We start from the raw sequence: 65,370 nt of genomic DNA on the forward strand, positions 1-65,370 counted from the left end.
CAGCTGCAGAGTCCCTTCCCCACACTGTAAGGGGTGGGGAACAGCCTAGTTTTCTGACCAATCCAGAGAGTGCAGGAGGTTGTTTAAGTGATGTTTATCCAGTGGCCTAGCAAAAAAGCAAGCCCTACTGAACCATCCCAGGGCCAGGATTATGACTAATGCCTGGCCACTGAAGTTACACCAGGGATGAGTTTGGTCCATTGGTAGCTGTTCTCATTAGTAATAGCCTCCATGAGACACTAGACTTTACAAAGTGTCAGTTCCACCTGGAGGAGGCTTATCTGCACTAGTCTGAGCTTGCCAACTTCAAAATAAAATTTAGTGGGGTGCTGTGAGGTGCTAGTTGCCCTGACAGCGATACCCTGGTACATGGTGAGGCAGTGAGCCCCTCCCATCCCATGGGCACTACTTTTAGCATGGGTATCTTTCTATCTAGGATAGGCATGCTGTTAGATCTGTTCTCAGCACTCTGGCTGTTGTCACTGGTGACTCAGCCTTCAGCACTGGCCCATTTGCAGAGGGAGTCATGGCTGGGATACTGCTTTCATTTGGAGAAGGGCTGCAGGTGGCAGGTGTTAGATTCCAAGCAGCTCAGGACAGCACCTCCAACATTTCACACTGCCAACAGCTCAACTCCACACTCAACCCCCACTGACTATTCACAAGCACTGCAGTCTCAATTCATGAGAGGACCACCTGTCTAGTCTGGGGGTGGGGTGGGTGACTCAGACAGCACCACTCACCCATTAAGAAGTCAGCACTGACCAGACTCAAGTCCATGTATGGGTTTATTTTATATGACATGAGGTACAAGTCACATGACAGCACCAGCCATTGCACGGTTGTGGTTTTTGTAGATGAAGCAGATGGTCAGAGTCACGGAGGCCAAGCCAATAGCAGCAGCCACCAAGCTCAGCCCAAGCACCAGCCCAGGAGTCTCTTCCATGCCTGTAGGAAAGATCTGTGGTTAGAATAGGAACTAGATGTTTTTCCAGCTTTAGTGGAGTCAATCATACATAAGCAAGCCAGTTATTCCCCTTCTTTTGTAGTCAGGCATTTGATTTTTTCCTTCTTAAGTGTAGTGCTTGCACTTGACTTTCATCTTGAGTTCTCCAGTCAATTTTGACTTCTTATCTTGTCCTCCAGAGTGCAAGCTGAGAGGAGTTTCAAGGTGTCAGCCACAAATTTTATAAATACACTCACTCCACCATCTAAATTGAGAATGAAAATATTGACTAGTACCAGACCCAGGGACTGACCCCCTAAAAACACCCTTGGTCTCACAGCAGACCATTGATAGTTATTCTGAGTACCATCTTTCAACCAGTTGTGAACCCAGTTATAGTAGTTTCATCTACATGCATTTCCTTAGTTTGCTTGTGACACTCATTGGACCTGTCAAAGGGTTACTAAGAAATGTATCCACTCCCAACATATCTGCTTCCCCCACCTCTGGCACAACTAGGCCAGTAGTTTCATTTGACAGTTATTGGTTTGACAGGATTTGTTCTTGATACATTTGTGCTGCCTACTCCCTATAACCCTATTGTCTTCTAGGTGCTTACAAACTGATTGTTCAATACCTTTCCAGGTAACAAAGTGAGGCTGACTGGTCTGATTTCCCAGGCTGTCTGTTCCCCTTTTTAAAGCTAGGTACTATGTTTGCACCTCACCTCATCCTCTGTTCTCAGAGATGATCACTAACAGTTCAGAGATTGCTTCAGCTAGTTCTTTAGGATAGATACTAGGCCCTGCCAACTGCAATACATCTAAAAAAAAAACAACAACACTCTTTATTCTGTTCTTTAACTACTTAAACTGGTGTTCCTTCCACCTTTTGTTAATAGTTGTGCTGAGTATCTGGTCACTGTTAGCCTTTTTAATGGTGACTGAAGCAAAATAGGCACTAGACACCTCAGCCTTCTTGATGTCATCCATTATTAGATCTCCTCCCCACTAAGAAAAGGGTAGGTCCTTTCCTTAGTCTCTCACTCCTAGTGTATTTGCAGAACTGCTTATTGCCTTATGTCCCTTGGTAAATACCTTGTTTTGTTACAGTCTGATTTTGTCCCTACATGCTTGTGCTATTCTTTTGTACTCCTTAGCATTTTTTATTCAGGTAATTAAAGAGCTCTTGATGGAGCCATCTTGGCCTTACTCTAGCTTTCCTTTAAATTGGGTTAGTTTGCAGTTGAGCTAGTGATTTCTCAAGGAGAAATCTTACAAGCACACCTGAATTAATTTTCCCCTTACATTTTCTTCCCTTGGGACTTTTCCCTACCTGTCTGTTAAAGTCTGCTTTTTTGAAGTCCATTGTCTTGATTTTACTGCTCTTGCTTTAGGATTGCAAAAGATCATTGCATGATCACTTCCACCCCAATTGCCTTCCACCTTCTGATTTGTTACCGATTGTGACCAACAGGGAGGCACTAAGTCTGATGGCTCTCCCCAGTTACTTCCTCTACTTTCCAAGACAGAATGTAGTGGGGACAACAGAGAACTTGTTGGAAGAGTTAGGTTTTGCCGTCTGGGTAGTCCAATACATCTTAGAAAAGTCCCCTATTACTACCAGGTCTTCTGTTTTGATATTTCTATGTCCTAGAAATGCCTCAGCCACCCCTTCCTGATTTAGGGGTCTACAATAGACTTCCCCCATATGATGGGATCTTGAGGCAGTGACTTTAAACTGATCTGCCTCATCTCCTTCTGGATCTTAGGACACATGTACATCAAGTCTCCTTTTTTAATCTTGTCCTTCCTGAAGGAGCAATACCCATCTATAGCTATGTTCCAGTCATGAGATTTATCCCATCAAGTCTGACAATTAAGTCATGGTTTAGTTTATGTACTTATGCTACCAATTCTGTTTATTCCACATACTCCTTGGATTTGTGTATTGACATCCAAGACATGGATCAGATTCCCACCTTGTTAATCCTATGACCCTATTGTCATTTTCCATGTTCCCTCCTAATTCTAGCCCTCTGTAAAGGTCACTGTATTGGTTATGTGGTGTCAACTTCCTGGAGTTTAGCAGGACGTACTGGTCTCCTACAGGCCACCCAGATTATAAATTGGTCTTGACAAATTTAATGCTTCAACCCAGCTGGGGGTGGAGTCAGGAGTGGAGGGTGGAGAACTCCCCTGGATTCTAGTTAGCTCCTTTCCTATCCTCCCCACTGGTCTGACAGGCCCATAGGTTTGTCCTGGCAAAGCTGTTTACTCAGTGTTTGCCTGAAGAAGTGGTTGGAGGGAGTGTTCACTTTTTACAACAAGCCCAATGCCCTGAAGGTGCATACACTATTGCTGTACAAGTTAGGTACCTGGTGATGCTGCCTTCCCTACTTCCGTTTGTTCTTCCACAAGATTCTTGGATCCCTGATAGGCATAAGTGATGAATAGGGGTCCTACCACATCAGCTTCCCTCACTGAGGAGTCACCTGTATTGAGGGAAGAGAAAAGTTATTACATCTGTGTGGCTTCTTTCATTCTCACAAAGTGGATAAAGACAACCCATGGACCTTCAGCTCAGCTAGCAGATGCCCCTTTTTATTGGGAAAGGCCTAAACACCACACATAGCCACCTATTAACTCCAATTATATAGATCATACCATGCCTGGAGGCCACATCTCTCTGGAAGATCTCCTTGGCGATCTGTCCAGAGGTCTGACTCTCCCAGACTGTCCAACCAGACCACAGTTCCCAGTCTCACAGCACCTGCAGATGTCTCTGGTGCCTTCCACTGGAGACCAGCTACAACAGAACAGGAACAATCTACAGTGAAGTGGTCTGTTCTAGGCTGCCCATCACTCTCCTGATGGGGTTCTAGTCTACTCACATGTTGCCTGCTTTGTTGAAGGAACAAGTCTTGTTCAAGGGATCTGGGGCTTGCTCAGCTGCAGTGACTTTCAGATGACAGGTGATGTAGATCTGGAGGGGAAGAGGGGTTAAGACCATCCCAGGGGACACTAACACCTGCTTAACCTGGGGCAGGGGGTGGGGGAAGAGAGAGAATGGCCTGGAGCAGAAGTCTGGAGCTCACCAAGTTCCTGGCATCTCCTGCAAACCTGAACACATCCACCATGAACTGCAGTGTGTCCTGCCTGGGCCTGGGGAATATGAAGGCTGAGGGGGTGTCATCTGACCTCCCATCCACCAGGCATCTACACACAAGAACCAAGGGTCAGTGAGAGTCCCTGATCAGTCTTGTTTTAAAGGAAAAAAGGGCTCCCAGCTCTTACCCATTGAAGTCAATGACAGCATAGCGGGGAGAGGAGTCCCTGTCTGGGGTCAGGGTGGCCACACAGCTGTCCACAAAGAGCCTCAGAGCCACATGGTTCCCAGTGTTGGCATCAGCTTGGATATGCATGACCTCCCCTAGCTGGAATCCATTGGAGGGTCTCTCAGCACTCCAGTCATCTGCAAGGCAAGCTCACAGTGAGCAGGACAGACAGGCAGGCAAGGCTTGGTTCCCCTGAAGTCTCCTTCCACCTACCATTCATCAGGTGCAGGGAGAAACCCAGCCTCTCCTCTGCAGACAGGGTAGAGCTGAAGGGAACCCAGGTTGGCTTGATGGCTTTACTGCTCACATTGTCCTTCCTGTGAGAGGAGCAAACCTCAGTCAGATCCAGATCCTACAATAGTGACTGAATGGGTGGGAGGGGACCTGAGCACCTCAGACACTCACCTGGGATAATGACACTCAATGGGAATCACAGCTGGATTGGTTCTCAGGATCACTGGGTTGCTGGCAGGGGTGGGGTTATAGTTCAGGCTTGTGCTGTAAACCAGGGAGTCTGGGGTCATCTGGGAAGAACCAGACATGGAAGGGTTAGCAGCATACAAACGTTCAAAGCCACTAGGTTCAGCAAGACCTAGAGAGACATTTCCTATTAATGGAAAGTCTTTCAACACATGTACAACCATAGTTGTATGGTAATAGAAACATTGTTTTCAGAGATCATGCCATAGAATGCCAGCCAGGTCAATACTGATGTGTAGAACTAGGGCCTGAGAGACCCATCTCTGGTCATTGCAGCATCTGCTTCTAGCACTGTCTTTCCTACATATAATCATCTTTTCTTGCAATCTTCCAAAGTGAATTCATCTTCACTGTAGGAGAATCTAGCTCCCATTGGGCACTCCCTTATGCTGTCGGCCATCTTTCCCTGGGCAAGGAGGATTAATCCAGCTGTCCTGGCCTATTGTTATAGGGACTTTCCCATAGCAAGTCACATATTGGAAAAATATTGGTTGGGGGGAGGGGGGGGAAAAGAGGTCCCTTCTTAGAGGGTGAAGCTCCAATAGCTGGTTGGAACCATCTCTTAGCATTACAAGCAGGGAAAGCCGATCAACGTGGTGGTACCTCAAGAGATGGCTAGGAAACCTAAGTCTCTGGGTCAATAATACACTGACCTATAGCCTCCTACAGGACTGGGCAAAGATGTGGCAGAAAGTTAAGTGGGATCCAGTTGCACTTGTCCATGCCACCATGTACTTCTCTAAAGTCACAGCTAAAACTACAAATAAAAGCAGTGTTCTTAACTTGGGTGAGCTAACTTGGGTTCAAATAGCAGAGATGACCTGGCACATCTGATTTTAATCCAGGTTGCAGCTCAGATTCAACCCCAGGCTCCTCTACAAGCTTTAGCTGAGCTGTTAACACAAGTTAAAAAGCCAAGATGCTGTGTCTTCAGTGCTGTTTGACCCCCAAGATGCCAATGCAAAGTAAGAACTCATTTGAGTTTAGACACACACTAGATCAATCCCTCTACAGGGTCACTATTGTGAGGCAAGTGTTAGACAAGCTAATAGTGACACATGCCAGGTTCCTGGTCTCCAACTCAGATCTGGCCAGGCACTAAGGAATCATTCACTTACCCCTGTTCCTTATGGGACACCAGGGATCACAACCTATCAGTGCATTTGCTTGGGTTTTCTGATGTCTCACAGGACCAGGCCTACTCCAGCCTAAGCAAAATTTACAGTGTGTCCTCAGAGGGGAAGTCACATTGTGCTACCAAGCATCCCTCCCCACCCTATTTTTAGGCACTGCTTTAAAAGCACAGCTCAGGATTGTTGAGAGACAGGTAACATTAGGGATTATGATTCATCATCCACAAGGGAGGACCAGAGTTAATCCCACCCTTTGGTGCTTTTAAGACAACACTGCCTTTACTCCCCATTTATCCCACCCAACAAAGCACAGACAGGACAAAGTGTACGAGCCTCACCTTACTCACAGGTGCTCTAGCTTGTATGAAGCTGCCTTACCTGCAAGGTACTACCACATTCATGGAGACCAGCTGCAAAGGTCACTGTGTTCTCCGCAGCATTAAGGGATGTGTACTAGCAGGCAGCTGGGCCAAGGCTCAGGTCAGCAGCTTTGATCAGTCTCCCCGTCCCAAACAGATCCCTGTGCACAGTGATCACCAGCTGAGCCTCCTCACACTGCACCATGTCAGGCTGCAGCAGGGACACAGCCCTGAGCTGGGAAGCATCAACCCGAGCCCAGGGGTAGGGCTGGGCAAGAGAAGGTACACGGGGTTGTCTCTGAGGGAGTCTCAACCCTGAGGTTGGGTCTCCAGATGGCTGAGTCACTCCTAGAGAAATCCCAGGGATTGTAACAGATCACCCCACTGACTGCCCAGCAAAGCCCAGGCCACCTCTGTACCCCATCCTGCCTGCTTGCCACAAACCCAGCATGGAATGAAACTGGAGCTCTGGTGCCCTTTATACCCTGCACCTAAAGCCAGCTCACTGTTGCCCCAAGTAATTAACACCCTCCCCTAGACTGCAGGCAGCTGGAGCCCAATCACACCCACTGCCCACACTCTGGAGCAGGGAAGTGGGAGGACCAATGGGAATCAGTCCCACCTGTTGGTCAGTTCATCAGTTGTATTTTGGAAGATTCCTACCATGTTTTATTCAATTAAAGTTTAAAAGATTGTGACATGATGGAAGTGCCAGCTGTACAGTCTGCTTTGGGAATGATGGATTCCAGGGGGCTTTCCATCATGGGGCAGTGATAGCTGCACTAGTGTTATACTTGCAACATGGGTTCTGTTTAAAGCTGAAGTTTGCATCCTCTCTGAAATCCACATACACAGGCAGATCAGCTTCTGGGTCAATGGCAGGGGTGGAGATTGTGATGCAAAGTTGAGTTCATTTGACCAAAGGCATCTTCTCCAGATACAGCTCTGCCAAAGGACCTGTTTTTAAATGTGAACATTCTTATCATGAGAGTCATAGATTCCAAGGCCAGAAGAGACTGCGCACAAAATCTTGTCTGATGTCCTGACCAGCACAGGCCAGAGAACTTCCCCCAAAGAATTCCTAGAGCTGATCTCTCAGAAAAACATCCAATCTGGGTTTAAAAATGGCCAGTGATGGAGAATATATATATATATATATATATATATATATATACACACACACACACCCCCCTGTAGTAAGTTGATCCAATTGTTAATTACTCTCACTGTGAAAGATTTACACCTTATTTCCAGTCTGAATTTGTCTAGCTTCAACCTCCAGTCATTGGATGGTGTTAGACCTTTGTCTGCTAGGTTGAAGAGCCAATTATTAAATATTTGTTCCCCAGGTAGATATTTATACACTGTAATCAAGTCACCCCTTCACCTTTTCTTTGTTAAGACAAATAAATGGAGCTCTTTGAGACTATCCCTATAAGACATGTTTTCTAATCTGTTACTCCTCATGGCTCTTCTCTGAACCCTCTCCAATTTATCAATATCCTCCTTGAACTGGATACAAGATTCCAGCAGCAGTTGTACCAATGCCAAATATAGAGGTAAAATGAAATCTCTGCTCCAATTCGAGATTTCCCTGTTTATACATCTCAGGATCACATTTGGCTGCAGTGTCACCCTGGGAGCTCACCCCCAAATCTTTTCCAGAGTCACTGCTGCCCAGAATAGAGTCCCTCATTCTGTAAGTATGGCCTACACTCTTTGTTTCTAGATGTACATATTTACATTTAGACATATTAAAATGCATATTGTTTGCAGGGGCAGCTCCAGGCACTAGCACGCCAAGCGCGTGCCTGGGGCGGCAAGCCACGGGGGGCGCTCTGCCGGTTGCCACAAGGGCAGCAGGCAGGCTGCCTTCGGCGGCATGCCTGCGGAGGGTCTGCTGGTCTCGCAGCTTCGGCGGACCTCCCGTAGGCATGCCGCCGAATCCGCGGGACCGGGGACCTCCTGCAGGCAAGCCGCCAAAGGCAGCCTGCCTGCTGTGCTTGGGGCGGCAAAATCCCGAGAGCCGCCCCGATTGTTTGCTTGCACCCAGTTTACCAAGTGATCCATATTGCTCTGTATCAGGGGCCTGTCCTCTTCATTATTTACCACTTCCCCAATTTCTGTATTATCTGCAAAAGTTATCAGGGATGATTTTATGTTTTCCTCCAGCTCATTGCTGAAAATGTTAAATAGCATAGGGCCATGAACCAGTCCCTGTGGGACCCCACTGGAAACACGGCCACTCAATGCTGATTCTTTGTTTACAGTTATATTTTGAGACCTATCAGTGACCCAGTTCTTAATTCACTGAATGTGTGACGTGCTCATTTTAGATCGTTCTAGTTTTTTAATCAAAATGTCGTGGTACCAAGTCAAATGCCTTACAGAAGTCCAAGTCTAGTATGTCAATACTGTTACCTTTCTCAACCAAACTTGCAATCTCATCAAAAAAGATATCAAGTTAGTTTGACAGGATCTGTTTTCCATAAGGCCATGCTGACTGGCATTAATTACATTACTCTCCTTTAAATCTTATTAATTGAGTCCCGTGTCAGCTGCTCCATTAGCGTACCCAGAATTGCTGACAGTCCTATAATTAGCCAGGTCATCCCATTTACCATTTATAAAAATTGACACATTAGTTGTATTCTAGTTTTCTGAACCTCCCAGTGCGCCAACACTTACTGAAAATCAAAATTAATGGTACAGCGAACTCCCCAGCCTGAGCTCTTACGTGCACAGAGATAGGTACTGCTTGAGGGGGAGGGAGGGGCCACCTGAAGCCGAGATCATTGGGATACCCCTGCTAAGGGCTAGTGTCCAGCCCCAAAGTGCAAGTTCCTAAACTTGTCCCATCCATTCAACTTTATTGCTGGTCCTGGAGAGCAGTCCAGGGCTTGCTGGGAGCTCTGCGTGCTAGGCCAGGCCGTAGCTGAAGATAGACAGAAGGCCCTGTAGTTTGGGGAAGTTGCACTTGGCTGGGACCCAGAAGGACATAAATTTGAGTCCTCTTCTACTGCTGGCTGTTAATATTGATGTGTATCACTCAGCTCTGATAATTGACTAGAGCTTCCTATCCTACATTGCAGGGGACATATCTCTCATTCTCCCCCATTTTACAGATCAGGTAACTTTGGCTGCACAAGGCTCCTTCCGGGAGAGCTCAGAATAAAATCCAGGCCATTAATATGACAGAGCTCAGGGTCATCCATTGATCCATACTGGCATTTGAAATGCTCACCCCAAATGTCTATGGTTGGTTCTCTTGTCTGCAGCCTCAGCTCTAACCTCTAGAGAACACTTGCAGCCCAGATACAGGCACAGAAGCCAGGAAGCCTGCATCTGCTGCTGTCTAACAGCCCTAGTTACAGAGCAAGTTACCTCCGGGGTGAGGGACCATGGGGTGGTTTTGAAGGGTCAGTGAGCAAATCTTTCTGCTGTGCTACATTGTGAGTTCTGTGGTTCCAAATGAAGGAATTTGTTTGGGGGTCTTGGTGAAGGTTGCAGCTAAATTTCTCTTTGAAATCAAATGTTGCACTTTCTTCAAAATCAATCACACAAGAATTTTGCTAGGTGGCCATTCATTTTGGCCCTTTAGCTATGTGCCTCAGTTTCCCAGTGTGGAATGGAGATGATCATATTCCCCCTCAGCCACTGCAGCTTTGGGTAGATAAATTCAGGGGTGTTTGCGAAGAAGAGTGGAGAGATATCAGGGGCTCGGAACTTTCTAGGTCAGGACAGTCATGTGGGGAACGTTGGTCTGTGTTAGGCCTTGTCTACACTACAAGACTATTTCGAATCAACTTAGTTCGAATTTGTGGATTCGACCTTATGAAGTCGAATTTGTGTATCCATACTAAATACACTAATTCGAATTTCTGAGTCCACATTCACGGGGCCAGCGTCGACTTTTGAAGCGGTGCACTGTGGGAAGCTATCCCACAGTTCCCGCACTCCCCGCTGCCCATTGGAATGCTGGGTAGAGCCCCCAATGCCTGCTGGGGGGAAAAATGTGCCGAGGGTGGTTTTGGGTAACTGTCATTATTGAACCGTCACTCCCGCCCTCTCTCCCTGAAAGCGCCGGCGGGAAATCTGTTCGCGCCCTTCTCTTGTCAGTTACAGCGTGTACGCCACAGCACTGCGAGCATGGAGCCCGCTGCGATCATCGCTGCACTTATGGCCGTTGTCAACTCCTCGCACCTTATCGTCCACCTCTTCCACAGTCAGCTGCTGAGAAATCGGGCGAGGAGGCTCCGGCAGCGCGGTGAGGACAGGAATTCACAGAGTGGCGCAGACCTCTCACAAAGCAGGGTACGCCGCGCCGTGGAGATCATGGTGGCAATGGGTCAAGTTCATGGTGTGGAACGGCGATTCTGGGCCCGGGAAACCAGCACGGACTGGTGGGACCGCATAGTGCTGCAGGTCTGGGATGAATCACAGTGGCTGCGAAACTTCAGGATGCGTAAGGGCACTTTCCTTGAACTCTGTGACTTGCTGGACCCTGCCCTGAAGCGCCAGGACACACGGATGCGAGCAGCCCTGAGTGTGCAGAAGCGAGTGGCCATAGCCCTCTGGAAACTTGCAACGCCAGACAGCTACCGGTCAGTAGCGAACCACTTTGGCGTGGGCAAATCTACCGTGGGGGTTGCTGTGATGCAAGTAGCCCACGCAATCGTTGAGCAACTGCTCTCAAAGGTAGTGACTCTCGGAAACGTCCAGGACATCATAGATGGCTTCGCTGCGATGGGATTCCCAAACTGCGGTGGGGCTATAGATGGGACTCACATCCCTATCCTGGCACCAGCCCACCAGGCCAGCGAGTACATTAACCGAAAGGGCTACTTTTCAATGGTGCTGCAAGCACTGGTGGACCATAGGGGACGTTTTACCAACATCTTCGTCGGGTGGGCGGGCAAGGTTCATGACGCGCGTGTGTTTAGGAACTCTGGTCTGTTTAGACGACTCCAGGCAGGAACTTTCTTCCCGGACCACAAAATAACGTTTGGGGATGTGCAGATGCCTACAGTGATCCTCGGGGACCCAGCCTACCCGCTAATGCCCTGGCTCATGAAGCCCTATACAGGCGCCTTGGACAGTGAGAAGGAACTCTTTAACTACCGGCTGAGCAAGTGCAGAATGGTGGTGGAGTGTGCTTTCGGACGTCTTAAGGGGAGGTGGCGGAGCTTACTGACTCGCTCGGACATCAGCGAAAAGAATATCCCCGTAGTTATTGCTGCTTGCTGTGTGCTCCACAATGTCTGTGAGAGAAAGGGCGAGACCGTTTTGGCCGGATGGGCGGTTGAGGCAAATTGCCTGGCTGCTGTTTACGCTCAGCCAGACACCCGTGCCGAAAAACTATCCCAGCGGGAAGCGCTGTGTATCTGGGAGGCTTTGAAAGCAAGTTTCCTCGGAGAGCAGGGTAACCTATGACTCTACACTTGATTTTAAGAGAAGCTGATCCTGGGCCTGTGTCTCTATGTGTTGAGTGAGATCTGCGGTTACATACCCCGTTCTCCAAGTTTCCCCCACTTCCAAAACACGTTTTTAAACAAATTAAACGGAACAGTTATTGTTAATAAATCTTTCCTTTACTTTGCATTTCTGTTCAGGGTTTGAAACATGGACGCATACTGTGCTGGATACGATGTGCACTGATGTACAGACCGCTTGTACAATACAGGACGGACAGCCTCCTGCTCCTACATAGGTCTCTGGGGTGGGGGACGGTTTCAAGTGGTTGTGCATGTAGGGGTGGGTTTGCAGGAAGGGGCGAGTGGTGCCGTCTTTGCATAGGGATTTGGATGCAGGCTCTGGGCTGTGGGTTTGGGCGTAGGAAGGGGTGAGGGGTGTGGGGGAAGGGTGAGTATCTGTCCGTGGATGAGGGCTCTTGTTGGGGCTCAGGGCAGCGGAGAGGATCGCGCCTACGGTGGAAGTGCATGGTAAGGGCAGCATGCCTTAACATTAAAGGGGTGGCAGGCGCTAGGACCGTGGACAAGCGTACACATCACAGAATGACACGGGGCAGCATACACCACACAGAGGGACCCTGGTGACTACTGAATGCAGTCTGTGTGTGCCCTGCAGTTGATCCTGCCCCCGATAGCCTACATTAGCAGGGTACAGACTATCCCGTGCAATTATAAATCCCCTGCCCCCCCCCACATACACAGTCTTCTGACACGAAAGACGTGACGGAAAGAGTGAACAACAGCAAACAGCTTTTATTAATCTACTACATAGTGGGGTGATGAAACTTGGATATGGGACTGGGTGATCCTGTAAGGGAAGCGCTTCTAAACAGTTATAGCGTCAGAGGTGTGTGGAACATTAGCGCTCAGCTGTGGTGCAGGGACAGTTCTCACGGCCCCTACCGCCCCTCCGTCTTGTAATTTTCGGTGAGGGGGGGACAGGACTTCTTGGCGTTGGAGGGTGGTTGCAGATACAGTGCAGGGGGGCTCTCACCTCCTGCCTGCGGTCCTGCAGAACATCAACAAGGCGCCGGAGCGTGTCCGTTTGCTCCCTCATTAGCCCAAGCAGCGTTTGAGTCGCCTGATGGTCTTCCTGCCACCACCTATCCTCCCGTTCGATGTGTGTGTGATGCTGTTGACATAGGCTCTCCCTCCACTGTCTCTGCTCTGCCGCCTCGGCTCTGGAACAGGCCATCAGTTCCGCGAACATCTCTTCCCGAGTCTTTTTCTTTCGCCGCCTAATCTGAGCCAGCCTCTGCGAGGGGGATGCCGGGGCAGTCCGGGAAAGAGCAGAAGCTGTGTGATGGGAAACAGTAAATGATTTCCTTGAACAGATACATGTTTGCGAACAGTGAACACAGTCTGGTCTTGTTCAGAGAAACTGACTATACAGGGCACCAAGTCTCACGAGAGCTCAGGAAAAGTTCGAGATTTCGGAATACGCTCTCATTGGCGGCGCCATTGCACAGGAGAGCGGACAAGCGGGGAGAGACAGCATAATCCGTCTTGCAGACAGTCCTGGTAAGCCTTAAAGTAGATCATGCTTATCAGTTAGTGGATAGCTGTGCTCTCCTGCTAAAGGCAATCTGGAAAGCAGAAAGGCTGAGCCTTTTCCAGCCCCTCCCGCCAGTGCACGGGAAAGATCAATGTCTGCTTGTTCTCTGTGGCCTCCAGCACGTGGCTGTTAAGCGAGGGTCGTTGTTATGCAACCTAATTGTAAACCATTAACAATAGTAACAATACACTAATTGCCCGACTTAGATGCAGCCTGTCCAGACCGACATCACCCTGAGGCGGGTCACTCGCAGTCAGAGAGAGCGGATGCTACTGGAAGCCCTGCACAGACCAGGACCATATGCAGCAATGCTGGTGGAGGTGATGATTCCTCTCTACATTAGGATCTCCTGGCGCGGAAGAGTGTGCTTCCATGGAGCACAGAATAAGGCGCCTCTCCCCAGGAACCTCCTGCGGAGGCTTTTCGAGCTGCTCTCTGAGAGCTTTCTTGAACTGTCCCAAGAGGATTATTGTTCAATCCCTATATGTGTGGACCTACTATTTATATAGTTTGACATGTAAAATTTTGTATATAGTATTTCTATTTTTTCTATACCCGTTTTTAAAAAAATAAAAGTTTCCATGTTTATAGCACTTACCGCCTGATCCTTCCCCTGATTCTGAGTCCGGGTTAACGGGCGGGGAGGGTTGGTAGGGGATCTCTGTGAGGGTGATGAAGAGATCCTGGCTGTCAGGGCAAGCGGTATTGTGTTCGCTGTCGCCTGCGCCGTCCTCCACAAACCCTTCCTCATCTTCCCCATCGGCGAACATCGCCGAGGAACTGTCCAGGTACACTATGCCATCCTCAGAGTCCACGGTCACTGGTGGGGCAGTGGTGGCAGACCCACCGAGAATGGCATGCAGTGCCTCGTAGAAGCGGCATGTCTGGGGCTGTGCTCCGGAGCGTCCGTTTGCCGCTCTGACTTTTTGGTAACCTTGTCTCAGGTCCTTGACTTTCACGCGGCACTGCATTGCATCCCGGCTGTATCCTTTCTCTATCATTGCTTTAGAGACCTTCTCGAAGGTCTTTGCATTCCGCTTGTTGGAGCGCAGCTCCGAGAGCACAGACTCCTCGCCCCACACAGCGATCAGATCCAGGACTTCCCGGTCAGTCCATGCTGGGGACCTCTTTCTATTCTTGGATTGGCCGGACTCCTCTGCTGGAGAGCTCTGCATCGTTGCAGGTGCTGCGGAGCTCGCCCTGATGTCCAGCCAGGACGTCAGATTCAAAGTGCCCAGACAGGAAAAGGAATTCAAATTTTCCCGGGTCATTTCCTGTGTGGCTGGTCAGAGAATCCAAGCTCGGACTGCTGTCCAGAGCGTCAACAGAGTGGTGCACTGTGGGATAGCTCCCGGAGCTAAGTTCGATTAGCATCCACACCTAGCCTAATTCGAGCTAGCCATGTCGAATTTAGCGCTACTCCACCTGTCGAGGTGGAGTACCAAATTCGAACTAAAGAGCCCTCTAGTTCGAATTAAATGGCTTCCTGGTGTGGACGGTTGAGCGGTTAGTTCGAATTAACGCTGCTAAATTCGAATTAAAGTCCTAGTGTAGATCAGGCCTTAGAGGGTTGGAGTTGTGCCAGAGGCAGCGTTTAGCATGGGGACCCCATCTGCTGCGTAGGGTGGAGGAGGGCTGGGAGAACAGAGGGACAAAGGGGCTGTTGGGAATGTGGCCAGGGGATCCCAGGGATGAAGGAGGGTCAGAGACTTGTACAGATCAGGCACTGGCTTCAGATTCACCAGAGCAGGTTACAGCCCTGGTTCTGCCACTCTCTTCTTCTGTGACCTTGCCCAAGTCATTCTGCCTTAGTTTCCACATGTGTGAAATAGAGATAATTGTTCCTCACTCCCGCAACACTGTCAGGGTATCTTCACTAATATTAGCAGTGTTCAGATAGTATAGTGATGGGGCTGTGTAAGCACCTCGCTGGAGCCATCAGTGGCTGCTCTCAGGCACCACCTCCAGTGTTAGACTCATGGAGAGTCTGGACAGCCCTTCTAACCCTTGAGAAGCTAGGTAAGGGGCAGTCTTAAATAGAAACAACGAGGAAACTCATGGCACATTAGAGCAGGGGCGGGCAAACTTTTTGGCCTGAGGGTCGCATCAGGTTTCGTAAATTGTATGGAGGGCCGGTTAGGGGAGGGGGCCATGGGCCGGCCTCCACCTTCTATTTGCCCCATCCAACCCCCCCTGTTCCCTGACGGCCCCCCTGGGACCCCTGCCACATTCACACACCCCCGCTCCCTGTCCCCTGACTACCCCCGGACCTTCACCGCCCCATCCAACACCTCCTCTCATTCCTGATGGCCCCCCCAGGACCCCTGCCCCATCCAACCACCCCTTCTCCCTGTCCCCTGACCACCCCCGGAACCCTTGCCCCTGAATTCCCTGCCACCCCCTCCAACCCCGCCCCCCTTCCTGATTGCCCCCCCCCAGACCCCTGCCCCCATTCAACCCCCTGTTTTCCCCCAACCCCTATCCACACACCCCAAACTCCTCTGCCTCTATCCAACCCCCTCGCTCCCTGCCCCCTTACCGCGCTGCCTGGAGCACTAGTGGCTGGTGGTGCTACAGCCGTGCCGCCCAGCTGGAGCCAGGCCACGACCCCGATGCCGCCACCAAGCAGCACAGAGACCGGGTGAGGCCAGGTTCAGCAGCTGTGCTGCCCCAGGAGCTCACAGCCCCGCCACCCTGAGGCTCCGGGGGAGGGGGGACAGTAAGGGAGGGACCGGGGGCTAGCTTCCCAGGCCAGGAGCTCAGGGGCCAGGAAAGACAGTCCTGTGGGCCAGATGTGGCCCGCGGGCCGTAGTTTGCCCACCTCTGCCTTAGAGAGACTAATAAATGTATTAGGGCATAAGCTTTTGTGGGCTATAACCCACTTCATCAGATGCAAGTGGGTTCTAGCCCACCAAAGCTTATTCCCAAATAAATTTGTTAGTCTCTAAGGTGCCAAAAGGACTGCTTGTTTTTGCTGCTATAGACTAACACAGCTCTCCCTCTGAAACCAGTCTTAAAATAGTGAACACCTTGGCAGCTACCCTCAGGTCCAGGCCTAAGCAGTCAAAGGGTAGACGTGTTAGTTTGAATTTGAGGACTCCAGGTGCTAGCAAATCCTCTAGTGCTCCTGCTGAGCTGTACCAAGCAGGAGCAGCGCCTGGGTTTCTGGCACCCTAGGCAGAATTCGGGGGGTGGCATTTTGTGCACTCCCCATGGGGTGCGCGGGAGCTTCCGGTTCTGCTCCCATTGCACCGCCGAAGAAGGACCCTCCGCCGAAATGCCATAGGCGACAGCGGCAGTCATTGAGCTGCTCAATTGCTTGGCGCTGTTTTCTGCGGCACGTCGGCAGAAGGTCCTTCTTTGGTGGCGCAACGGGAGCGGAACTGGAAGCTCCCGTGCGCCCCATGGGGAGCGCACAAAATGCCGCCCCCCGAATCCTGGCACCCTAGGTGACCGCCTAGGGTTACCTAATGGAAGCGCCGGCCCTGGTACTCAGGGTTGTTCATCTCCCCTTGTAAATATTGGCATCTTCTGTTCAGTTTCAATTTGGTTACTTCAGCTCCCACATCTCTTATGTCTTCATCTGTTAAGAAGGCCCCTGTGTCTGCAGTCTCCTCCCTATGTAGGAGCTGCTGGGCCAACTCACCCACTGCTGATCTTTCTTACTCTCCCCAGGTTATGGAAGAACTCTGGGCCCTGGAGAGAACACACACAGTTGAGGGTAGAGCAGCACACCTCATTTTTCTTTCTTTTTGAAAAGACCAGGCAAAGAGCAGAATGGCTAGAATGTTCCTAGTTTCAGAGCTGTATGGCACAGCTAGTGATGTTTCCCCACTCCCCCCTGCATTAGGTCTGCCAGTACTTGCTCAGGTGGCCAAAGAACATGTTGATGGAAGCGGGTTGTCGCCGTAACAGAACAGTTTTCTAAAGAAGTGAAGATTGGCCCCTGTAGAGAGCAAGTTTTAGTCAGCACAGAGAGCAGAGTTCTTCTCTGGATGTGTGAGCAGTGCCTAGTTAAGCAGCTTGCTGACCTGGGGACAGACCTCTTTCACCAATAGCATTTTAACCTAATCAGGCTCTAGCGCCGAAGGTGGTTTAAGTAGTTTACACTAGACCAATACGTAGACAAGCCAAGGCATATCAGCAAGCACAGAGCCACATTCATTACAGACACCTGCCTACTGAAGTCAGACCAGGGATGAGCCTGGGCCATTATTAACCTGTTGCCACAACTCAGAGGGCTGTGAATAGATACAGTGTGTTGTCAATACTCAGCCTTGGGCCCTGTTTGAAAGGGGAGTAGTGGCTGGGAGGGTTTTCCCCACTAGTCTGGGGAAAGGGCTCTAGGTTCTTGCAGCTGGCAGTGAGCAGCTCAGAGACAGGAGAACGTCTCCTTTAACATGTGTCCATTACATGGCATGCCCCAGCAGTTCAGCTCTTCATATAGGTGGAGGAGGATGCTACATACAGCCCCTGCAAAAAATCTCATTGAAACTCTCCCCAGGGACAAAGTCAAGCAAGCCAAGAGAAGGCCTGAGTTAAAACTGGCAAGAAATATTAGTGACAAGAAAGGGTTCTACAAATATAGTAGACAAAAAAGGAAGATCAGGGACCTGGGCCTGCTGCTCACGGGAGGTAGTGAGCTGGTAATAGAAGATAGGAAGAAAGAGCTGCTCACTGCTGCCTTTCTTCAGTCTTCACACAAAAAAATAACATGATCAGATGACCAGCAAAGTTATCGTAGACAATAAAGTTGAAGAAATGCAGCTCTGGCTTAGTAAAGAACACATTGGAGAGCTGACTAATTTGAGTGAATTCAAGCAGGGTCTGATGTTCTTTGCCCCAGGTCGTGAAAGAAATCCCAGAGCCACAGGTGATATTTGTCCACTCAGGGCTGACAGGAGAGGTCCTAGTATCAGAGGGGTAGCCATGTTAGTCTGGATCTGTAAAAGCAGCAAAGAGTCTTGTGGCACCTTATAGACTAACAGACAGAGGTCCTGGCAGACTGAAGGGCTAACATGGTTCCTCTTTAAAAAGGAGGAGCTGGGGAACTATATAGATCACTCAGCCTGCCCTTGATACCTGGGAAGCTACTAGAGCAATGTATAAAACATTCCATTTGCACATAGCTAGAGAATGAAGGGGCAAGACTAGCAGCCAGCATGGATATACCAAGCACAAATCATGTCAAACCAACTTGATTTCCTTCTTTGACAAGGGAACTGGTTTGATGGATGGGGGAAATGTGATGGACATAAGATACCTGGACTTTACAAAAAACTTTTGACACAGTCCCACATGACATTCTCATAAGCAAGCTAGAGAAATTTAGGCTCAGTAAAACTCCCATTAAGTGGATACATAATGGTTAATCAACAGAGTAACTATTTATGGAATGACATCAGAGTGGAAGGTCTTGAGTAGGGTTCCCTAAGGCTCTGTTCTGGGGCTAGTGTTATTTAATATTAAGGAGCTGAACATAGGAGTAGAGCTACTGACCAAATTTGCAGGTGACAGAGCTGGGGGGTTGTAAACAGTGCTGAATCTGTAATGAAAGATGCCAGGGCTCAAGCTTTTTTTTGGGGGGGGGGGGGGGGGGGGGGGAACTTCCATAACCAAATGCAGCAATCCCAGAGATATTGGGGCTTTGAGCTGCCAAGCCTAGAGATGCCAGGGCTTAGCGCTGGCACAAGTTAAGCACTGGTTGTAAACACTTTGGAGAATAAGAACTAAGATTTAGACAGATCTTGATAAATTGGAGAACTAGGCAACAGCCAAAATGAAATTCAATTAAGAAAAGTTTAAGACAAACTAAATGCACAAATACAGACTGGGGGATAACTGCCTTGGCAGCAGTGCTGCCGAGAAGAATTGGGGAGCTGTGGTGGATCACAGCAGCAGGAATCAGCCAGGCAATACTGGGGCATTTGTGGTTTGGGGCAGCGGGGGCATTTTTGGGTTGCATTAACAGATAACATGCAGATACCACTCTACTCACTGCTGGTTAGGCCTAAACTGGAGTCCTGTGTCCAAAATTGGGCACAGTTGTCTAGAAAGGATGGAGAAACTGAAGAGGATCCAGAGGCAAGAGATGATCAAAGGCTGAAAGACTAGGCATAGGCCCTGACTTCTGCTTGGATCGGTGGTAGCTTGACCCTGCCCCCTCTCTCATTCCAACCCTTTCCCCAAATCCCTGGCCCTGCCTCTTCCCGCTTCTCCCCACCTCCCTCCTGGAGCTTGCTATGCCACCGAACAGCTGTTTGGTGACAGCAAGCACTGGGAGGTAGGTGGAGGAGCAGGGACACAGCACACTCGGGAGAAGAGGTGGAGGCAGGGAGCTTGGCTGCTGAGCACCCATGGAGTTGGTGCCTATGGAACTGGGTATGTTTTGTTTGGAAGAGATGCGGGGAGGGAGAGAAATATGACAGCAGTCTTCAAATACTTGAAAGGCTGCCATAAAAAAAATTGTTGTCTTGCCCTCTGGGGCAAGACAAGAGGCAATGGGTTCAGATTACAGTAGAGCAGAATTAAGTCTCAGAAAAGAATTCTGAACTAAGAACAGTAGGACAATGGAACAGACTAGGGAACTTATTCAGAGGTTTTCAAAAGGAGGCTGTATAGCCATCCACAGGCACCAACTCTGGGTGCTCCAGGGCTGGATCACCCATGGAAAAAATGGTGGGTGCTGAGCACCCACCAACAGCCCCATATCACCTCCTGCCCACCAGTGGGCCCCACCAATCAGCTCCTCTCCTCCCAGTGCCTCCCCCCACCACAATCAGCTGTTCAGCAGCATGCAAGAGGCACTGGGAGCAGTGAGGGTGGGGCATGCTCAAGGCTAGGGGAAGGGGTAGACTGGGGGCAGTGCTGGGGGGGGGGGGGTCAAGCACCTGCCAGCAATTCAGAAAGACAGCACCTCTGTATCCATTGGTCTTGGATGGTTTAGACCAGTGGTTTTCAGCCTCTCATTTGCAGACCCTTTAAAAAAAAAAGGGGGTTTTAAATGGAGGTGTGGATCCCTTTAGGAATCATCTATAGACCCCCAGAGGTCCCTGTATTTAGACCATGTGTCTAAACCAGTGGTTTTCAACCTAAGTCTTGCACCTTAGTAGGAGGTTAGACTAGATGACCCTTGCAGTCCCTTCTAACCCCATGGCTCTATGAGATGGGCAGTGCATGGAGCAGCTTGTCTCCTTCCCCACTTGCCCCCAGAACAGAAGACCCCTCCCTCACCCCCTAGGAAGTCACCACTGACCAGATGAGACATTTTGTAGTTTTATTTTATGCTAGACAAAGTGCCAGTCACACAACAGTTCCAGCAGTGGCACGGCTGTGGTTTTTGTAGATGAACCAGATGGCCAGAATCATGGAGGCCAAAGCTATGGCAGCTGCCACCAAGGTCAGTCCCAGCTCCAGCCCAGGATTCTCCTCTGCACCTGCAGGAAGAAGAGGTCAGTGGTTTTGGAGCTTTTGGTGTCTGTCTGCACCATACACTAGGGAGTGCTGTGGTAGATGAAGTGGGAAGTTCTTGTTTGTGTTGTTCAGCTACTGCTCAGCTTTGTGGACCTGATCCTTCATGTTGATTCTGTTGAATCGTGTTTTAGTCAAGACTAGCTGGAGTAAACAGGAATCTAGATTCCTAAGTTGTAGGTTTTAGGCCAATTTTTGGTGCAACCAATCAGCTGAGCCAGGAGGGGTATTGCTGATGTCTAGAGATGCCCTCTTAGGCACTGCCGAGAACTCCCCTGGCTTTAGTTTGCTCTTTTGCTTTCCAACTGCTGCCCACAGGCTAGATAGCACTAAGATTCGTCCTTGAAAGGTTCATTATTCAGAGTTCCCTTGAGGTGGAAGGCATCCCCTCCCCCAAAAGATTCATAACATATGCTCCCAGGGTGCATGGCTGGTTCTTATAACCTAAAGGATACCTGGTGCTGCCGCCTTCCCTGCTTCCACTCGATCTTCTACAGCATCCCTGGATTCTTGGTAGGCATCAAGGATGATTAGGGGTCCTACGACAACATCAGCCTCTCCTACCCTCACTGAGGAGTCACCTGTATTGCAGAGAGGAGTTACCAGAGAACCAATCAACATTCCTGCTCTTATCCTCATTTTAGAAGAAAGACAACCAAAGAACAGTGGCTTGGGCTAAAAGAAAGCTCTCTTTGGGTTCAAACTTCTATTAGCTATGTAGGATATATACAGCCTACCATGTCTGGAGGCCACATCTCTCCAGAAGCGCCTCCCTGGCCATCTGTCCAGAGGGCTGCCTCTCCCTGACTGTCCTCCAAGCAATGCACAGTTCCCAGTCTCACAGCACCTGCAGATGTCTCTGGTGCCTTCCACTGGAGCCCAGCTGGAACAGATGAAGGGGCAGGGTCACTTACAATAAGACTTGTCCTCTCCAGTCTGCTGATCCCACCAGCCCACCACCTCCATGGGGTTCTACTCCAGCTACTCACATGTTGCCTGCTTTGTTGAAGGAACAAGCCTTGTTCAAGGGATCTGGGGCTTGCTCAGTTGCAGTGACTTTCAGATGACAGGTGATGTAGATCTGGAGGGGAAGTGGGAAGAGGGGTTAGGACCATCCCAGGGGACACTAAGACCTGCTTAGCCTGGGGGAATTGACTTGGAGCAGAAATCTGGGAGCTCACCAAGTTCCTGGTATCTCCTGCAAACCTGAACACGTCCACCATGAACTGCAGTGTGTCCTGCCTGGGCCTGGGGAATATGAAGGCTGAGGTGGTGTCATCTGACCTCCCATCCACCAGGCATCTACACACAAGATCTTGTTAGTAAGATCCCCACAGACTTGAGGTAGATTCTAGACTAGAAAGGGCTGCCAGCTCTTACCCATTGAAGTCAATGACAGCATAGCGGGGAGAGGAGTCCCTGTCTGGGGTCAGGGTGGCCACACAGCTGTCCACAAAGAGCCTCAAAGCCACATGGTTCCCAGTGCTGACATCAGCTTGGATATGCATGACCTCCCCCAGCTGGAATCCATTGGAGGGTCTCTCAGCACTCCAGTCATCTGCAAGGCAAGCTCACAGTGAGCAGGACAGACAGGCAGGGCTGGGCTCAGCTCCCCTGAAGTCTCCTCCCACCTACCATTCATCAGGCGCAGGGAGAAACCCAGCCTCTCCTCTGCAGACAGAGTGGAGATGAAGGGAACCCAGGTTGGCTTGATGGCTTTACTGCTCACATTGTCCTTCCTGTGAGAGGAGCAAACCTCAGTCACTGACCCAGATCCCACAACAGGGACTGAATGAGAGGGAGGGGATCTGAACATCTCAGACACTCACCTGGGATAATGACACTCAATAGGAATCACAGCCAGATTGGTTCTCAGGATCACTGGGTTGCTGGCAGGGGTGGGGTTATAGTTCAGGCTTGTGCTGTAAACCAGAGAGTCTGGGGTCATCTGGGAAGAATCAGATATGGAAGGGTTAACAGCACACAATTGACATACAAAACTACAGTACTAGGTTCAGCAAGACCTAGAAAGACATTTCTATTAACAGAAAGTCTTTCCGCACATGCACAACTCATGGAACCACCATTGCTGAAAGGCAACATAACCATTAGAGCTTTTTGCACTCACTCCCCTGGAATGACTGCCTGGGGACTACTGATAGGTACTGTAGGGCCTAGTTCTGCACAGCTGTGGTCACCACAACTACTGCTTCTAGCACTCTCCAACCATTATGTAGGAGAAGCTGTTTTCCCTTACAGGACAGAAGCATTCTGGAAGACAGCTGACATGTAGCACCCTTTGGCCACTCCAGTTCTGCTGTCCATCATCTCTCTCTGGGAGCAGTGCAGCTGTTGGGGCTTCTTGAAATAGGGACTCCCAGTGGAGGAGGAGATTGCAAGGGCATGGCTCAGCTCACTGTTCTTTCAAGGGAGAGGATGTCACTCAAAGGGGGAAGCTCTGACAGCTGATAGCAGCTGCCTGTTTAGCATGGCAAGTAGGGGAAACCAATAACTCTAGCTATGGACCCAGTCCATTAGGCATCCTAGATGTTAATATCAGACTGGCCTAGAGCTGCCCATCACCCACCCACAGAACCATGCATCACAGAAAGTTAGCTGGGGCCTGCACAATGGGAGGGATCAAGATACTCATCCAACCCAGTGGAGCACCAGACTTGTATGAAGCTGCTTTACCTGTGAGGTGCTGCCACATTCATGGAGACCAGCTGCAAAGGTCACTGTGTTCTCCGCAGCATTAAGGGACGTGTACTGGCAGGCAGCTGGGCCAAGGCTCAGGTCAGCAGCTTTGATCAGTCTCCCAGTCCCAAACAGATCCCTGTGCACAGTGATCACCAGCTGAGCCTCCTCACACTGCACCGTGACAGGCTGCAGCAGGGACACAGCCCTGAGCTGGGAAGCATCAACCCAAGCCCAGGGGTAGGGCTGGGCAAGAGAGGATACATAGACTTGTCTACGAGGGGGCTCAGCCCTGGGGGTGGGTCTCCAGATGGCTGAGTCCCTCCTAGAGAAATCCCAGGGATTGTAACTGGTCACCCCACTGATCACCCAGCACAGGAAAGTAAAGCCCAAGCTGCTTTTGTGCCCCATCCTGCCTACAGCAAACCCAGCATGGAGAGAAACAGCTGTTCTGGAGCCTTTATACCCTGACCTAAAGCCAGCTCACAGCTGCCCCAGGTAATTAATTCCCCAGTCTCACCCAAAGCCCAGTCCCTCGGGCAGGGAAATAATGAATGGGAATTAATGCCACCTGGGAGTAGTTATCATTTGTGTTTTAGGAAACTCCCTACATGGTTTCAGCCAATTAATGGCTAACAGACTTTGATGTTGATGGGAACTATCAGCCATGTAACGTGTGATACTGATAATGGATTCCAGAGGGAATTTTTGTATGTTACGAATCTTGTGCTATGAGTGGGAAGCATTAAGTCCAACTGATTTGCTGATGAAATAGTTTAAATCACAGTCTTAAAGATTTATTTGCTTTAGGCTTTGCCTTGTGCTCTTAACAGACAGTGCAACTGAGCAAATATGACTCCGTGATGTTTGGAAAGCTGTCTCAGGGTGAGAAATGCTCCTTACTGCATAGACACCACAAATGGCCCAGGACAAGAATAGCAAGGGAGTGATGCACATCAGATCTGTGGAGCCCTGGTAAAGTGGAAATGGAGCCCCACAACTGAAACAAGAGCAGCCCAGGAATGATGTGTTTTGGCAGATCCCTGAGGAATCCAGGACTGGAATCTCAAGGACGTCTTGCCGTGACCAGCAGTTGTGTGCTGCCTGGGAAGCACAGTCAATCAAACTGCCTCTGAACACACTGTGTGCTCATGTGAGCATTAGTAAATTAGGACTTGCTTGGGCAGATGGATCAAAGAACATCAGCAAAAAAAAAAACAAAAAAACCCAGACTGTTTAGCAGAGTGCTGTGTTCCTGGAAGCAGCCTCTCTCATAATGCTTCTTGGCCCACACATCCTCAAAGGAATCCTAAATCCCTTTGAGGATCTGGGCCTGAAATTTTCCAGAGTAAGTGAACCCGGACCTCAGTGCCTGCAGGCCAGAGCGGCCCAGGCCCAGCACTCCACCCACCTCTCTGCCTGACAGACAATAGAGCTTCCTTTAACAGCAGGATTTCTCCTTTGTATCCATCCCTCTCACACCCTCCTGAGCAAATAGGATGTGCCTTGGTGTATGGGGCAGATAACGGAACCAAAACAGCCACTGTAGCGGGTCCAGTGTTGCAGCTGGGTGTGGAGAAGTGCCCTACCCATCACCCCTCCCTGTTGGGTGGTGAGATACCCCATGTTCTCCATTGGAAGGGAGACAGTTTGACATCACTGTTGGTTGGTCTGGCCCTAGCCCCCCATGCTGCATACTTGGTCCATCCCCTCTGGGCTCTGGCATTATCCTGGTGCTCATTTCTTGGGGCCACAGCTGTGCCCCACCCATCTCCTGATGTGTGGAGATCAAACTCAGGGCTCTCATTCAGTAGTAAAGACAAGGGCTCAGAGCCCTGAAAGCAGCTGGACACCTACCTCACAGCTAAATGCCTAAATATCTTTGAGGATCTGGGCTCACAGCAGGATCTGGGCCTGCTTCTCCCCTGCCTGGCACCTTGTCAGAACAGGCGCATTTTGCACCCACTTGGCACAGATATGAATGACTACACAAGGGGACAGTCAGGCCCTGATTCTTGGCGTCTGATTCTAATCCAAGATTCCCCTGTATGCAGCATAAAGAGTTTTTAAAGGGGAAGGCAATGACCCCCAACAATACCGCCCATGGAGGGGGCATCCCTGGATGCTACAGTGCTGGGGTAATGGTTGTACACTAGCTCTGCTCCCGGCCCTGACTACAGGGGGGCATCCTGGTGGCAGGAAAGGGTGAGCCCAAGGTACGGGGGGGGTGTATGGCTGGACTGTACCCTGCTGTGGCTATTTTTCTGCTTGCTGGAGTCCCAGGAAATAGAGCGTAACTTAGCACAGGCTGCTCAAACTTTCACCAGGACCAGGCCAGCCCCCAAATATGCAGCTGTGGCTGAAAGCCAACTTTGCCTTCCCCTCTGTTTCTGGCCCAAGTAGAGCTGCGAATCAGGCCCTTGGCCTCTTGTGTAGTAATGACAAGCACCCACTGCCCCTGCCGTAGTGATGTGCTGCCAAAGTACAGACAAGGGGCACCCATGAACCTTTTCTCCATTAGCCTGGACTTCCTCCTGACTCTCTGTGCTGGGGTGCAGGGTGCAATGGCACTGAATAAAGGGAGGTATTGGGAATCTATTATGTTGTTTTCCTACTTTGGCAGAAGCATAACCACATTGCAAACAAACATCTACCTCGTGCCCACCGTTACTGGAAACATTTGCTCCTGAAAACTCGCCTGAGCAGGTTGATTAAACATCATGCTGCTAAGACCTGTGCCATTGGAAATGGAGTGATGGGGGTAAGAGAAGGCCTCAGAGTGGGGGAACCAGGGTGCACCAGTCCCAGGAAATGTTCCAAGTATGCCTGAGAGAGGCTAGAACCTAGTGCATTCCAATGGCAGAACACTTGCTCTGCAGAAGTATTTTGATGAACCTTGTGGATTACGTTCCTGTCTGGCAAGGGTGATTTAAGAGAATCCAGAGGGGGATGACTTCACCAGAGGCAGGGAACTCCCTGACCTCTCTTCATCTCAGTGGCAGAACTTCAGCATGAATCTTCTGCAAGCCACCTCTAGCATACAGTTGTCCTACAAGCTTAAGGAGTCAGGAGCCAGACCCAGCAGCTGAGGCTAGGTCTCCTGTGTGATAATAAGGTCTGCTCCCAGCTCCAGCTGGCCAGAGATCATCAAATGCAGGCGTCTTGTGGCATACAGTAGAACACACATTCCCTGCCCCTGCTGAGCCATGGAGCAAGGGACCAGGGCTAGGAATGAAGTCCAGGTCCCTCCTGGGACTATGTAAAGCTCAGTTAGTTTAATTAATAGCTTTCAATAAATCATTTGCTTTTCACTAATAACCTTGTTGACCTGCAAGAGAATCTGGGCTTCAGGAGCTGCTAGAGATGGGGCGTGTGACAGAAGTATGGGTAGGTTAAAGCTTCCAGCGCAGCAATCTGTGGCCTGGAGATGGGGGCCACCAATCACCTGGATTTGAGGCAAATCTCTAGCACTACTGCACTGACCCAGGGTTGGTCTGGCTGTGGAGGGTGAACTGCCATTTGCTGGTTGCCAGTTGATGCAGAAAGGTTTTTCCATGTACTGTTTTACACACAAAGCGTCTATTTGCATCTCCCCAGGGCTTGGTGGGCTTTTCTAGAACGTTAAAAGGCTCCAAATAAACCTCACAGTCAAGGGTCAGAAGTGGATTGACTTGGAGGCCCCAGAGTCTCTGCCCCTCCTCTTCTCCGCCCTCCTTATTTCCCCCAACTGCCATCCTCCCCCTCCGCCCCCCCTTCAGTTCAACAGCTGGTGCCCCATGTCAAGGCCTGATTTTGAAATAGGTTTGGCATGCAAAAATGCACACAGAATCCAGGCCTAATTTGCATCCTTATTGATTCCAATTTCATATGTTAATTGGCTAATTGCCCATGCAGAGGCCCATAACTAGCCCCCTATATCTGCAGCTGACCCCCTTCCCAGTCACTGTAAATGCAGGCAGGTGACTGCACATAGATGTTTCATGCATGTTCACACCTAGCACAGTTCTTTGGTATTGGCAGAAGCTGTTTCCAATCAGCACAGAAAATTCTGGGTCGACATCCCTCCCTGACCGTGCTAACAGCTTTTATCCCTCTGGGTGTAATTCTGCTCCCAGTGCAGTCAACGGGAATATTGCCAGTGACTTCATAGGACTAGCAGTTGGTTCTCATAGCCGTTCAGCTACATCTGTGTTTGTTATGGACAGCAGCACCAACAGAAGCTCCTTGCTTTGTGGAGGCCCCTTTGGCCTCCTGGACTCTGCCTTTCGACTGCTGGGCAGCTGTCACTCACACAGCTCTTGGCACTGGCTTTGAAGAGGGCTCCGATGTATGTTCAGAGAGGTCATTATTCTTTGGACAGGGCTACTACAGGTTAGACTCCAAGGGAAATGCACTGGCAAGGCTGAGAGCAAAATCTGACCCAATGGGCACACTCCAGCCCCTAGTGAAAATGCACTGGTGCCAATCAATTTACCTGGGGAAGAGCCATTCCTAGTTTTACTCATATTCTTGTTATTAATGACTATTTAAATAGCCCCAGAATATTCATGGGGCTCTGTAAGCCTCAGAACAAGAGACAATTTCTGCCTTGAAGCCTCACAGACAGAGAGGGCCAGATCCTCAGCTGGTGTCAATGGGCCGCTGACTTTAATAGAGCTATGTCCATTGACATGAACCCAGGATTTGGTCCATTGTCACGGTCTGTCACCTGGCTTCTCTCTCTCCTCTCTCTTTTCCAATCTGCCCAACAAGTTTTGCCCTGGTGGGGCTCATTCCAGTTTGTGATCGACTGCTCTAGCCTGTTCTGGACGAGTGGGGATGGCCCAGAGCTTGCAGCTCAAACTGCCCTTCAATCCATCCATGAAGGGTTTGTTTGGGTTCTCATGCTGTCATGCCAGAAAATCCACTGCAGAGCTTTACAGGAAGAGACTGGAATTGATGTGCTGATAACAAGAAGCGTGAGCTGAGTCACAAAATCAAACTCCATCTGTAACACCCGTGAGAACACAAAAATGTTACAGGGCCCAGATCCAGTGGCCACTGTAACCAATTCAAAGACACCCATTGACTTCTGTGGGCCTGGGATCCAGTTCTTAGAGAGGGATCTGATACGGGGTGAACTTCCCAGTACGTCTGTTGAATTAATTTAGATGGAATACATGGGCCAAAGGTGTTAACACAACCCAGTCACTGTACAATCTGAAACAGCATTGAACAAGGTCTAGGGGGTTGGTATCCAGAGACCTCTTAATCCCATGGCAAACACACCATTAAAAATCCTTTTAACCTTTTATTAAAGATACAGACAAAGCATCTGAAATGTAAAGGATTAAGTGATGCTTTCATTTGTCCAACATCCCTTGTTCCCTTTCCCTGGAGAGAGTTTTTAGGAGGAAAGCATCTCTGCGAGAGGGGAGGGTCCCAGAGCCTGGATTCCAACCCAAGTCCGAATGTCTACACTGCAGTTAAACAGCCCCTGTCATAGGTCTCACCCCCACTTAGAGCTGTTGGGTTCCAATATGGGGACCTGCATGGACTCCTCTAAACTAAAATCCTAGTTTAGATCTGGTAAAAGCTGCCACCACCCAATAATGTACGTGTATTGGGACACAGTCCTTCCCCAAAATCCTTGGGGATCCCAAGAGCCCCAAATCCATGGAGTTCTTACACCTAGGAGAAATAAACCATTCCCCCCTGCTTTCTCCCCCCTCCCTTTTCCTAGGAGAGATACAGGGATTCAACTGCAGAGGGATGCCGTCCTCCTCCCTCCTCCCCTTTCCCTGAGAATTCACCCAAGGAAAGATCAACCAAGTCCTTAACAGAAAAGATTTATTAAAGAATAAAAAGAAAGTAACTGTCTCTGTAATACCAAGATGGAACAATACACAGGGTCTAAACTTATCAATCTTTGGAGAGAATCCCCCCTCCTTTCTTTCTCAGTAAAAGCAATAACAGTACAGAATTAAAGAAATTCTATAGCAAAACACACAACTGCAAACATAGAAATCAAATTATAAGACTAATCCGCCTTTCTAATTAATATTCACTATTGGATAGTAGGAACTACTCCAGGAGAACTTGGAGACATGTCTGGCCTCTCTTAGATCCAAAGAGAGAACACAGAGCAAAACAGGGAACACAGACAAAGGCTTCCCTCCACAGAGATTTGAAATTATCCTGTCCCTTGATTGGTCCTCTGGTCAGGCGTTTCTCAGGTAACTGAGCTTGTTAACCCTTTCCAGGTAAAAGAGACCTTAACCCTGATCTGTTTATTTATGACAGCCCCGTAGCCCAAGGTCCATGAGCCAGAGTCAGCTGACATGGGTGGTTAATTGAAGCATAGACATTTACTTTACAGCAGTCATGAGGCTGCTCTAAAATACACCATGGCCAGAGCTGGCATAGAACTGGTCCCAGGATCAGAAAGCTGCAACTGGCTACTAGGCACAGCTGAGAAGTTAGCCCTGGGACTCCTTAATCCCAGTCCAGTGTCCATGGGACTGTAGCATCTTCCTGGCAAAGTTCTTGAGATGACCATCAAAATTAATATAGGAGGCTATCAATAAGTCACTGTGAATTGAAATTCCATGGAAAATCCATAAACCCAAAGACAGGTGATATCCACAGAATATTTAAAATGTGTTTGGTGGATCCTACCTCACTTGAGGTTCCCTGCTGATCCCTTTGGGAGTGGAAGATATCTCAACCTTATATCAGTTGCTTCCTCTTTAAGATCCTTTGCTACTACTAATTATTATTGGTATTGCAGTGGTGCCTCAGAGCCGGAGCCACGGAGTAGGACGCCATTGTGTTAAGTGCTGTAAACAATGACATTGTTTCCTTTCCGATAGTTAGACTAATATATTTATGAAATAAGCGAAATCTGACCCCGCCTGGATAGCTGCAGGTGCATCTGCTCATATGCTCACACTCTGCACACTGTTTGTGCTGGTGGTACAATCCCTGGCACAGCAGTTGTCAGAGCAGGGCAGGGCAGGGCTGGGAAATTTACTCTCACAGGTATCTGGCCGATCGCACATTCATTGCATTGCCTGCCTGCATTGCCCCTTCTATTTAAGTCCCTATTAACCTGGAACATCCGGCAGTTGGTTTTAAGAGGAAGACGGCTTTCCAAAGCAATAGGATTCATATTCAAATATAAGCACAAGAAGGGACAGGAACAGGTAAGCCTCGGCTTTCAGCTTCTGTGGGGCTTTCCAAACAGGATAGAAATTATGCACCCAGATATATACTTTATTAACAGCTCCCCTCCAGACAGTGTCATACTTTCTCCAGCGCTGGTGGGTGCCCAAGGCCCCTGCCCCTGCCCCAATTCCACCCTTTCTCTGCCCTTGGCCCCGCCCCATCTCAACCCCATCCCCAAAGTCCTCACCCTAACTCCGCCCCCTCCCTGCCCCTATTGGATCCCTTCCCCAAAACCCCACCCCCGCCTCTTTCCCCAGTGCATCACGTTCCCCCTCCTGCCCCCTCCCTCCTTGCCCCGCAAATCAGCTGTTTGGCAGTGCAAGCGCTGGGAGGGAGGGGGAGAAGCAGGATGCAGCGGCATGCTCATGGAGGAGGCGGAGATGAGCTGGAGCAGGGGCGGGGAGCTGCCAGTAGGTGCTGAGCACCCATCAATTTTTTTCCCTGGGTGCTCCAGCCCCAGAGCACCCACGGAGTCGGCACGTATGGACAGTGTGCCTAGAAGTAGGCCAGTTTACACCAGCTGAGGAGCTGTACCCCAATCTGTAAATTAAGACATCTTGTATTCATTGATACAAAAGAAGCAATAAGCAGACAAGATTCCGTTTAGACCATGTGAAATTGTTATTAAACTGTTCTCCGTCTAACAGGTCTTCTAAGAAGTGAAACTTCTGAAGAAAATTCACCTCTGCCCACTACAGTAGGTAATGGTTTGACAGCTGCTTTCTTCACGTTGGGATGCTAAGACTTCCAGTTAGGCTAGAAGATATAGCTCCCTTTAATGAGAACTGATGTCACTTACAAATACCCATTGATGGTTATAAGCAATTGTCACTGGAGAGCTCAGATGGTACAGAGAATGAGCAAGACAATGCTTTTTGTGACTGAGCTATGCGAGTATTAACTGAAAGTCATTAACATCTGATGGCTGTTAGATGGCGTGCTGGTTGGTCTCTGAGTTGGTGGTCTGAACCCAGTTCCCAGGAGGCAGATGTCCACATCATAAAACCCAACATTACAGATGACACTAATTTTCCCCAGGGGAGAGGGGGGAAACTCTGGGCCAACTTATTGTCCCACCGCAATCAGTGGAAGTGTTGCCATTGACTTCAATGAAACTAAGATTCATGTCTGTGTCAGGAAACAACCTACAATAACGTTATTAACATTTACAACAGTTCATATTAATACAGTAACAAGCAGCACAGCCCAAAATAAAATATCATTTTTGAATTCCACTTCACACTGTAATGGTGAATTCAAGACCAGCATGTAGCAACAAAGTTATTGATCTAGATGGCTTCCAGTCACACCAGAAATGTCTGCCTGGTGTCATATTACAATGATTTACTCAACATCCTCTCGTAATCTCATCCTTTGTACGTTATAGCTTTCTAGAATGACATCAACATGCACACTCGGAGTGTTGTTGGGAGACAAACAAGATACCAGAATGGTTACTTATGGGTATAAGGAGGCAGTTAAAAAAATACTTTCGATACTTACAGGCTGGAAATTTCAAAGGTGTCTAAAGGAGTTAGGTGCCCAAATCTGATAGAAATTCCTATTGTCTATTGTAAATTGTTTAACTCCCTTTTGAAAATCCCAGCTACAGCACTGAGTGTACTGAGGAACACATTATCACAGAAACATAGGGCTGGAGGGACAGGACTTTGAGCAGGCATCAAGTCCAGCCCCTGCCCTGAGGGAGAACCAAGTAAACCTAGACCATTATTTAGTCTTATCAGAAATTATGTTGATATGCAGCCAAAATATGTTTAAATGGGGACACTTTTTTTTTTTCCTCACCAGACCTTACTGCAACACTGACAACAACTTTGGTCATTGTATTTTTTTCTGAGATAAGGAATGGACTATGCCATGGGAAAATGGTATTACTTACATCAGAAGTAAAAGACCAGAGACATCAGAACAACAACAATAAAAAGATGTTCACGTGATCATTAGGGTTTATTTCCAAATCTTATTTTTACAGATAAACTAACATGTATGCCTGGGACATCAGTGCCTTCCACAGGTGACATGGTATCAACTATACCACCTACAAATGCTTCATTATCATCAACTATAAATACCTCCAGCCAAGGGTGGCTGAGCCTTTCCAAAAGCGTGTGTGGTGGGGGGTCTCCTTCCCCCCTGAGGAGCTGCCCTGCCCCTCCTCTTCTCCTAAGACCATACCCCTGCCCCACCCCTGCCCCTCAATACCTCTCATTTCCCCCCAAGACCCCACCTGTCCTCTTCCCCCAGAGACCCCACTCCAGTCAAGCAGGAAGGCAGAGAGGGGCTCCCCCCATGCTGAAAGCAGCCCCCTGCCTGTGTTCCCACCTCCCAAGACCCCAGCCTAGGGCAGGTGGAGGGACCCAGGCTCCGCACAGCTGCCTGCATGGCCCCGCACAGCTGCCTGCATGGCCCAGGTATTTCCTTGACCTGGATCTGGCCAGGGGTGTGGGGCCTTGGAGCCACAGCCAGGCCATGGTAAGACCCATGGGCAGGTGGAGGGCCTGCATGGCTCCCACAACTGCCTGGGTTCCCCAGCCGGGCTCCATCAGCTGCTGGCCAGGCCAGGCCAGGCGGTGGGGTTTCAGGCAGAAGGGGAGGGGAAGGGGTGGGGTCCCCTATGGCAAAAAGTAGATGGGCCAAAGTGGGAGGGCTGTAGTTCCCTGCCCCTCCCCCCCCAGCCCCATTCTGGTACAGCACTGAACTGGGATGGCTACCGTTGACTGTTTCAGGAGAAGTGGTTCAATCACTGCTTAGCTGTATCAATTAACCTGGTAGCGGTACAGTTCTGTAGTATAGATCAGGCTCCAGAGAGCCCTTCAGTTATCCAGAACATTATAAAATCCATGAGATGGCATTGCTGGTAACTGCAAACCATAAAGGGGAAAAAAGCCCATTGATTGGGACTCCTGATCTGGGTTCTATTCCTGCTTCGGCTGCTGGATGACCTTGAGCAAGTCACATCACTGCTCCATGCTTGGTTTGCCCAGCTGTAAAATGAGGTTCACAATACCAACCTCCTTTGTAAAGTACTTTGAGATCTGCTGATGAAGAGCACTATGTAAGAGCTAAGTGTCCTTATTGTCCATGAAGCTAAGTCATTTGGCATACTTTGAGTTTAGACTTCCTGATATTGGCTGGATTCAATCCAGGCTCTAATGGGTGACAAGGAACAAAGGGGCTGGGGGATGGACTACACCTATCAGCATTTATATCCGGTTTTCTTATTTTAACACAGACGCTCCCCTCTCACGAACTGGTCCTCCAAAGGAGAGATGTTTCCCCAGCTATGCCACAGCTACCGCTGTAATATGCATGCTGCTGACTGTTGCAATTCCTCTGATTGTCATGGTGAGTCACAGCACACAGCAGCGGTCAGCCACCAATTAGTGGCTTCTTGAGCTGGGAGTTCAAATTCCTTCTCTGGAAGAATGAAACTGAGGGGCAATCCCTGTCTGCAGAAAGTCCAGCTGAGTCCCCAGCTTCAAGCCTGACCTACCCAGCCTAGCCATTCTTCCCTGGTGGGCTAGCTGCCTCCTAAATCCTCCCCTGAAGAGACCAACCTCCTAGACTAGGGAGACCAGACACTCCAGCTTCTGATGGTGAGAGGGGGAGGAACTGGCCTCACTCCTGAACCTGAGGAACTGTCCTACTCAGCTCTGATCAGGCAGGAGAGCTCCCTTTTCAGACCAAGAGAAGGAAGAGCTGAACATGAAAGTGAGGAGGCTACATTAGTTTCCCAAACCCCATAGCACGTGTCACTCCGTTACATCTAGGCAAAGAAACCAGATCTCTATAGGAGGCTTACTGGTGCATCTACCCTGAAATCACCGTACAAAATACACAGCAAAGCCTCGCACTACAAAGTGGGATTTCCCCTCTTCCTTCCCACCAGCATACTGCTCTTTCCCTGCTCGTTGGGCCTCTAGGTTAATGCCGTTTAAGGCCACAAATGCCAACCTGCTACTCAAGGGTATTGCCTGGCCAAATGCTATGGTGATGCATTGGGATGAGCCAAAGGATAATGTCTCAAAAAAAAAAAACCCTCAGTCTGCTGACTAACCAACATACTCTGTGGGCCTGGGTTCCTCTGTTCTCAGTGGTCAGCTGGGTACAATCTGGGGCTATGCACAGGTGTTTGAGAGGTGGTTGGTACCTGGAGTGAGTCAGGAAAGGGTGGTTTGGCTGCATCTGCTGAAGAGTGGCTGGCACCTTAATTCATTTGCTTGGTATTTTGGCAGAACCATGAGGGCGCTCCTGTCTTTTCTGAAGATTTGCTAAAGAGTCAGTGAACTGATGGCAGTTGTGTCTGAGATAGCAGATAACTCCTGTCTGATGCCAAAACAGACACAGAATTTGTGTCACAGAAAAATACAAAATAAAGCAAAAAGGAGGTAGATGATTGTGGTGATAGATAAACAAGATATATTTTTTTAAATCTGTATTTATATTAATTTAATTCTTAATGTATCATTCAGACTGTTTTACAAACAGAGCTGGACACATGTGGTTTACAGGTGACGTTACTCTGCTGTGGAGCTGCCATATCTCAGGCACTGAAATAATTAGTTCTTTGATCCTCTCTCTCCACAGGCCCATCCTGTGCAGCTCCATTTTCCCAGCCATGCACTATGGGGCTCCAAACAAACACACATGACCACAGTGCAGAAGTTTGTAGCATGTTTGTTATTGTGGCTATCGGATCGCATTGAGTCAGTCAAGACACAAGAAGAGACAGAACTACTCTTGCTCCAATAGGTGACAAAAAGCTTGAACTTCCATTGAGAAGTTTTTTGTGTTTTTTTTTTAAGACCAACTGCTAACACATCACATGGGGCCCAAAACAACTTCCATTTTTGGTGTCTGTTTCATACTTCAAAAAAGATGAAGTGGAAAGGGTTCAGTAAAGAGCTACAAGAAAGATTTGAGGTCTGGAAAACTTGCCTTATGCCTATTTAGTTTATCAAAGAGAAAGCTAAAGGTGACTTGATCGTGATTTACAAAGTACATACAGAAGAGATTTCTTTGATCTAGCAGAAAAAGGCATAACAAGGTCTAATGGTTGGAAGCTGAAGCTAGACAAATTTAGACTAGAAATAAGGTTGATTTAGTTGGGGGTTGGTTTTGCTTTAAGCAGGGAGTTGGACTAGATGACCTCCTGAGGTTTCTTCCAACACTAATCTTCTGATTCTAAGGTGCAAATTTTTAACAGTGAGGGTAATTAACCATTGGAACAAATTTCCTAAGGATGTAGTAGATTCCTTATCATTTGTGTCTTTAAGGCAGGACTGGTTGCCTTTCTGAAAGATGCTACAGCTCAAAGACAAGTTCTGGGCTTTATGCAGAAACAATTGGGTGAGGCTGTGACCCATGACATGCTGGTCAGACTCGATCATAATAGCTCTTTTTGCCTTAAAGTCTACGAATCTGGTAGCTCTGAACCACCCCACTCCAGAACATTGAGAGGGTTTGGAGAAAATAGAATGTGGGTCTGAACTAGCCCTATGTCTAGTTTTCCAAAACTCTAACCCAGTCAAGGATCTCTTCACTCCAAACCATCCTGTCTCAGTTTCTTTTGACAGAGATCGAGACTGATCCAGGTGCAGAAATACAAGCTTGTGGTGGGTATATGGAAGCACCTTCTCCCTCTCCTGCACTCCAACCTCTTGCATCCTTAGCACAGGGAATAGTCACAGCCCTACCCTGCAGTCTCCTGAGTGCATAGACTGCTCCATGTCAGAGCCCCCAGGGGAGCAAACCACCCCAAAGGGGAAGTGTCCAGCTGTGGAGTGGGGAGCATGCTGCACCATCTTCAAATGAGAAGACAAACAATAGGTTAAGGTGCACGTGGAGGACATGCGGAAGGTAAAGGGTTGTTATGCTGCAGAAGCAGATCACAGACTCGGAGGGGGGGAAAAAGGAGGTCCCTCCCCCTGTTGGAACCATTGCAGTCCAATGTAATTCCTTCAAAACCCAGCAAAAATCCTTATCAATCCCCCATGTACAAAGTAATGACTATGGAAGCCACAGTGAATCTGGAACATTGTTAGAGGGTCAGCTTCAGGATACCCTTGACCCACTCTGAATAAGCACATGCCAGCAGAGAGTTTATTCTTAGACCATTTATTCAGAAACACAAAGTACACATTCTCTGAAATGATTACCACAAATCCAAAGATACGCATATAAAAAAGCGGCACAAATTAAACTAGTTTGCTGTGAGGGGGGAAAAAAAAAATCCTGCTGTTGGCAGAGAAAGCTATGTCAGCAGCAGGCACTTTGAAATAGGAGTTCACTGTCACCCTACTACATTTGGCCTCATACTGTTTGCTACTCTTCCCCCTCCCCACAACCTGGAGAGGGAGGACTACAATAGGAGTCCATTTCTAAGGCAAGCAGATTCTTCTGCATAATTATGTTAGCCAAGTAGTTTCTCAGAAGAAAGCACAGGCTTGTTGAGAGTTTGAATGCAAGCAGTCCATGATGCAGAAGTAATGCACCATTACCCAGGTAATCAAGTGGTCTCTCTGAATGGCACAAGAATAGATTCCTTTAAGAGTGGAAGCATCCCAAGTACTGGAATATCACCCCTCTTGATCTAGGTCACCCATCTGAAGTAGATTCTCAGCTTCCTCCGAACATGCTAGTTGGTTTCTGTGACCCCAGTTTGACAGGAGACATTTCTCAGAAAGTTGGAAGTGCTCATCATTCAAGGGCATGTCAGCTAAGGAGACATGGCCTTATAGTGACTCAAGCTGACACTATTTCCACATCCCAGGGATGCTGCCACCAAATAAGCTAGCTTGGGCAGGAGTCCACCTGGCAAGTGAAAGCAAGTCTGGGCTGGATCTTCTGTAGTTGCTCAGACTGAGAAAAAAAAAAAAGTCTGGGTAGCTCTTAAAGGGAAGCATGTCCTCTGGCTAAAAGGGCAGCCTGGAAAGGAGCTGAGGAGGAAGGAGTCCTCACTTGGGCAGGCTAGCAGCTTCCAGAGGGCTTGCCTAAGCAGGAAATGAAAGATCAAGGAGGGATGTTTGTGTGCCACAGCAAAGCTTCTAGGAAACTTAGCTGGAAGACCTTATCTTAACTCATTTAAGGAGCTGTTTGAGAGGCAACTGCCTCGAGACTGCCCTAGTACTGCTATAGAGAGTCTGGGAGTGAGATGGTCTGATGTCCTCCCTGCTCGAAGAACTCAGCTAGTTTAAGCAGTCACAAAACTGCCCTTGGTTCAGAGTTACAGAAACCAAGTATCTTAAGCCTCCTAATCACAGCAACCATCAGAAGATGTTTTGGCACTGTAGCTACACTCAGTAGCAAGCCAAGATACAAGTAGGAGACAGTTTAAAACAACTTAAAACTTTAAGTCAAATGCATGCTTACAATAAAGCTTCCCTATCTCACAGGGGGATTTCTGCTCAAGTCAGGGAGAGCTAGGGCATTATTCACACTGAATACCTCATCAGAACTCTTGCTAGGTCAAGAGGCACTTCATCTAGGAGTTAGTTCAGGTTGATAGAAGTCTGCCTCCTCATGTTCCCTCGGAAGGAGCAGCTAGTCCTCAACAATAGAGCTATGCACAATTTAAGCATCACTGAGGGAAATCAGGCCTTTGTTTTATTACAGCACTGATTCTCTTCAAGGAGGCAGGTGGTGTCACTTCCACCAACAAGTTAGCCAGCATGCACCTGGTGCTGCCACCTCCCTCCAGACTGTGGAAAAATGAACCCAGTTGTGGCTACTTTTGTAGTTCTATAGTGTAGATAGAGTTTATTCAGGGTGCAGAAAAGGATTCAGTTCTATGAAATGACAAAGTTTGCACTATCCAAGGGATTTCAGAAACATTCACATTTGGAAAGCAGCATGAATGCTGACACCCCCCCACCAGAGATAGTGCTTGGAACCTTCCTGTTTCTACAGCAGGTTGGAAATTTAGGCCCATGAGCCAGGAAGAACTTGTACATTGCATCTTCACTCTCTGGCAGAGTATTTGGTAGATGTGTGGGAATGTCTGCCATCAACCTGCAGTTCAGAAGAAGAGAGTCACTCAAACCCCTAGAGATCTTCTCCTGCCCCCCTCCCTCCTCCAAGAGACTTTCCTTTGGGACCCTGTAAAAAGCGGCAATGTTCTGTGGCACCTTATAGACTAACAAATGTATTGGAGCATGAGCTTTTGTGGGTGAATACCCCCTTTGTCAGATGCATGTAGTCATGAATCTGACAAAGGGGGTATTCACCCACGAAAGCTCATGCTCCAATACATTTGTTAGTCTATAAGGTGCCACAGAACATTGCTGCTTTTTACAGATCCAGGCTAACAAGGCTACCTCTCTGATCTTTGGGACCCTGTACTCAGTAACCTTTTGCTACAGAGGGACAAGTCTATCTCATGAGGGAGAGCTCCATTATCTTAGAGAAAGGCATATATGGAGAAGTCTAACATTGCATTATGTGGAATGAGTTAGCACAGAATGCTAGCAAGCTGCTCCTTGCCAGGAGCAGCAATATGCCATCTCCCCCTCTAATGCTGGATCTCAGCTTGGAAGGAAGGATCCCCACATCTCTTAATATTGGAAAGGTGTGAAGCCATGGGGATTTGGTAGTAGTCTCTTCAGTGGGGAAAGGAAGCTTCAGATAAGTTGTAAGAGTGAGGGTATTAATAGCAGATCTGCAAAGCAGCACTCTGGGACATGGTAGGAAAGCTCTGAAGAGCAGTGGACTTTACAAAGCCCAGTAAGAAGCAACACTGGCATCTCTAGACCTGTTACCTCCCTTGTATGTGCCACCTTAGTATTCTGGGGCCTGGTAGCAATAATAGTCTGTGCTCACCTTAGGCAGGGAATTTAAGAAAGGAAACATTGTCCCCCCCACCCCCCCGGATTGTTACTTGCCTCTTCAGTGGTAGAGCAGAATCCTTGGTTATCCAGTTCAAACGTTTGTGTCCCTGCTTCATGGTCTCTCCTACCCTGAATTATAGCCTTGTCATGCCAGCCAAATAGCCCAGAATGTAGGTACTAGTCAGAAAAAAAAATTACACCATAAGTGTGAGAAGAGATCTGTGCTAACAGGCTAGTGAGATGTATCACCAGTGACTAGGAAATGACTGACAGCTGCTCTGAATAGAGAGCTCTAGGCCACATGCACCCTTGTGTAGGCTAGCCTACACAATGGCTCAGTGGACCAGGCTACTGGACAAGCCTGTTGAGTATATAACTTTTATACAAGAGGTAAAAAGTTACCACCTAGAAATGGAGCAAATTGGTGGTACATATTAACTCAGCTTTACTGCTAGGTGAGCTTCTACAGCCAAAGATGGCCTCATTCCTTATTTAAAAGAGTTCCAGGAGGAGAATAGTTAGGTTGACCAATTTATATTTTACACAACTGTCTCCACTTGCATTGCTCAAGAGCAAATTACAGCCATCTGCTTGTGCCTCACTTATACAAGATGTAGTATACCATCATGAGCCAGTTAGATAGTCTCTCTAGAAATGCTCACCACTGTTCAAGCCAATTTGTGGGATCTCCATCCCTTTGCATGCCAAGTAATACACCATGTCTGTTTATAGATCCCTGGTTACAGGAACATTCACCCCCCCCCCCACACCCAAGGTGAATGGAGAGGGTACCAAAAAAAAAAAACTGTACAGAAAGTTCAGATACCATGCCTTCCGCCAGAGGCTATGCTTACTAAGTATTACTGCCACCTTACCAGCAGAGCCACAATGGGAATGGCAATTATAACAAGGCCACACATGACAGTAATTGCCACAGCATATCCAGGGAAACTTGGATGCACAAAGGGAGGTTCCAGTTGATCATCTAGAGTCAAGAGAGATGATTAGTTCTATAGTGACTATGCAATCCCCTGTCAAAGAGTCAGATTCTTTTTAGTAGCACCTCTTCACCCCGCCTTGCAATCTAGTGATCACCACAGCCTTATTTTTAGCTGAGCTATTTGAATGTAGCCCTTCCAGGGGCAGTTTCTAGTCTGGTCTCTCAGCTAGAGAGCTTCCCCAGTTTCCTGCCTTCCACCAGGAGCTCAGTTTAGTATTCTTTCCTCTGAAAAGGAGTCTCAACTGGTACATTAGATCAATAGTTCTTTGGAGCCAATCCCTGTGGGCTGTTTGAAGCAGTGGTATGGCCAGCTGCCATAGCCAACAATTTAGAGTTCCACCTTATGCAGGGTGTTCGAGCCTCCACTGGCAGCAGGAAGTGTGACCAGCTCTTAGTTTTGAGTGGCAGGGGAAGAAATAATTGCCACTTCCCCTCAGGTAAAGCAGTAGTACAGTACAATCCACATGGGGTTGTGGTTCTGCTCCTGACATTTAGTGCTTTGGAGCCAGGCGTTTCAGACTGGAGGTCTGTTCTACAGCTATGTTAGAACAGCTGGGTAAGACTTCAGAACTTGACCAACACCCCACTGAAGACATCTAGTATTTCAGCTAGATCCCCAAGCAGTCATACCTGCCACTGTGAAAGAATATGGGTCCACCTGAAAGCCTGACCCAGCCAACATGTCATGTGGACCAACTGAACGAACAAGAGTCTGCAGAACATCTGCACTTGCTGGGGCAGGATGCTGGAATACCACATCACCATGACAGATCAGGGAGCCACTTCTGTGGAGAGAGCAATAGATTCCAGTGAGGCACAGCAGCAGTCACCCGGAGGGCCACAGGCTGTCTGGACTTGAAAGCCAGATCCATGGCTTTTAACCCAGGGCTGCATCCTGGAATCATTCAGCCTTAGACACCCACCCAATCATCACAGGCTCTAGGCAGCATGGGAATTAAGATCCACTACTTATGGAGAAGGTTACCTTCTAGGCAGAGGCTCACTGAAGTTGGTGGGAACTTAGTAGGTAGAAGAGGGAGGCATGCTTTTTGGATCCAGAAACAATTACTGTAGGGTGGGAGTCTCAATGGTCAGACTAAACAGGTGTCACAAACAAATGCTTTGGTCAGCCACTTTCAGCTGGCATCTTCCTAATCCTAAGGTAGTGCTATATCCTATACAGATACAAGATGGGTCCCCTGGTGCCCCAGAAATCTGTAGGAGGCAGACAAGATGCCTTCCAACCTACACAGAGGCAGAGAATTTACTCACAGGAGGTCTCGAATTACCACTTGCAGGAGGCCTTGGTATTTCTTCAGGGCATGCATCAGCTGGAAGAGTTAAACTGATTTAGTTCCCCTCCCATAGGTATTTTGTCCCATTGTTGGCTGAAGCTTCACAAGATACTCAGAACATGTCTCCAGCTCAACCCCATTCAGACCACTCCTTCCTCAGCTGGAGTCAGACCCAGGCTTAAGAGTTAGCTTCACCCACCAGTTAGAGTTGTGGGAGCTCCAGCAAGGACATACATGATCTGGAGTAACTCAGATGCCTTAAGTCCAGGTCAATATTCTAGGTTGAGCCTGGAATTCTAAATCCTCACATATAGACCACCACATAAGTGTCTGAGCTTCAAAGCTTCCTAAAGTCTGATTAAGCATAGCATGCTCCAATAGTGTAGTCTTAACAGTCATGTAGCTGACCTTGTGTTTAATTGCCACTCCCCTTCCCTACCACAGCCCTCCAGCTGAAGCTTTTGTTGTGATGGAATTTTACAAAGTTGTTTGATTTTTGTGATCATTTAAGTGAGCAACAAGAAAGAGCAGACTGTCCTCCTCGAGAGTCTCGTTTCACTAGAGAGCCTTGGGGGATTACTAGCATCTCCAGAAGCTTGGAGCACCCATTATGATAAAAACTAACTATTTTATTCCAAGTTAAGAGTGCTCCTTCTCCTAGCAGATGGAGCAGTCCAAGGCCTATATTTAGTATTAGCCTGAAGCAATGCTTTCTAGATTCCTCCTTTCTGCCTTAAAGATCTCGAGAGGGATTCTATAGGGTCGTGTGTCCATCCCCAGAAACCTCTCGGATTACACTGGGGTCACTGGCTGGAAACTTGGTATGCCTACCACATCAGCAAGGTCCCTGGTGAGGTTCTGGTGTTCCACAGAAGTGTGATCCAGCAGTTTCTCATTAACTGTCCTGTTGTTGATCAGGAAGGAAATGGGGAAAACCTGCAAGCTAAGCCTTGAATCTGGAATTGGAAGAAGAGATCAGAGCTAGATAAATGTTCAGTGGCCTCTACCAGCCAAGTGAAACAGCACCGGAGGGAAGGGTACTGACCATCCACAGAGAGAGTTGTCAAGTCTACAGAGTAGTTAACAAGACCCCTCAGTACTTGCAGAACCTGGTGGACATCAGCATGCGCATGTGTGTCAATGTAGGCTTCACCACGGATTTCCAGATCACCTTTGATATCCCTAGGGGAGAAGAGAGTTTTAGCAGGGCATAAAGATAAGAGCCAGCAAGGGTTTGGAGGCTTGACAGCACACTTGGTGTCACATTTCAGTTGTTAGTGGAACAGCACTGCAGCCACCCAGTAGAGTCACTAATTTCTGATAGCAATCCCTGCAGAGACTATGAAGTCACAATAAAGCCCTGCAGCAGGTCTGTGATCCCACAGGACCTGCTGCCCTAATAGCAGAAGCTCATAAAAAAAAGTGCACTTTTTCCACCAAATTCTGCGAACAAAACAAAAACAAACCCCATACATACAGACTGTGGTAATTTGCAGGAAAACACTAAATCTCTTGTCAGTTTACCAAGACTAGTCTATCTTGGAAATGGCTAAATTATTTTGTTTGAGTTAAGTACTTTACATGGTTTAAGCAAGATGTGTTTTATTCTTTTAGTGATAGTGATAAAAGTAGTGTCTTAATTCCATGTGTATATTAATGGACTTTAGTAGCATTGGTGAGGAAATCTGGGGAGTGGGATTAAATTATTATATATGCCTGAAACAATGCAAGATTTAAAAAAAGATAGGGCTCTGCATGGGACTATTTCACAGCAGGTGCATCTAAGACTGGATGATTAATACAAAAGCCAATTAAAGGATGAGTAGGGGAGTGTGTTAATGGAGGAGGGATTTATTGCAATAGAGCCAGAAACTATTGACTAGTTTGGAGCCAGTGCTAGAACTAGAATGAGTCCAATGCCCAACATGCTGCTTCAGGCATTTGAGATGTCTCATCACAGGATGTTGCATTGTGACACAAAGAAGTTCTCATTAATGGAACAGGATGCACTTTTTCCTGAGACCTGTTAGCATCACAGCATGGAGACCTTGGCTTTCTACCTGTTTGTCTCAATCTGAGTAGGGATAGCTCAGTGGTTTGAGCACTGGCCTGCTAAACCCAGGGTTTCAGTTCAATCCTCAAAGGAGCCATTTAGGGATCTGGGGCAAAAAACAGTCTGAGGGGTTTGGTCCTGCTTTGAGCAGGGGTTGGACTAGATGGCCTTCTGAGGTCCCTTCCAACCCTGATATTCTACGACTCCTGCTATCCTGAATGTTCAGTGTTCTATGTATGGAACACAAGGATATTGTATGCAGTGTTGGATTCTTGCCTCTACTTTGCTGCTTCCATTCCTTCCACCTTCTCCTGCATCAAGAAGGTGTTTAGCTTACAAACAGTGGCAACAGGAGCAAGTCATTGAGCTCCTTAGGGAAGGAGTATTTGGTAGAGAGATAATGCTACCCACAGGATGTCACTAGTTAGATGTATTGCAAGCTCTCTATATGCCCTACAATTCAGGGAGTCTCAGGCCTGCTGTCCTGTGGTCAATGGTAGTTGGAAGCTGCTGAATGGTTATTAGGGTCACCCCAGAAGAGGGTCTCTCCACCCACCAGTGCCCTAAAGCAGTCTAGCTTTGTGCAGTCTAGTGAAAGTTATTTGGCTCCTTTGCACTTTGCCTAGCACTGGCCAGAGTTCCCCCACACTGCCAAGTGACTGCTTCTGGAGGTTTCACTTCCAAGTAAGGTCTAGAGCTCTGAAAGGAACCACCACCTCTTGAGTTTTCCATACCTGAGTCTGACAAAGGAGAAGTTCTTCACTTTGTACAGGGCCTCCAGAGACTGAACCACCTACAGAGAAGAAAGGGGACAATTTGTTTCCCAGCTTCTCCAGCCTCCTCAACCCACCTTCTGAAGCAACTATTCATCAGGTACCTTATTCTTAATTCAGTTACTTAAGCTGCTGTTTTCATCCTCTAAATATCTGTTCATGTCTCAGTCCTTGATATGCAATTGAGCTGCTGTTTCCTTTCACCCCAGTGGAACTAGATTGCAATTCTGGTGGTCTGATTGCTATCTACAGCCATATAGTTCTTATTTGTGTGGCACCATCTCCACTAGCCTCTATTTGCAGGGCACTAAGACCTCTGTTACAGTTAGTGAGTCACTCTGCCTTGCAAGACTGTCAAGCATTATCCCCACTTTGGGTATGTCCCTTGATATCTGCAAAGGGACAGAAGAGCCCACATTCCCATGCCTTAACCAGGAGGTTATCATTCTTCCCTTACAGGAGGGAAGGGGAGACACTAGTCCATTGTCATATGATTCAGCATAAGAGTTACCATACCACATTGTTTAGTTGGTCCAGAGGGCCCTGGGTAACCACACCACCAAATGCTGCAATCAAGCCAAGTCTCAGAGCAGTGAATGAGACTGACAGCTTTTCTGGTTCTAGATTCTCAAGGCTGAAACCTAGACAAGGAGGCAGAATGGTAGTAACATTCCCTAGACAGGACACCAAGCCATTACCAAGCCACCCTCCTGCTTGTCTGTCTAATGCTGGAGAGCTGATGTTCAAGCAGTACATAGGCATTGAGCCTGAAGCCCAAACTAGAAGACTCACTGTTTTAATGTGTGGGGAGAAAGTTTTGGCCAGAGGGAGAAATCTAAGGTGGCAGGAGGCATGCTCCATCTTAGGTATGGAGAACCTGTAGGAAGGGCATTCTACTCTGATATTTTCCTTGAAGCAAAGTGCAGCAAAATGCAGTTTACCCATGACAGTGAATGGTTATAAAGAAACATGGTATAGTAGTCTCCAAATATATGGCTTGTGCCTAATTGAGAGCCAACACCCCTTCCCATCACCCAATTGTGATGAGTCACTGAGTGTACATGGAGATTGCAGAAGCCACCTCTAAGAGGCACATGCCACCTGGCTTGGTTATTGGAGGGCAGGCTTGACTGTTCCTGCAGCCATCTGGGAATGAGGAGGAGGAGGAGTGGTAGCGGGAGCTCTACCCTGCTGCTGGGCACTGTATTGTCCTGCAGTGACTAGGTGCTTACCATTTGACCGGACAGACTTGACATCCACTCTCCAGTGGAAAAAGGTGTCCATTTTCCTTTCCACTTCTGTGACAACTGTACGGATGAGGTCAGAGTTTGTGGGAGCAGGGCCATCTCTCTGGAATAGAACCTCACTCTCAACAATAACGGAGCCATTCCTGTGAGAGGCCAGGGAGACAGCTAGATTAGAAGTGTTTAGAGGCATGATAGGATTGTGCAAACACAAGTCAAGCTTTAGAGAGGCTATTCCAAAGGAACACCAGTTTAAAGTGTGAACTTAGTATTCCCCCAAGGCGTTTGTCAGCCAATAGCCATCTACAGTCTGTTCTAGTAGACAGTTTCCATCACTATGTGTACCCAACCTGTTTCTGTTGTGTGACTTGGTAAGTCATCCCATCCAGATGGGAAGGGAAGCAAGACAACCTGAAGTACTTGATCCCCACCTGAGGCTTACCCTCTTCCCTGCATAGCTTAGACAGAAGCTGTAGGGTGACCAGATCACCCAGGTCAAATATTGGGACGCAGGGGGGGGCGAGGGCACGGGGGCAGAGGGGGAAAAAAATGGCGGCAGAGCAAAAAAATAAATAAATCCCCCACCCCCGATTCCTCCTCCCTCCACAAGTGCTGGAGGGAGGCCCGGGGAGACTCAGGGGAGCGCGGGGCCACGGTGAGTGTGAGTCCGGCCTGGCCCCGAGCAGGCAGGACTCGGGCGCGGTACCTGTAGGGAGATTAGGGGGTGGCCTGCGGGGCCAGGCGGCGGCGGCTGTTCTCCCCACCTGGGCAGCGGGACATGGGAGCAGCCGCTGCTGCAGCTCCCACATCCGCGGGGGGAGGAAACGGCCGCTGGCCAAGCTTGGCAGCTGCGGCTCTTGTGCCCACGAACCCCCCGAGCCCGGGCCTGCTGCGGGGACCCAGCGTGCACACAGCGCGCCCAGCCCCTGGCCACTCGCGTCTGGGCTGGCTGCCCAGCTGGTGCAATCCCGCGGGCGGCCCTGGAGTGGGGGCAGCAGGCCCCAGCCCTCCCATCCCGCTCGGGTCCCACAGGGGAACGAACAGGGCTGGGCTGCCGATGCCTCCGCCGCGGGATTGCACCAGCTGGGCAGCCAGCCCAGACGCGACTGGCCAGCGGCTGGGCGCAGCGTGTGTGCTGCTGGGTCCCCGCAGCAGGCCCGGGGGGTTCGGGCCCGGGCGCCACATGCTTGGCCGCTTCCTCCCCCCGCGGCAGTGGGAGCTGCAGCAGCAGTTGCTCCCATGTCCCGCTGCCCAGGTGGGGAGAACAGCTGCCGCCTGGCCCCGCAGGCCACCCCCTAATCTCCCTCCAGGTACCGTGCCCGAGTCCTGCCTGCTCGGGGCCAGGCCGGACTCACACTCACCCCGGCCCCGCGTTCCCCTGCGTCTCCTGGGCATGGTTTGCTTGGCAAGAGGCGGGGATTTGGGGAGGGAGCCAATGGGGGAAGGAGGGGGCGGAGTCGGGGCGGGGAAGGGCACGAGCCCTTCCAGGCTCCGGAGCCTTTGCTTGTTTGTCCAGTGTCTCGACCTAACATTGGTCGGGACGCGGGACAAAGCAGCAAATATCGGGACAGTCCCGATAAAATCGGGACGTCTGGTCACCCTAAGAAGCTGTGATGGAATCTATGCACAGCATGTTTAAAAGCCTAGTATTTCTCAGAGCTAGGTGTTGCCTTCCTCAGAGGCCTGGTGCATGTTGTGTAAGATACTCACAAAAACTGGAGAATGTTTGCTTTGAGAAAGTTCTCATAGCTGGATAACATCTTGTTTAGCTGGAAACAAGAAAAGCCACTTGTTAAGTCCACAGATTTTCACAAGTTACTTCACTATGCATAGCAAGGGCTTACTGGAAGCGTGGTCAGACTTGTAGGAACCTGGACTCATTTGCACAGAGCCAGGAAGTGAAGTCAACACCACTAGTTCTTGGATTGGGAAGTGAAGCAGAGATTCAAATGAGACTAATAGATAAGCACAGAGTCTGGTGGGGAGGGGGGAGGAGAAGGGGTGTGTGTATATATAAGTCCACATGGGTCTGAAGGATTTATAGGAAAGGCTATCTCAGCATCACCATGCATAGCACAAAGAATTTGCCTTACCACAGTCCAAGTATTGTGTTCCAAGCATTAGAGCTACCTTACTCATCTTACGGTCAGAGGCTCATTTGGGAGGACAAAGCCCCTTGCTTACAGACTGCTTGTCTGAATCTGGGTACTATTGATCATGACTAAAACCAAACTTGTGTCTGTTCAATGATAGAAGTATGTGCACTGGATACTCATTAAAGATGCCAGTCTGATATGGAGGTGGTGTTGAACTACTACCCATCAAGAATCCTACTTAGGATCCTTATGGGCTAGATAAGACTCCTCCTCTCTGAGGATGAGTCTTCATAGCCAACATGAGCTGAAAACAAGCTACAAGTAGCTACTCAGTTGCAGCCTGGCAACCAGAGGAGCCAAGTTTAGCTCTAGTAACTGGCTGACTTCTGAAAGTGTTGGATTTAGAGGAGTTCTACTTACAGTTAACTTCACTTCTTTCTCCAGCTTCTTGTAATCATCAGAAGACTTGTTCTTCAGGAGTTCTGTGTAAGCAATTCTAATAAGACAGAACTGCAGAGGTAGGATATGCACAGGCAACTGCAGTGAAGGTGATGTAGGTCTACTTGCAGACCCAGTCTTTCCCTTAGGGGAGAAACTCAGTGTTGGAACCTTGGATTCAGGCAGAATCTGTTTTGAAATACCAGTTTTGGTTGTAGCCACCTGCCTGGCAGTCACTGCAGCTGTGGTTAAGTTCTTTCTTGCAGCCATTGTCCTAGTTAGTACACTAAGGTCTGTTTTAGCTGTTGAAAGGTGTTGGGAGATTAGCAGCAAGCGGGTGGATAAGGTTGACATAGGAGGTATAAGCAACGGTGATACAGTGGTTTTGCTCCAAGGCATCAGCCTAGTTGGCTTTGCTACAGTAGGAAGCTGCAGGCCAGCTGTGGTTGAAGTTCTGGCACTAGTCAGCGGGGCAGTGGTCTTTATTGTGGGTGGAATACGGGGGGTACTATGAAGGGAAGTCACCACACTAGGTTTGGCTTCAGTGAGGGACTGGAAAATGGGAGCTTTGGGCCCAGAAGATTGTGTAAGGTTTGTACTAGCAAGTAGTGTAGTTGTACTTTGTGCTGGAGGTGATGGCAGTGGAGCAGCTGTTCTGTTTTTGACTAGTGTAGCCTTGGACACAGCTGAGCTTGTGGAGGTCAACCCAACAGCAGGTGCCATAGCAGTGACTGGAGACTCAGCAGAGGCCAACCCACTGAAGTTTGCAGCCTTTGTAGACACACCTGGGATTTTGTGCTCTCCCAGAGTTGCTGATGTGGGCTTCCATTCTGATGATGCAGCTGTAGTGGAGGTTACTGGGACACCTACTGCTGTTATAGGCACTGGAGTATGTTCCATTCCAATAGGAGTTGAGCCAGCAAGCAGTGCTAGCCTGGTCCTGTTTAGGTGCTGGGGAGTGGAATGGGTGACATTTGCATCAGTCTCCATTATGGCACTTGTATCACTACTTATTTTAGAGGGCAACATAGGGAAGGTCTTATTCTGTGGAGAAGTGCGCACCTTTGGCCTTGGCTGGACGTCCATCCCACTAGGCAGAGATGTGGTTGAGTAGGCTAAGACTGAGTCAGCTGGGGTGGACAGTCTTCTTCTCATTCCTGGTCTACGGAGCGAATAATGCTTACGTGCTGGTTGGGCTTGTGCCTTTGTTGAACTTGAACTGGAAAGCAGCTCTGTAGTTGGAGCATCACTTGAAGCTCTGAGCGGGAGCTCTGAGGAGCCAGTAGGCATTGTAGCCACTACTTCAGCAGTTGGCTGAGTCTGCTCTTTATCAAGGAACTTCACTGTTTTAGGTAATTCCCTGTAGAGGGTAGCACTAGTGATGCTTGCAGCTGTACTGGCTCCTGGGACACTAGGGGATGTCTCAGGGCAGCAAGCAGAAATACTGGACTGAGTTCTAGGGCCTTTGCTAATAGGCAGCATATGGGATGGAGAATAGGCTGCAGTGTCTTCATGCAGGAAGTCTGCAATAGGCTTCACACTAGTCAGGACTGTGGAATAGGTCAAAGCCTGACTGGTCCCAGCAACTGGAGTGTCTGGCTTGGAGGAGACCCCTCTCATTGATTCCTGAGGGAGATAAACTATTGTTAGATTGGCAGGAGCATGTGCAATAGCAAGGCTAGGAGAACCCTTCTCTTCTGCAGCTGTATTCAGGTCAGACGACACCCAGGTTGGACAGCTAGTGGAATCAGAGCCAGCACATGCCATCTCAGTAGTGTGCTCTTTCAGTCTATGACCCAGCTGTCCCATTTTCAGGATTCTCTCTGTAGAGGAAGTGCTGGCAGTCTCTACATCAAGTTTGAGATGATCAAGGGGCTGTGTGGCTGAGGAAAGGCCAACTCCAGCTGCAACTGAAGGAGGACCCTCTGTAACACCTCCAGTCAGCTGAGTCATATCACTGTCTGCAGCACCAGTGAAAGTGTTAGCACTAGTTACTAGACCATGAGGGACTCCAGGGAGAATGGTCTGTTCTGAAAAGGCCTCAGGAGAGGTCTCTTCCAGCACCAGAGAGCTTGGTGTCTCAAGATCAGCTGGAATGTCTGATAAACTAGTAGTTAGAACTAGTGGCTGGCCCAGCCCAGCAGTGGCTGCCTTGGGAACTGAGGGTATGTGAGCCCTGGTTCCTCTGTGTCCAGACAGAGCAATAGGGAGATCTGTCCCTACACCACTCTGTGAAGGAAACCCAGATGAAACTTCTACTGAACTTGAATGCACCACACCAGCAAGAGTTACCTTTAATGGTGAGGCTGGTGCACCAGATGGGGGATGAGATTGTGCAGTAGTGCTGACATGTACAGGTAGTGTTGGCCAACCAGTTGAGACTCTAACAGTGGGTGTGACAGCCATCAGTACTGCTGCAGTAAGCTGCTCCTCAGTCTCTACCCCTTCAGTGGGGCCTGCTAAGGTGTCTGGAACAGTAGGGGGCCCAGGAGATGGGTGTTCTGTGAAGTAGCTCAGGTCACCTACATGCAATGGTGCGTAAGCTGAGGTGCTGGCCACTGGTTTGGCAGAGGGCAGTCTTCCCATAGATACTGGGGCTGGGAGCAGATTAGTGGATTGTGACATGCTAACAGAAAGAGCACTCAATGTGAATTTAGTCACATCAGATAGTTCAGAGGGACTGTGTTCCTGTTTGGGCACAGTTACACTGGGGGATTTGTCCAAGAAACTGTCTCCTGAAGGAGGGGATGGTATTAGAGACCCTGGCTGTGTCCCAGGAACAGTACCAAGCCACACTGGCACCACAGTTTTGTGAGCAGCCACACCACTTGATATGGGGGAAGAACCTGGCCACCTACTGGCAATCAGTTCTGCAGGGCCAACATTAGTTGCTTCCAGAGATGTGGACTGTGGGAAATTGGTACTCATGGTTAAGTTATTCTGTGTGGGAACAACAGTTGGGCTGGCTGGCATGGTAGGACTTGGGGTCAGTGACATTAAATAGGAAGGTTCTTTGCTAGCCCTAGGTGTCTGAAGTGCAGAGTTCAGGAATGTAGGCAAGACACTAGTGGCCCTCTGATCTAGGCTAGTGCTGGAAGCCATTAGTGTGGTAAAGTGGGTCATTTTATACAGACCCTGTGCCTCACTAGTGAGACTGTCTGCAGCAGCTTGTTGTGTCAAGCTGGAGTTTGGCCTTAACTGAGCAACAGAGGCAGTATCTGGAGAAGTTTTTAGGGGCTGTGCAGATGCCTTTGGAGCAGAGTGCAATGGATCATACTGCAAGAAGTCCACATCTATCAGAAGTGATGGTGCTTGGGACAGAGTACCAGGTACTGTTGCAGGGTAATTAGAATCCATTGCTCCAGATGCATGTGGGGAGAACATCAGGTCCTCCTTAGAGAATGCCTGTAGCCCCTCACGGGAACGCTTAGAAGAGAAGCCTGTAATTTTAGCTAGTGCATCAAGAGCCAGAGAAGTTTCAGGTCTCAGAGTCTTAGAGTCAATGCCATTCTTATCTTTCTTGGCAACTCCCGATTTATAATGCAGACTCCCTTTTCCATCAAGCTTGAATGCAAGTGCAGAGATCTGGCTTAAGTCACTCCATTTGGCTTCTGGGAGGCGTAGTTGGTCTGTGGTGCCTACAGAGTCTGCCAGTAAACTCCTAAAATGTTTTTCCCCATCAGTATGCAAGCCAGTTTGCCCTTTTACAGTGTGGTTCAGTAAGTAGTTGTTGGATTTCAGCAAGATGCCAGCAGTAGCATTCTGGGATAGCAATAAGTCAGGCTGCAAGGGCGAAGATGTAGGCACAGTGCCAAGAGGGTTCTGACAAGGAGTAGCTGAAGACCCTTCATTACATGCAATGGTGCAAGCAAGGAAGCAGGTGACCATAGCCAATATGATTTGCCATCTATGCCCTTTGGCAACAGTCACTAAGGCAGTGGCAGGGCATGGGGTTACTCTCATGGTGCTTTTTCTCCTTCTTAGGGAAGCCATTGTTGGGTCTTGCCCTGAAGACTTATCCATATGTGGCGGTCCTGCTCCATGATTTATCATGGGCAATCTTGTCATGGCAGCTCAGCTGTGAAGAATTAGGAGATACAGTAGTTGCTTTAGTCTGCAGTATTCCTTAATTAAGGTAGCAGCTACTTTGATAGCTCATTCTCATGCCCCCAAGGGATCCACTAGCCCAACTGCAAATGGAAGACTAAACTAATACCTTTAATAACCTGTACAAGGCTGATTCCAGAGGTTGAGCCAATGAGTTCCTTGCCATTTATCAATCAAGCTATGCAATGAGTTTTCCATTGCTACCCTCTCCCTAAAAAAAACCCACTGCCTTTTTCAACTAGGATTTTAAACCAGGACCTTCCTATGCTGGTTTCAAACCAAGCAGTTCTCAAATTAATCTCAGATAGAGCCCAGTTAACATTGGTTGGGGGAGGAGGGGAGAGATGGGGGAAACTAACATCATTGGATAGATTCTGTTCTAGCCTAGTACTTGTTTTCTTTTAACTGGTAAGTTCTGACAGCGATCAAGAAAAAGCTAGAGCCTCATGGTCTCCCACCACACACACATTGCAGCAGCAATTGTCTTTTGTTGAGTATTAACATAGCCAGCTCTTGAATAGGGGTGTTACTGTTTTAAATGGGTTCCCTCAACTACTTAAAGTGTTGTTTAGATGGGACCTCAGAAGATGCAACAGTGCAGACTGCAAGTACTGGGCTAGATTAAAAACCCCAAGGAGTGGAGAGATGCCTTCCTTTTCCAGCCCTCCATTACTCTGGGTCACCTATTACATATGAAGCTATGCTCTGGAGGTGATGAAAGAGGAAGGAAGTGTAAAGAAAGCTACCAACCCAGAAACAAAACAAAACACCCACCACATGCATTCCTTCAACCCCCTTGTTACAGAAACAAAGAATAAAGTGTCCATTCTTCCCATGGTACCAACACCAAGGAGAGGGATGTGGGACAGTTTGCCAAGGATATCACTGCACCCCAGCTGGCAGATCAGCGCTTGTCAGCTACAGTTAATACATAGGCTTGGTAGGGAAGTCAAACCTAGGAGCCATGAAGAAAAGTCTATGCCAAGTAGCCACTTAAGAGATTTAGCAGCTTCTACCCATATTCCAGTGGTGCAACTATCACAAGGTAAACACTCTGCAGTGTCATTGGGGGGCTGAGGAAGGAAGGGTGGGTGCCTATTCCAAATCCTGAGGTAGCCTAAAGGGGTCTCTAATCTGGGCTCTGCATCTACACTACAGCCTCCCAGCTCACAAATACATACTTGTACAAGCTATTCACACACAGGGGTCAGGCCAGTTAGTACTTGGGCAGTGGCACCACAGCTTAACCATGTCATTCTACCACAGCTACACATACTTGTGCATAACAGTGGTGTATGCAAACTGGGATACATGCCCCTAATTTGTTGTAGACACATAGCTTTAGTATGCCAAGCACCCACCAGCCCCTAGGTCTACAGCAGGAACTGCACTTGTATACCCATAACCATCTCAAGCTAAGCATTGTGTGTCTTGGAGATTTGTGAAGGGAGTCTAATGCAGAAGCATGCCTTGTAGTCACAGCAAGGCTAGAGCTGAAGCAGCATCTACAGATAGTGGAAGACATTCTAGGCAAGTAAATGCTATACTTGCTTTGGGGCTAACTGAGATGAAGCTTTATTAAAAAGTTAATTAGTGAGCACTGGTGAGTCATAACCATCCCTAGCTACAGCCATAGGAAACTCATGATCACACAATAAGAGAGCACTCTAGACATGGATGGATACTAGGCATTCTAGGTTAGAGTTAACTAGTGGACCAGTATGAGGAAGCTGACACTTGGCTTGCCATGCACAGTCCTAAGCAAAATAAGGCTGCCCCTTCCAAAGCCGAGGTGGGCTAGTACATGCAAGGGCCAGGGCCACCAGAAGATGCATACACAGAAGGGAAAGATAAGCTCTAGGGACTCCCAATACCTAGCTACTTGTTCTCATTTAGAACTGCTGTAGAAAACAGCTCTGAGTAGGATTTTAGCTTGTTTTTTCCAGGAGAGCTTTTATGGCTTCTTCCCCCACCACTTTCATATGCATGCTCAGTGCACTAGCAGCCAGCAGTGCATGAACACAGGCCCAGGAAAAAAAAAAAAGTCAAGATCAGAGGTTTGTCAACAAATTTTCCACTTCTAACCTTCTTATCCCAGGTCTCCTCAACAAGCCTCCTACATACAGCCAATTAGTTAGGCTAGCTGCTTAAGACAATGCTAGTATGACACAAGCACTTACTAGTTACCTTGTAGAGGGAAAGCAGGGGGAACCACTAGCAATTGTTCACATAGGACTCAGGAATCATCATACTGTGAAAGGAGCACCCCAGAAACCTGTAGGCCACTCAAGCCCTGCAAGTCAACTCCAGGCAAACATTAAAGCTACTCCTCTTAAGGAGCTAGTTTCACTTTTAAGGAAGGACCTATAGCCAAACACCCACAGCAGAACCAAACAAACTTCAAGAGGGCAATGATACTTTCAGAGTGAGAACCATAGTCTGAGCAACTATTCCCCCAATCCCCTTAACCAAGGGCACTGATTTTCAACAAGCCCCTACCTAGTCTTACCTTAGAGCTACTGACCAGTCACCCACACACAGAGGAAGGGTACAAAACAGCAGCCCACAGGCCTGCTCTTTTATTTCATTGGCATGGGGGAGGGGAATGCAAGGCAGGAAGTACCTGCTGAGTCCCAGATGGCCAGGTTCCTCATTAACCCACTTTGCACCTCTCCATGTGAAACCTCTCCCCACCAGAACGGGAGGGAGGAGGAATGCAAGTTTTCCTGTGATGCTTTGGCTACAGGAATTGGGAAATGCATGGTCAGCCTTTGCTGGTTCTGAATGTGTGTGTGTTACATTCCTCCAGCCCATTGACCCCAAAACACAACACACGCTCCTTAAAATGCCACGTTTGTCTGAACAGGCCCTCTATATGTTACTGCTGTGACGTATGGGTAGGAGGGAAACACCAGCTGGCCTCTCTAACTACAGAAGGGAGGCTGGAGTTTGAAGGCAGCATCATATGGCTGCTTCCTCACTATTTACTGCATGAAGAGCTGTAAAGATAGAATTGAGAATACCATTCAGTGCTGCTTGGAACAGGGAAATAAGTCTAGTGGGGGTTTAAAAGAGCTAGGCTAAAGGAAGCTGGTTGTATGGCTCAGGGGACTGGTACTAGCTCTTACAGTTTTGCATTAGGAGGTAACAAGTGTGTGCCCAGAGTAGGTCAGTTATGAGATCATGGTGTATTCCTGTCAGCGTTTGAAAGATTAGCAGGATGTTGTTAGAATGAAAGAACTTTTGAAGCAACAGAGTGAAAATTTCATTAAGACATCAGATTAAACTCAGGATGGTTAACAGCTGTTCAGAAGCTCATGTGAAATGGGTCTGGCTCCGACTGGACAGGTGATCAACTGCCATTCTAAATGACTCCATTCTTGGCAATTTTAGCAGGAGAACCCAGGACCGAATGGCCAGTGAGTTACCCACTCAACCCTAGAGATGGTTGCTCCAAAGGTTACGGTAGATTGGTGGGGGAAGTTCGTGTGACAGATGCCCTCTTGGCCAACACACCAGGGGTTGAACCTGGGACCTGCAGAACTTAAAAAACAAAACAACAAAAAAACACAAGCTACTACAGCCAACTCTCTCCACCCCCTAGATGTAGCAGACTCACATCCTCTGTGGAGTACTACAGAGGGGGACTTGTAATGAACACTCCCCAATGGATTACATTTGCACTGCTCCCAGGGTCTGCTCCAGGCACCCACTTAGCAAGCAGGTACTTGGGGTGGCCACTCTGGAGAGGGGCGGCCCATCCAGCAATTCGGCGGAGGGTCCCTCACTCCCGCTCAGAGTGAAGGACCAGCCACTGAATTGCCGCAGATCGCGATTGTGGCTTTTTTTTTTTTTTTGGCTGCTTGGGGCGGCAAACCCCTGGAGCCGGCCCTGACTGCTCCCATCTGTCCTGGAGCTAAAGAGAGTTTTTAGTCTCTAGGAGTATCAAGCTGGCACACTTCTTGAGAATTTGCATTCATGTTTCCCCACAGGGGATTGTTTTAGCACACTCCAAGCCAGCTCTAGCAGTCTGCCTGGCCAACTGACTTGGACTGTTCGATGAGCCCATGGAACAGCTCTTCTGTTGGCCATGATACCCTTTAAGGGAGCATCTAGGTAGACAACTATAAGATTTGGAGAGCAAGGAACTACAGTTACCCCAACTCCTCTAGTCTGTTTCCCTTGCTAAGCTATACCATTAACAAATATATTTTCAGTACTTAACAGCAAGTCACTCAGTCTGTATGAGAGGAGAATAACAACACAGGGATTTTGTGAGGCCCAATTCATTGTTTGCCAAACACATTTGAGATCAATGGCACTATAGCTATGCAAGGCGTTATTTAAAACCCCATTTCTTTCTAGGTGTCTATGTTGCATGAAATTTGAAATAAAAGTGGATTTGTTTCTTTCCTGACTGGCGGGCATCACAGGGCCTTAGAGTGATGCTGCTGCATACTCACAATGTCAGAGCCCAATGTCAGAAACTGTAACCTGAGTTATATTGCTTTGGCAAACAGAAACATTAATTTGCTGGTTAACCCATTAATGTGATCTTTATATATTACATGGTAATGCTGTTCTGCTGATTATGTCATTATTAAAGCAGGTGTGGAGATTGGGGACTCTAAATAGCCCCACTTTCTGGTTATGAGGCATGACAGCATCAGTGGGCCAACGGACTTGCTCCTCATAGCTTCTTTCAAATCTCCTAGCCAGCTCTGTATCACTGTTAAGCCTATTGATGGCCCTGCCTCAGATAGGGGACAGGAGGCATGAGGCGATATGGTTTGCTCTGCAGCTCACTCTGGTAGGATAAACAGCCAGAATAACAATCACTGCTTTTCAATTTATCGAACTTTCCTGGGTTCCTACCATAACCCCACCAGCTACAAAGAATGCAACAGTCAAAACTTTGGGACTGACTTCCACAGGGTGAAGAGAGAGAACTCCTCAGTGCAGAGCTTGCACTGAAACTGCCAGTGCTATGGGATTAAATTTGCATCACTCAAATAAAGGTTGTGTTGGGTACTAGGAAGTCTCTGCTGGCCAACTATCCCATTAATGTAGTGGATTCATGGTTAAAATCACATAGATGTATCTCGATAGAGTCAGCTCCATACACCTCGGGCCTAGGCCCATCTCCTCCTTCTCAGATTTTTAATGGCTGTTTCCCGCTGTCCTAAAGAAATGCTGGTTGAAATATTTCACTCAGTGTAACTAGCTGACAGTCCTCCAGTGACATCAGGTCTTTGGCTGAGGAAAGGAGCAGTGGATGGGACGGATTAAATGTCTTTATGGAGAGAAAGAGAGACGCAGTCTCAGTCAAGCAGCCATGTTGCATCCAGCTTCCTCCCCTTGTGCTGGCTCCTGCTGCTGTTAACAGCCTCTCCCCCTGCTGGGGGACACCATCAGCCCTGCAACTCGTGTTTCACACTCAGATTACAGGAGCCCAGGATTCCTACCCTGGTTTGTGAGGCTTTAGTCAACAACAACAAACTCTGCTGTTTTAATCTCAGCACTCTCCCAGCGTTAAAGGTGGGCCTTTCAAAAGAAGTTTGACATCTAAATTCCCAGGGGTTAGGTGCCTAACTTGTTAGGTGCCGCTGCAAATCCAACCCTAACAGTCAAATTGTCTGGCTGGTTGTCAAGCTAAGCTGCCTGTCACACCTTGCAAAAATGCCCCGTCTCACTACCTGGCCTGGGTCTCCATTTTGCCCTCTGTCTCCCCATTTTACCCTCCTACCCTGCCCCTCAGTTTGCTTTTTATTTCTTCAATCCTGCTCCCCACTGTACCTTTGTCCTGTCTCCCCTCCCACCGCTAATGGGATATTAGCCAACTACCTGATTTTCCACAACCGCCCTTCACTATAATTGCACCCTATACATCTCTGCCTGGGCTCCAGCAGAGAAGCATAGAGAGCAGAGGAGGAAAGGCAGCCAATACAACCCCTGAAGCAGCACCTGAGGGTCCAGAGAAAACAGTTGCATGGGAGCCCCTGCTACCTACCTGCAGCTCTGCTAGATGGCCTTTAAAACAGCTGGGAAGCAAGCTGATGTGATGGAGCTGCCCAGTCTGTGCGCACCATGTGAAACACCAAGCCCTTGGCAGATCTGCTTTAGCTTCAAGAGCAGGGGCTTGAAGCGGAAGGTCCTGAGCGCTGTTCCCCATGCTATGGTTTAGCTGGGATGCATATGTGTAACAGCTAGGGCTTTGTTAGAGTGCTTCTACAAACAGCTGTGTTGGTTTCACCTGGAGGGGAAGCAAAGCATCCTCAGGGTGGGTGACAGAGAAATAACCAAAGTCCAAAGGCCAGGTTCTGGTCAGGCAGAGTGGATTCATGCACGCCTGTATGCTTCTGGCTTGAAGACTGTGCCTGTCTAGGTCAGGGGAATGTGTTCTGGGCATGTTCCTTCCTAAGCTCTTTCCACACTCAAAATATTTTTTGTGTCTCTCTCTTTGTGGCAAACCTTCAACCTCAAAAGACCCGTCTGCTAGGAAACAATGATGCTTTTAATTGAGCCAGGTGCAAGATGCATGCGCATGTATGAGGTCCCAGGCAGAAAATGTTGCCATAATGATTGTGGCCAAAGAGATTGGTAGTCTCCATTTAAGACAGGCCCAGGACTGGACTAGCAGGGAGCACTGCAGGTCAGGGCTGAGGTGCAGCAGCAAAGATGTGTAGATCAGATCTGAAACAGCACAGGGCTGCCATTCATCAATAAGCAGAAGTGGACATGGGACGCATGCCTGCAACAACAAAGGTGATGGAAGAGATGCTTACGTGTCAGCCACCTTCTTGGCCAACACAGTGTGCATAAATACCGCTAACAGCTACAGCCAAGGCTCCAGAGCCAGGAGCTACAACAACTCATACCCTCTGCAGACCAGCCCAGAGGTGGACTTCTACCACACGCTGACCGGGGGGTTATATTGCATGCTTCCGCTGCTCCAAAAAAGCACATCCCAAGTATCTGACACCCACAGCAGTTTGAATCCCAGCTGAGCCCCCACTTACAGCCACCTTGGCCAAGGCTCGAACAAGGCACTTCCAGAGCTAAAAGGCACATGCCGCTCCAGCTTGAGCTAAAGCTGTGTGTGTGTGAGACAGCGTTAATAATTCATGTCCTCTGTGGATCAGCACGGGGAGACCTGTATCACACACTCCCCAGGATTACACTTGCTCAGAAAGGTCTAGAGGACATGGTAGTTAAAATGCCAGTGGCTACGCTAGGGCTCTCACCAATGCTACCACTGGAGAAGCTGAAACAGTGGGAAATGTTAAACAAAACTTCTAGTGGGGGACAAAGCTTTATAGACTCAGCTTGCCCAGGACCTTGCTCCTGCCAGGAAAATATGGTTGCCTTCTGGCCCTCAAATTGTCCTTTCTCTGTGAAGATTGGAGGACTCAGAACCATTTACAGAAGAGTTTTCTGGTACCTGGCTGGGGTTTGGTAGGCTGACATTAGGCTCTTTCATTGACCCCAGGATATTTGAGGTATTGCTTCTCTCTGCCACACTGGCTGCTGGGGGGAGCTGAACAAGGATTTTCTTTGGTCTATGGATGAGACTGGCTCAGGCTGCTACTTCCTCCACAAATCTCTGGATTTCCTGCCACATTGAGCAAGTTTTCCTCTCATGAATGATCCTGTCGCTGGGGCAGAATCTTGCTGCTAAGGAAGGAGGTGAACTCTTCCATTAGTTATCAGAAGGCTTCATAGAAGCACTGTCTTAAAACCTACTATACGTTAGGAAGGGCAGGGCAGAAACCTCGACACATAGAAGTTAAGGGGCATAGGCTAATCTGTGTTAGGGCCCTATAGGGGAATAGCTAGGGGATAACTTAGCTACAAAACAAGGTATCATGGCAGAGGTAGATGTGGCTCCAATTCATCATGTAGGAGGGGGTCAGGGCTGAATTGTATAAGTGGAATAAAAATAACTGATTCTCAGCTGATGTGGCTATCCTGTGTTCCTTTTTTCTGGCCCCACTGTAACACCAGAGCTTCAGACAAGACAAGACAAGACAAGACAGACTTTGGGACTGATTGAACAGAATGGCTGAGGCTCCCCTCAAGGAAGCACAAAATAGCAACTCCCGTGAAGGGCCTAAAACTGCCAGCAAAAAAAATATATATATATGAATGTCAGACTGGACAGTCCCTGTTGCTCAGCAATAGCACTAATTGATTCATGACTGTTTCCTCACAGACAGCACTGGATCGAGTCACCCTAACTTCTGGTCCTAGACCCCTCTCCCAGCACCTTGGTTTTTTTAATGCTGCTTCCTGCTGTTACAAAGAACTTTTGGTTGAAATATTTCACTCACGGTATTTGACTGACAGTATTTTAAAAAACTGGGCCATTAGCTGTTGAACGATGCAGTGGATGGGGTGGATTAAACCGTATTAAATCGGTCAATGGAGAAGGAAGTGGTGTCAGACAGACATTTTGCATCAAGGCCCCTGCTGGCCATACTCTATATGTTGTAAGATAAAACCCAGCAGGATACCATGTGAGGTAGATGACAACTTGGGACTTTGCTCTTGCTCCTATGCAGATGGTGGTTAGTATGCGTGCCCATCTGTCTGAACACCACCAAGAAAAAGACATCAAACTCAATTGGGGTCTCTGTGGCTTCCAGTGAGGAGTCAATGTGAAAATACCACGGTCGGCTACCATCCTTTTCCATTTGGCGTTGGCTTCAATGCCTTGTATGGCAGCAACATACACTGGTCCAGGTTCATCTTTTCCAAAGTATCTATTTCAGACTGCAGTCACCCTGAATGCAGGGAAAGGGTTGATCTAAAATAAGGTCAGTGATTCACACACAGCTTTGATAATACTCTTTCATCCAGAACGCCTCACACACTCCAAAAACATTTCATCGCCTCCTTTCCCATTTCAGCACTACCTCATTTCAACCATTCTCCGTTGTATTACACGCTGCCTGATGGCTGACTGCTGAAATTTGGAAGGAAGCCATAAATTGCTCCAGGGGGAAATGCAGTCTTTTAGAACAAGAACTCAAATGGAGGACCCTGGTCACGTACTCATGCCTTCCACAAGCCTTGCAGAGTTTGAAAGGACAGTTTCTTTCATTCTACCTGTTTTCTATGGGAGTGACATTGGCCCAAGCAAGGCTGACCTCTAATGCAACGCCATTGGATGCCACAAGGAGAGAACAAAACAATTTTTGTCCCAGTCCCACCATTCAGTCACGTCTGTGTCTTAGTGACAGATCAACAAATCTCTCTTGTGTAACAGGGAAGACCAAGCAGTTGGTAAATCAAATCAGTACGAACTGCTTGTCTATCTCCACGTTGATGGTTCAAAGCTATGGCTAGCTTATGCCATTTCTTCCTAAATCAGAAGGTGAAGGCAAGCCCTTATTTCAGATGTCCTAGCTCTGTTTCATCTGGAGTCAGGCCACATCCCCTCTCCTCTGACACTCATTGCAGAGGGTCATTTAAGGGCTTGTTTACATTAGCAGTTCTCAACCTGGGGTCTGCAGCCCCCTGGGGGTCCACAAGCCCTTTCAATGGGTCCATGGGGCCCCACAGCTGAAGGCCTGAACCTCGGCACCTCTTGCAAGGCTGAAGCCAGGAGATGTGGGGCTGAATCCCAGAGCCCCGAGCCCGGTGCTCTCTGTGGGTCAGAAGCCCTGAGCCCATGGGCAGAGTTGGGGACATGGAGGGCACTGCCCCCCCCAAACTGCAGCACAATAGCATGGCAGTCCCGGGGGCAGCTCCACACCTCCCTCCCCACCCATCTCCTCACCCTGCCCCTGGCCAGGTGAGGTGGGAAGCTGGAGCCAGGCAGTGGGGGGCAGCTGCTGCTCTGGCTGATGTTTAAGAAGCTTCATTTAAAATTAAATTAAAATGCACAGCCGCCCAGACCGGTGGCCAGGACCCGGACAGTGTGAGTGCCACTGAAAATCAGCTCGTGTGCCACCTTCGGCACACATGCCATAGGTTGCCTACCCCTGTGTCAGAGAAAGACCCGGAGACAGATTCTGTGCTGCACATTCTGGGAGGCACCATGCAGATGGTTCAGCTCAAAGGGGGCAGAGGGAGCAAAGGCAGGGCTTTACCCAGGTGCATATGGGCTGTTCTCATGCTCCTCCTCCCAACCTTAGCACCCGCCAACACTGAAGGCAGTAAGGTAATGGTGGAGGGCCAGAGACAGTGGAGTTAGGTTAGCATATACTATAGCTATATAGCATATAGCATGTACAATGTAGTAAGAGCTGAATTGGCATGTGTTTTTCACAGACTTCTGTTGGCTCAGGCTAAGCTACTTGTCCCACAATAACCTGCAAAGTACAACTCAGCATTTGGCATAAAAAGATAGAAACTTGCCAAAAATCAAGATCGATTTGTTCTACATCTATTTGTTTTACATCTTAGTACGAACTAGGGAGACACCTTCATAGACCAACAGCTGGAATGCTAATACGCAAAACAGAGATAAGGAAGGTAAAAGGTACAGAATAACATGTTAAGTGACTGGGATGAACTGATGGGGTGGATTTTAGTGACGTAGAGTTTTGTAACTTGTAAAATCATCCTGTCAATGCTCTAAGCTGAAACGTGTAACATTGCATTAGATGGCTTCCTGCAGACTGGTATCATATTGAATCTTTGTCCTGTACTGCATTATTGGTTTTTAGCCATAACCCTGACTGATATTGGTTATTTGGTCTCTTGAATTGATTTCATTATCAAACCAAAGCGTCGTCAAGCAATTGACTATACACTTGATCAACAGTGTCCTTGTGCTGTTCCTCTGTCAGGGGAATTCTCCCCTGGCCCCTTGTAGCACTTTTGCATCCCCTCTGTACCACTGGAGCAGCACATAGCTGGAGGCTGCACATGGAGTCCTGTGATATGGTCACCTCCTCTCCAGACCTCCCCTAAGAACACAGAGGTGAGGGTCAACAGCTGTAGAGTAGCAGTGGTTGAGGTCCAGCAGGCCTAAGTGCAGTTTGATTCTGTGCAACACATTTTTCCAAAGGGGGTGAAGGCAAAGTGCAAATATAAGAAAGACCCAGTCAATATTGAAAGGCAGAACAGAATAGCATAGATCTGCCCCTGCTCCCACTGCAATCAATAACAGAACACCCTTCTGCTTCAATAGAAGCAGGATAAAACTCCAAAGGTGGCTTTGTTTGTGTATGTAAGACAGACAAATATCAGACACAGAGTCAAATTCTGCTCGTTTGGTCACAGGAACAGTCCCACTGAAGCAAACAGGATTTAGCCTATGCCACATTGCCTTTTATAAATTAGGCTCTGAACTGGGCTTCTGGGGATCTGGATACAGGGGCGGCTCTACATATTCGGCCGCCCCAAACAGTCATGCGCGGGAGATGCCCTGGAGCCCCGGGAACAGCGGACCTCCCGCGGGCATGACTGCGGAGGGTCCGCTGGTCGCGCGGCTCGGCTAGACCTCCCGCAGCTGCGGACGGTTGGCTGGTCCGGCGGCTCCAGTGGAGCTTCCGCAGTCATGCCTGCGGGAGGTCCAGCCGAGCCGCGCGACCAGCGGACCCTCCGCAGTCATGCCCGCGGGAGGTCCACTGGAGCCGCGGGAGGAGCGCCCCCTCCGCAGTCATGCCTGCGGCAGGTCCGGTCGTCCCGGGGCTCCAGTGGACCTCCCGCAGGCATGACTGCGGCAGGTCCACCGACCCAGCCTGCCGCCCCTGCCGGCAAATGCCGCCCCACGCGCGTGCTTGCCGCGCTGGGGTCTAGAGCCGGCCCTGTCTGGATACGATTTCTGGGTTTGTCACGGACAGAGTTTTGGCAGGTTATTTCCCCTCCCACTCTTCATCTGTCACGTCTATTTAGATTGCAGGCTCTTCAGGGCAAGGGTCATTTCGTACTCTGGGTACATACAGTGCCTTACACAACAGGGCCAAGAATAGATTGAGTACTACTGTAATAACATGGATAATGAGAAATCCAGAGTACTCAAAAAACAAACCAAAACACTTTAATCAGGGCGAGGCACCTCTTACGGTGATATTCTTACAAAATATTAAATAACGTGAAGGACTTTCTCCCACTTTGACTCTATACAAAAAAATTACATTATTTACAAACACTGGTCTCCGAATAGCTTTACAATGCTACTCACAGACTGCACATGGCAAGAGAGTGCACGAACGGCACAGGGAACCCCTCTTTCCAAGTTGTCTGTGGGTTCAGTATAAGCATTTTAAAAATCAAATGGTACTCAATGCAGCAGCAGCAGCAACTGCCTCCAGAAGCAGGAAAACACCATTTTGGAAAGACTAGTCCACTGGTTTTAGTTTTGTAGGTTGAAAATAAATACTTCCTGTAGTGGAGGAAAAAAAAATGCTCTTTAACTTGTTCCTCAGCTCCCCTGACCAGCTGAAAATACCTGTGTGTAGAGTCTGTAAAGGCCTTTGCTCTTATACTTCTCTACCGCACAATAACCAGTTGCCTGGTGGAGCACAGATGTGTCAGTTCTTAGCCATTCACTTCAGCTGATGAGAGGGAGACTTCACTATTGTGTCCGGAATCATTACAGTGTTATAGGAAGTGAAATGATCGCTGTTCTGAAGACATATGAGGTCTCTCTCCTTCTCCCCCCACCCCCATTTTATTGTTACGTTAGGATAGTCCCCATTTCCTTGTCAAGTATAAAGGATTTTCACCAGTATGTGCATTCCCTAAGAACTCCTTAAAAAGACACCCAGGAGTGAGCATCCAGGACCTGCTTTGTAATCAGGTTTAAAAAAAAATAATAATAAAAAAAAATCAGTCTTTAAAACCCACTCAGAATGTCTCTCAGCTACGACACAAGAATCGAGCTCCTAACCGGTGACACTATCTCACTTC

At 48.6% G+C, this 65,370-nt stretch overlaps 2 protein-coding genes and 1 pseudogene across 2 annotated transcripts; all 3 read right to left on the reverse strand.

Annotated features, from left to right (window-relative positions):
- Nucleotides 1-765: 765 nt before the first annotated feature.
- LOC123344066 lies at nt 766-6,721 on the reverse strand (annotated as a pseudogene).
- Nucleotides 6,722-20,549: 13,828 nt separating this feature from the next.
- On the reverse strand, nt 20,550-23,891 carry LOC123344067 (zona pellucida sperm-binding protein 3-like). The gene is made up of 9 exons (XM_044979810.1): nt 23,446-23,891; nt 22,581-22,699; nt 22,387-22,490; nt 22,132-22,309; nt 21,933-22,053; nt 21,741-21,832; nt 21,489-21,634; nt 21,207-21,332; nt 20,550-20,717 (listed from the first exon to the last, which is right to left on the reverse strand). The coding sequence occupies exons 1-9, from the start codon at nt 23,857-23,859 to the stop codon at nt 20,584-20,586; spliced, it is 1,434 nt and encodes a 477-aa protein (XP_044835745.1). The 5' UTR covers nt 23,860-23,891; the 3' UTR covers nt 20,550-20,583.
- A 12,890-nt stretch (nt 23,892-36,781) lies between these two features.
- LOC123344554 (mucin-12-like) lies at nt 36,782-55,109 on the reverse strand. The gene is made up of 13 exons (XM_044980908.1): nt 55,016-55,109; nt 48,382-52,477; nt 47,576-47,634; nt 45,854-46,011; nt 45,138-45,262; nt 44,583-44,641; nt 42,841-42,977; nt 42,627-42,751; nt 41,773-41,831; nt 41,131-41,285; nt 40,376-40,485; nt 39,555-39,677; nt 36,782-38,685 (listed from the first exon to the last, which is right to left on the reverse strand). Exons 2-13 carry the CDS (start codon nt 52,465-52,467, stop codon nt 38,635-38,637), a joined length of 5,247 nt encoding a protein of 1,748 aa, XP_044836843.1. The 5' UTR covers nt 52,468-52,477; nt 55,016-55,109; the 3' UTR covers nt 36,782-38,634.
- Between the last annotated feature and the right edge of the window lie 10,261 nt (nt 55,110-65,370).

Source organism: Mauremys mutica, chromosome 11 (genome assembly GCF_020497125.1).
Source record: "Mauremys mutica isolate MM-2020 ecotype Southern chromosome 11, ASM2049712v1, whole genome shotgun sequence".
Taxonomy (NCBI): Eukaryota; Metazoa; Chordata; order Testudines; family Geoemydidae; genus Mauremys; species Mauremys mutica.

What these genes read in the sequence shown, in the direction of transcription:
- LOC123344554 (XM_044980908.1), bottom strand. Translation starts at nt 52,467, where the DNA reads ATGACAAGATTGCCCATGATAAATCATGGAGCAGGACCGCCACATATG. An exon ending in CCAGGGACCTTGCTGATGTG is followed by an intron (nt 41,832 to 42,626) that starts GTAGGCATACCA and finishes TAACTCTTCCAG; the next exon opens with CTGATGCATGCCCTGAAGAA. An exon ending in ATATTCTTTCACAGTGGCAG is followed by an intron (nt 40,486 to 41,130) that starts GTATGACTGCTT and finishes TCTTGACTCTAG; the next exon opens with ATGATCAACTGGAACCTCCC.
- LOC123344067 (XM_044979810.1), bottom strand. Translation starts at nt 23,859, where the DNA reads ATGGGGCACAAAAGCAGCTTGGGCTTTACTTTCCTGTGCTGGGTGATC. An exon ending in ATTGAGTGTCATTATCCCAG is followed by an intron (nt 22,491 to 22,580) that starts GTGAGTGTCTGA and finishes CTCCTCTCACAG; the next exon opens with GAAGGACAATGTGAGCAGTA. An exon ending in TTCAACAAAGCAGGCAACAT is followed by an intron (nt 21,635 to 21,740) that starts GTGAGTAGCTGG and finishes CATCTGTTCCAG; the next exon opens with CTGGGCTCCAGTGGAAGGCA.